Below are 55,116 nucleotides of genomic sequence, written 5' to 3'. Positions count from 1 at the left end.
ACATATATATATACATATATACATATATAATCAACACCATTTTGCCTGTCCATCATTTTAAAGTTTTTGCTTATCAATATTCTGTCACAATTCTGACCAAACTCCATGGGACTGGCTCATGATAAGGTTCATATCATATGTCATTCATAGTCATTAATATGATTTTCACTAACAAAATATACTTGTTTTCTTGAATAAGAGACAAATTCTGACTAATTAATTGAATAGTTTATTCTATAAAGAAAATAACTAGTCCTATGACTTACTCAAGGTCTTACAGCCACTAATGTGTATGGCCTGCTAAGAGGTCTTGTGTGAGATTTTTCTTTTCTGGTAATCTCGTCACTCTCTACAGCTCAATGGAAGAGATCTTTAGGATTTTTAAGTATTATTCTTAATGGTTAAACAACTTGCCTAATTTATATAAATTATATTCACATTAGGATTTGAAGACACTAAATAGACTCAAAAAAGGATTCTAGAGACTGCCTAACTAGTAAATAAAAAAGAATAAAATACATCCGTAAATGATTGTGCTGAACTTATTTAGTCAGAATGTCGTTGGTAGAATAACATAATGTTCTAGTTATTTTACATGTTTATAGTGTTTTTCTCACCATAACAAATACTTTTGTGTTGGAAGAAATGTTGAAGAGCATATTTTATGAGGTCAAGAACAAATTTGATATTGCCCTTGGTGTGCTTCGGAAGGAAAAGATCACTATTGATCCTGATGATGCAGCAGCTGTTTCTCAGTATGCCAAAGTTATCAAGACCATAAGAGAAAAGTAAGATATTGTTTTGCTTTCTACTCTGGTGACAAAGTTATCAAGACCATAACAAATTTGATATCAGCTGTTGCATTTTAGTCTGCATTTTTTTTGTACTCTCTTTGATGCAATGCTCTTGGAGTAGCTCAGTTTTTTGCCTAGAAATACAATTTATTCCTCAGCTCTCTGATGTTTTTCAATGTCTTAGGTTGCTATTGTGGTTTGTTCTTGATGGTTATTTCATGTATCTGAAGACTTCTCTGGTCTCTCCTAGTATATGTTTGTATTATTTTATTGACACTTATGTTGTATGCCACATCAACCGCTAGACTATCGTTTAGGCTGTTATGAAACTTCCCCAGTATTGTTAATATCCATGTTAAGGTTTACAATCCATGATAATTTTATAGTAGGCCTGGATGTGATGTGAAACCATGATGTTTCTCCACGCTAAGAACTTTCCAAATGACATTTTGATGATAATTCAGGTGCTGGTAAAGGAAAAAAATATAAAATTTAGTTCAGAGATACATTCCAATGTGTGCTATTTTGTTGCATTATGTGCTTCATGATTATCTATGCTAAGTGAAAAAGTTAGTGTGATCTATCATCCTTTGACTTTTCATTCAATGCACACCTAATGCAGTCTTTAAGTAATAAATGGCCTGTATGGCTGAAATACATCATCACAAGTAGTCCTTTGTGGACTGATAAGATAAAAATCAGTAAAATATAACAATTAGTAGGAATATGTAGTATTAAAGTTCTGTAATAGGAGGCGTCAAATAACAGGTAATCATCAAATATGAAGCAATGATTCCAATGAAATTTGACCTTTTTTCCTGCTTCTGCATATCAGCAAGAACTTAAGATGGTCAGTGAAGAACTTCAGATTTGTAATAATATCATCAATTGAAGTCACAGAGATGTCCTGCATTTAACTATAAACAACATAATCAAAATGCAGAAAGAAAATAAAGCCTATTTAGTGACAAAAATAGATGAAGTTTATGCAAAATAAATTCTAGCAGTGGTATAGCAGATATGAACGATGAGCAAAATGGTATCGAGAATGACTTTAGGAAGGAAATGGTGTTGATAATAAAGATCAGCATTAAGATTGGCTAGGTTTGCCATGCATCACCTCTTTTTGTTATAGTATTTCAAAATCAGCGTGATATGGATATCTTGTCTTATATTTGATTGATTAAAAATATTTAAACTGCTCATTTAAGACTCCAGCACTTTGTGTTGTATTTTTAAGCTGATGCAAACGACAGCATGTGGCTGAATCTTATCCTCAACTAATGTGATGTTGCAGGTCTTTTTATGAATTATATCATACTTATATGTAACGTATCTGTGGTTAAATCATTTCTTTTTGTTTAATGACTTATAAAATTGGTCATGCAGGGCAAATCTGCTTTCAGAATCTCAACGGATAAAATACACAATCGAGCAACATACACAAGGCATTCCTGATGCTAGAACATACTTGTTGACACTACAGGAGATACGGATCAAGTATATTTTATTTGTGGCTTATTTATTAACTATAATAAAGTCATCTATGTTCATTTGCTTATGTCTTAGTTTTCTCATAATCGCTAATCTTGTACTTTTGACAAAATAATGCTACAAGATGCTCACAGTTACCCAGGAAAAGGTCAAAATAACTAGGAATAATGAATTTTATTCCTGATGGCTGATCACAGGTTTGTTAGTGAGAAGTTCTAGATATCTTTGGAAGGTATGCTTAGGAAATTGACTGGGTTATAAAAAATTAATGAATTAATAAATATAATTAAATACCCAAAGTTTTCTTATGTTACAATGGAGTTTGTAAAAGGAAATTGCTAGAGAATTGTATGGTTCCATGTAATGCCAGCAGACTGACTGGAGTTTATGGACACATTGCTTTAGCAAGTTAACAACTATAAAAAATCCTTAGAATTATTTACTGGAAGAGTGGAGTTTATGGATCCATGACAAAGGCTTAAACCTGTTTATTCAGTTGTTGCACTGATAGAATTTAGAGTCCTTGAAGAAAAAAAAAAAGGATCAAATTTATAATATCAGTTTCAACACTCCTGCATCGGAGTACCTGTCTGGAAGTTTTAACTCATGCCTCAAATTTCAGTTATCAAAAGAAGAAATACTAACAATTACATAATACAAGAATAATGAATGTTAATAAAATTTGTTAAGACATCACTTTCTATTATTTTGTAGATCTTTAGCTACAAAGTCTTGATAGGTCTAGCTTAGGCTGAAACTTAAATTAACATATATTTGCTATGTGCCACTGAACTTTTATTGATAGCTATGTATTTTGGAATCACCTTGAGAAAACAACATTTGACAGCCTGTTTGCTTGAACATGTATTTACAAAGTAAATACTAAATGCTTAGAAAACATTGCTCATCATCTTCTCTTATTGATGAGAATTGTGCATTTGTTTTGTCAGGAATTGCCTTACAGATGATCTTGGTGCTGAGGCTATGATGATGGAAGCCTTGGAGAAGGTTGAGAAAGAGATCAAGAAGCCACTGCTGAGGTCGGACAAGAAGAACATGGCTTTGCTCTTAACTGAATTTGACAAGATCAATAAGAAGTGAGTTTTAAATCTGTTTACTATGTTAGCTATTTAAATCTTGCATGACTAGTTGTGGTTATCTGATAAACTGCTGCCTGGTCATATTGTGCATGTTTCCAAAAGAGTGTTTGTATCAGTTAAATCCAACTGATACCATTTATGGTAAATTGTGCCCTCTCAATAGAAGCTACAGTTATAGTTATAACGAGATCAATTGACTTGATCTAGAGAATTATGACTTACCCATCAGTGCCACAGAGATGTTTGCCTAACCTATTGATCCCTGCAAGTTTTTATATAAGATTTAACATCAGTCTCAATGTCATCATTTGCATTATGAAGGCCATTACATTTACCTGCTTATATATGGTGCACTAATTGAATGTTAACCTTGTCTCCATTTCTGAAATTTGAATTAGACTGGGAATTAAAAAGGAAGATCTTCCCAAGTATGAAGAACAGTTGGAACTCAAAATTGCTAAAGAAGATCTGCAGGGTCTGAAGGAGGAGGTAACCGAAGCAATGGAATCCCATCTTAAAAGGTTGGTCTCATCTCCTTGATAGAGGTTAAAGTAAATATTCCTCACCAGAAGACAATTGAGAAATTTATCATTTATTCATTTTACAGAATACAAATTGAGAAATCTACAATTTAATCATTTTACCTGCTTTGAGGCATATTTTTAGCTATTTTTGATGTCCTAGACCTGTGTTTTTTAGTTATTTCAAGGTATAAGTTGTGCTAATTGCTCATAACTCTTGCAGGGAGGAGTTCAAGGATGAGCAGATGGTTGACGTCAAGTCGTTGGATATTAGGAATTTTATCTGAGATTTTGCTTAAAAGTCTATTGTCTAAAGTCTATTGCCTAAACCCTGAAGGCAAGTTTTTCATTTATGTGCTTTCAAAGTAAGTTGTTTCAACCAGCAATATGCTTAACATGGACGCTGTTGACGACCTGACCTTTACATTTATCCAATAATAAGCTGCTGAATGTGCCATACATTAATTATTTTGTGATTAGAGCTGGTGACTGGTTAGCATAGAGGTGCTTTTCTCCCATGGCCCAAATTTCTGTTTCATCAGAGATCCGTGGTATGTCAACTATTTATGTGCGTCTCTCCCCACCTCATAATAGTCGCACCACGTGGTATGTCAACTATTTATGTTTGAGAAAAATGCATTTACTTTTGTTGACTTTATACCTTTAACACAAGTCATCTCGCTCTACTGCTTAGATTCTCGAAGCCCCAAAGCATGTGCCCAACACAAATAGAATCCGAATTCTACAGACTTCTAGAAGAAACAGAAGCTTTATGTTTAACATCCAATGCCAATAATTCCTTCGACCGTGTCTGCCTATAGCAAAAGCTAATTAACTTGGGGAAGCCACGAAAGAAGAAAGACGCAATTTCCATCACAGCGACCGCCAGCCATATACCTATTCCCCGACAATATGTCTTCTTTCCTACACCAATCTCTCAATTAATAGAACATCCAGCCAATTGCATTCGATTGTTCGATTTTACTTCTTGCCAACTCTTCCCAATGGTCCCCCACGGTTTGAAGATTCAGTAGGCTACAAGCTTCCTCCAAGTAACAATGGGCCGCCCGCCATCTTTCGGCATAAAAAATAATACTACGATATTTTATGGTAGATTGAGACCCGAACGCTAATAGTAAAGATTTTTATGGAACATTTTGATGCCATCAAAGTGACAACTAATGTTTGGGTGGTGTGGGGGGTCCCGACAAATAATGATGGCTGGAGCCGGCTCTCCCAATTCGCAAGAGTCGGATCTTTCGTCAGCAATAATACCCCATCCTTTTATTATAATCTTCTAAATTCTGCTCACCACCGGTGCCTTCACCGCCTGCCGTGTGTACATCGGCATCTCCGCTCTATGCGCGCACGTCCTGCTCAATGGCAATCTCGCAATAAACAGAAAGGTAAGGCTCGTTACCGACGCGTGGAGACCACCGGGCGGCGCATGGTGAGATCCGTTGCTTGGGAGTCACGCGTCCTGACTGACTGCGTCGAGTCAACTAACCCGCATCCGACGCCCGCTGTGGTTGAACCAACCCGTTCTCACCGAAAGTGGTCTTTCATTACCATCTATGCCCTGACTCGCTGGCTATAAATACCACGCCGGAGTTAAGCTGTGTTTGCCAAACTCGATAGACGGGAAGCCCACAGCTCTCCAACCAGTCAGGTACTTCTTCCGTTTCGGCTTTGACTTAGAGAGAGAGAGAGAGAGAGAGAGAGAGAGAGAGAGATGGCGACGTCTTCAAGAAGATCTAGCGGGCCGGTGCTCCCTTTCCGGCGATCGATCTCGCCCGGAGGAGGCGGTACTGCCTCCGCCTTCGCCTCCTCCTCCTCCAGCTTCACCGCTCACTCTCCAGCCTCCTTCTTCCACCACCATCAACACCACCGATCCGCCTCCCCCACCCGTGTCCACTTCGTCGGCGCTGCTCATCCCCCAACCCCCTCCGTCCGTCTGTCCTTCGACCGGTCCACCTCCCCTGGCCGCTCCCTAGCCGCCCCCGACAAGCGATCCGTAGCCCCTGCCGCCGCTCCCGCCCGCCGCACCTGTCTCTGCTCCCCCAGCACGCACCCTGGATCCTTCCGCTGCAGCCTCCACAAAGGCCTCAACCTGCACCACCACGGCAACGTCGCCGCCGCTTCGCCGTCCAATAGGCTCAACGCTCGACGGTCCGCTATGACAAACTCGCTGGTCAGGATCGGGGCCGTGGAGGGCGAGTGGGTAAAGCGCGCCCTCGCTGCTCTCATCCGACCCTCCTCCCACCAGCAGCGGCGGCGGGCGGGCTTCCAACCCCGCCCCAGCCGCCTCTCCCGGATGTCCAAGGCCGACGATCTCTGATCCCCGCCTTCCGATCCACAGATCTCGTACCAGGTTCGTAAATATCATTCAAAATAATTCATCACCTTTTCCTCATCGTCACCGCGGAGATTCGCCGGCGACCGCGATCCAGATCTTGGAGCGTTTCGGAGCTCGGATTTTTCGGATTACTTCTTTTTGTTCATAGCATTTTGTACCAAGAAAGACAGGGAAAAATAATATCTCGAGTGGGGCGGCGAACAGACAAGCCGTTCGTTTGTACATACTCTTTTGTGGCAGGCGTTGATGCTGCCAATTGAACAAACAGATTGAGTCGAACCGAGACTAACTCCTTGAAGTAAAAGAAAAATCCTTAAAAATTCATTTAATTTGCTCTAAATAACCTAACATTGATTCATTTTTTTCTGATTATGTTCGAGAAATAGTTTCTTCGGGTGGCAATTAACCGAGTGTGATGTTGGGTTGGTTATGCATTGCAGCAGGGCTAACGTGTTCGTCCGTTCCGTTATGCTTCCCGTTGGGCGTCGTTTCCGTTGCCGTCGGTGTAAACAGCGTCACCACCGTCGTCCGTCGTATGCGCGTCCTTTGTTCCGTGAGGTAAAGAATTATCTTTTTGTGTTATAATTTTTCTGCTTTATTGTTATTGTGCATTATTTGCTTTTATAAGTGTCTAATTCAATCGTTCTCTCGTTGTTTTCGTTGCAGGACCGGTGGGAATTTTGACTTGGAATTTCTCAGAAAAGAACACAGATGATTAACATCAATAATAAATAAATAAATATATCAATCAGTTCAGTATATTATTTCCAAATAAATAAATTAATTGAAAATTTTGGGGACTAAAAAGCTGCAAGTTGAAACTACGCAAGGAATCAGATCTGACCCACTAAAGGAAGAAAGGGGCACTAGGGACAAAAGAGACTGGCCAACTAAAACACTTCCATCTCGAATTGATGTTAGAATTTTAGCCTCGGAAGGCGCTGGAAGTAATACATGCCGATTGCCGCAGTAATGGGCCTTCGACTTTGACGGCGTCCGAGGTCGGTTGGAAATGGTCAATGTGACCTTCTCGTGGGTCGCACAAGAAGCGGTGGAGAACCACCTCAGGGCCCCTATGGCCCCATATGAGGTTAACATGACATCATCATTTCTGACTTACCGGTTCTTCGACATAACATTTGTGACAACATACTGCCGACGGAGCTTCGCGGATCAGAGTGGGTGGAAACATATTAGGAGTGACGCGGAGAAGTTGATTCAGCCGATCGGATTGATTCACTAATTTTCGAATCTTTAAAAAAATAAAAAAATAATTATTTATTTAATAAATATGAATTATTTTTTAAAAAAATTATAAATATTAAAAAAAATAATTCCGATATTATTATTTTAAAAATAAATATTATATATATTTTAATATAGTTGAAATATATATTAATTTTAAAAAAAATTATCAACACAAACATATCTAATTTATACCGAATGAGTATCATGACCATTTAAGCATATCAATGTAATCAACAACGACACACAAGATATAAAACCTTCGGTTTAGACGGTAGGCAACCTGAACTAGCACTACAAGTGAGAAAAGGAAGAGCTGCTTTAGAATAATGTGGCTACCAAGTCAACGTACGCCGCTCTTTTAAGCTTCCCATGGTCCGTTTGTATGGTGCTTTTTATTGTACGGCAAATATTACATATGGCAAAAGACGTTTTGTACTCTGACAAGCGACTGGGAGTTGTAACTGTCGGAAATAGTGTGGACTTATTCAAGATGGAAATCTGCCCTTTACTTTTTTCTAGATTGAGTTTTAAAGATCAAATGAAAGATCACTTTTGTTCAACCTCTAAATAATATCAATAACAACTCGTAATATTGTAATTATTGGGATGGGTTACATAGATGCTTTCCTACCACAGGTAGAAAACTACACTATCACAATACAAACCCGTCGTGGGAAACAACTTTGAGTCGTGGCCTCGGGGTCGACGCGGCTCGATTCGGGTCCGGACGATGAGGATCTCCCTGGGGCATTCCTTGAGCCCGCTGAGGCGGTCGGGTGCGGTGTCCGATCGAGACGGTGTAGTCGTCTCCTCCGGGCAAGAACTCCTCGCCTGCGTGTCCGACGAGGACCTTCGGTTTCGCACCTGCATAAAGGTCGGGACGGAGTGCTCGGCCCGACCCCTTCGACGATCAAGTTAGCAGATGTGGAGGGGGTTTCAGATGAAGAAGTGTTTTTGTGTGTCTGTCTCTCCCTCTGATGAACGAGAGGGTATTTATAGGGAAGCTTACTGCTTCCTAAGCTGCCCGCTTGTAGGGGGCAAGCTGGTAGCGTTTGACTTTGTGTTGGCGTGGCGTGAAGAATTGAGCTTTGGCAGGATGTTAATGTGCCTCGGTCGGCGTTCCGGTCTGCATTGACCAGGTGTTGTTGCGTGAGGCGTCATTTGACGTCAGCCGAGTCTTATCATAATTACTATCCTCATCATATTCCCCCTCGGAAAGAAGCTATGCGTCGATCGTTGTAACCGGAGTCCGAGGCATGGGTTCAGCTTTCAAGTGGGCTGGCCGCGCAGGCGTGGTCTCGGGGAGCATGGAGCCGAGGAGCCGAGGAGCACGACGTAGGTGGGCTGGCCGCGCAGGCGCGTCTCGGGTCATGGAGCCGACGAGCACGACGCAAGCGGGCTGGCCGCGCAGGTGTGTCTCGGGGAGCATGAGGCCGAAGAGCCGAGGAGCATGACACAGGCGGGCTGGCTGCGCAGGTGTGTCTCGGGGAGCATAAGGCCGAGGAGCCAAGGAGCCGAGGAGCATGACACAAGCAGGCTGGCCACGCAGGTGTGATCTCGGGGAGTATGGAGTCGAGGAGAACGACGTAGGCGGGCTAGCCGCGCAGGTGTGTCTCGGGGCATGGGGCCGAGGAGCACGATGCAGGCAGGCTGGCCACGCAGGTGTGTCTCAGGGCATGGAGCCGAGGAGCACGACGCAGGCGAGCTGGTCGCGCAGGTGTGGTCTCGGGCATCCTGCGGCCGAGGAGCACGACGCAGGCGGGTAGACCGCGCAGGTGTGGTCTCGGGCATCATGCAACCAAGTAGCACGACGCAGGCGGGCAGATCGCGCAGGCGGGTCTTGAGTCATGGAGCCGAGGATCACGAAGCAGGCGGGCTGGCCACGCAGGTGTGTCTCAGGGAGCATGGAGCCGAGGAGCCGAGGAGCATGACACAAGCGGTCTGGCCGCACAGGTGTGTCTCGGGGCATGGGGCCGAGGAGCACGACGCAGGCGGGCTGACCGTGCAGGTGTGTCTCGGGGAGCATGGAGCCGAGGAGCACGACGCAGGCGGGCTGGCCGTGCAGGTGTGTCTCGGGGAGTATGGAGCCGAGGAGCACGACGCAGGCGGGCTGGCCGTGCAGGTGTGTCTCGGGGAGCATGGAGCCGAGGAGCACGACTCAGGCGGGTTGGGCGCGCAAGTGTGTCTCGAGGCATGGGGCCGAGGAGTACGACGCAGGCGGGCTGGCCGCGCAGGTGTGTCTCGAAGCATGGAGTCGAGAAGCACGACGAAGGGGGGTTGGCCGCGCAGGTGTGGTCTCGAGCATCATGTGGCCGAGTAGCACGACGCAGGCGGGCAGACCGCGTAGGTGTGGTCTCGGGCATAATGCGACCGAGTAGCACGACGCAGGCGGGCAGACCGTGCAGGCGTGGTCTCGGGCCTCATGCGACCGAGTAACACGACGCAGGCGGGCAGACCGCGCAGGCGTGGTCTCGGGCCTCATGCGGCCGAGTAGCACGACGCAGGCGGGTAGACCGTGTAGGCGTGGTCTCGGGCAGCAGGCCGCCCTGAGGGGGGCTCGGCAGTCTACGGCCGAGGGATATGGCAAAGGCCGAAGGACACGACTCAGGCAAGCAGACCGTCCTGAGGTAGAACTCGGGCAGTCTACGGCCGAGGGACACGGGACGGGCAGGCCATGCTAAGTTGGACTCGGCAGTCTATTGCCGAGGGACACGGCTCAGGTGGAGGGACACGACTCAAGCGGGCAGGGTGTCCTAAGGTAGAACTCGGGCAGTCTACGACCGAGGGACACGGCTCAGGCGGGCAGGCCATGCTGAGGTGGACTCGGTAGTCTACTACCGAGGGACACGACTCAAGCGGGTAGGTCGTCCTGAGGTAGAACTCGGGCAGTCTACGGCCGAGGGACACGGCTCAGGCAAGCAGGCCATGCTGAGGTGGACTCGGCAGACTTCGACCGAGCCGTATAGATTCAGAAGGATTTAGGCCGGGGCTAACCGCGAGCCGGGAGGTAGTCATGTAGATACTAAACCTTCGCTCGGAAGATACTAAGGCAGGGCTTAAATTTTTTTTCACGAGGACTACATCGGATAGCCGTTGCGGGTGCTTGACCCCTTCTATAGAGCCCACTGCCGAAAGTCGTCCCTTCTCCTTACGACCGTCCAGGCCCCTACCGTGATGTATTGGTTAGCCCGCTGGAGTCTCTTTGGCACCGTGGTGGGGGGTCGCTCCACGAGGGACCAGAGGAATCTGGAAGGTCGCAGGCCTATTATAAACGCCTGCACCAACAGAGAAGGGTGAGTGTCCGGCAAACCTCGGATTTGCATGGCAAAGCGATCCACAAAATGTGAGAGGGGCTCGTCCTCCCTTTGTTTGAGTCTGAGGAGCAATGCCGCGGAGGGCCTTGGCCATGCATAGGCTACGAAGTGGAGCTCGAAGTCATTGGTGAGCTGGTCGAAGGAAGCAATCGTTCCGGTCTTCAAGCCGTCATACCACGCGTGGGTCATCCCTCTCAAAGTGGTAGGAAACGCTCTGCACATCAGGGCATAGAGGTTCCGTATAATGCCATTTGGGCATGAAAAACGGCTACATGGTCCGTCGGGTCGGTGAAGCCATCGTAAGCATCCAGAGAGGGGAGCTGAAAGTCCGAGGGGACTATCAGATCCCGTATCTCGGGCGTGAAGGGAGACCCTTGGTGTGCGTCCTCCCCGAGCTCTCCCTTGAACCTGCGAACCTCTTTCTGCACCTCGTCGAGTCGCTAGCTAACGAAGCGCAACTGGGCCCGCAGGGAGTCCGAAGAGAGTGCCTCGGGTTCCAAGCGATCGCTTGGGTTTGCCATCACTGGATCCCCGAGTGGGGCCGGTCGGACCCGAGGCGAAGTGGGGGGCTCCGGAAGTGTCATGTGGGCCCGAACGGGCCCCTTACGTTGTCGCAATGGTTCGATCGCAGGCGGGTACGCCGGATGAGAAATGAGCGGGATAATAGTTTGCACCATTTCCGTCAGGGCTCAGACTCGAAGAGCGAGGTCCTGAAAGGCCTCGGACGACACGGGCGTTGAGTCGGCTGGGGCGCCGTCGGGCGGCGACAAGCTCGGGTCGTTGAATATTTGCCAATATTGTTCGGAGGTCGTGGCGGGGTGTTCGTCACGATGGTTTCCGTGCGGGGGAGGTTCCCCCGAGGCTTTGGTCGGGTGTGATCTCTCAGCCGTGGGCTCATCTGAGCCGCTCGGGTGGTCACCCGACATTCCGGGCCCTCCTTCTAGCGTCAATCTGTTATGGGAAACTACTTTGAGCCATGGCCTCGGGGCCGACGCGGCTCGGTTCGGGTCCGGACGACGGGGATCTCCCTGGGGCGTTCCTTGAGCCCGTTGAGGCGATCGAGTGCAGTGTCCGATCGGGACGATGTAGCCATCTCCTCCGGGCAGGAACTCCTCGCCTGCGCATCCGGCGGGGACCTTCGGCTTCGCACCTGCATAAAGGTCGGGCCGAGGTGCTCGGCCCAACCCATCCGACGATCAAGTTAGCAGATGTGGAGGGGGGTTCATATGAAGAAGTTTTTTTGTGTGTCTGTCTCTCCCTCTCTCTCTGATAAACGAGAGGGTATTTATAGGGAAGCTTACTGCTTCCTGAGCTGCTCGCTTGTAGGGGGCAGGCTGGTAGCATCTGACTTTGTGTTGACGTGGTGTGAAGAATTGAGCTTTGGCAGGATGTTAATGCACCTCGGTCAGTGTTCCGGTCTGCATTGACCAGGTGCTGTTGCGTGAGGCGTCATCTGACGTCAGCCGAGTCTTATCATAATTATTATCCTCATCACTTTGATTCCTTTTCCGGTTAATACAAGCTAACTTTAACACCGTTAATGTTGATCCTAACTTGGAAGAAAATGATGAAAGATTACCATATAAATAAATAAATAAATAAATTATATATATATATATATTTATTTATTTGCTTGAGTTTGAATTATCCGCCCAATAGGTCAATGGTGAGGCGACTATTATCTTCGTCGTAGACGTCGTGACGACTACTACTATTTATGTCGGCATTGATATAGATATCAAGCAATCCTTTTATTACTCGACAATTATATCAATACCGACACATATGGAAAGTAACGAAATAGTCATTCGATAATTACATAAACATCAACGAAAATACAAAGTGATTCTTATCTTTCGTTGTTGCTCTTCTCATCTATAATAGCTACCCTTGACCTTAGTGATGTCATCCGTCACCATCGACATCGACCGTTACTATCGACTAAAATATTAAAATTATCTTTTTTTATTTTTGTTTTTATATTTTCGTATGTAAGATTGATAATGTTAATGTAAATATACCTAAATATTTTACTTTTATAATTTTAGGGATATAATATAATTTTTTTAAATAAAAAAAAATAAAAAAAATACTAAAATAATTAACTAAGGGGTAATATGTAATTTCAATCTCAGAAAGCAGAAAGAAGACATTGCAATGCATTGTTTCAGCAATAAGCTCTAAACTGCGGCACATTAGCGCATTAGTGCACCAAAAGTTTAGGAAGGGAAGCAGAAGAACACACACCATCACGATGATACTTCATGTTGTATGAATCTACCACACCAACTTCTTTCCCAATGAACGTACACATTATTAATCGGGATGAGTCTGAGAGGACGACTTCATCGGATCCTTTCATCAGAGGCCCGGTCTTCGGGTCCTCGCCCGAATTCACAGGGCAGTGAACGAAGGATCCTTCAAGCCGAAGGCTACCACAACCGCGTCAATCTTCGTGCCAGCTAATCTCCACCGTCCACGGATACGCCGTGTGTGCATGACGGTCGAGATGAGACCAATCATTGTGCGGGGACAAATGTGACCCGCCCCCCTTCCCCTCCATCTCCGTGCTGGTTTGATAAGATTTGATCTATAGACGACGACGCTGCCTCGTGTGATCTGATCGGAAGTTCGGATCTCGGGTCGGAGAGGAGCCCCGGTTCGCGATGTCGATGCTCGACGCTTTCTTCAACAAGGGTTTCAAAGGGGCGAAATGGTACGCCGGCGATCGATGAATCCTTCCGATCTCCTTCTCTTTTCTCGTGCTTCTTACATATTCCTCTGATATTTCGTGATTCTTGATGAATTTGATTGCGGGTATTACCTTTCGTCAAATTTTCTTTGTGGATTCATGATGTTTTTTCTCCTTGATCGTGGGTGCTTCGAGTTTCGTTCCGAAGGGGCAAAATTGGTTCTCTCTGGTGTAATTTTTTCGTGGGTGTATATAGGAAAAATGTGTGTTATGGAATTATTTTATCAGATTAAATGGAAATTTTATATATTCGGGAACCGAAAACAAAAGGTCGATATGTTCTACTGGATGGCTTAGCGTGACCTGATCATTGCTTTTTGTGTGATGAAGCAAAACGCTGTTGAAGCTGACGATTCCGAGAATAAAGTTGCTGCGTAATCGAAGGGAGATTCAGCTGAAGCAGATGCGGAAGGATATTGCCAAGCTTCTTGAGAATGGCCAAGAAGCCACTGCTCGAATTCGGGTATGGTGTAATTTCCTTTCAGAATGTGATCGTGACCAGAATGATGTGCTATGTATTGGTTGGAAGTGTCAAACATTGAAAACCAAGTGTTTTTGTTTTTTGGTTTTTTTCGGCTGATGGAAGGTGGAGCACATAATCCGGGAGGAGAACATGATGGCAGCACAGGAGATCCTTGAGTTGTTCTGCGAGCTCATCACTGTCCGTCTTCCCATAATAGAAACACAGAGGTTATATTCTTGGTGCTACTTCTGCCCTTTACCGTCCTATTTTGTTCTTTGATTTGGTTCTAATGCCTTTGTTTATATATTTTACTTAACAAGCATATAACATGCAGCATGTTTCTCATGTTCTCATAAACTGATAACGAATTTCTAATTGGATGAACATGTTTTCCTTTGTGATACACATAATGACTTCTCGATGATTTTTTATTATTAGTACTTATGACAACAAGCTGTAATATTACCAACTTTTTGTGGTTGGATATATGGGACAGCATTATTGTTTAAAATAAGAACTATTGTTTCTTTTTCTAAGGTATTATGTCTCCCTGCACCTCTCTCCACACTACTAGTCCTAATAAACTTGGTCGACTAGATATATTCAGTTACTCATGAGTATAAATACTTTTTGTGTTCTCTTTTTCTAGTGGACTCACACATCCATCTCAGCATCCTGTTCTTAGCAATATTATCTTTTCGTACTTGCCGCTTACACTTTAATATTCCCCACCACTTTAACCCAAAAGACACAATTGATTCTACCTCTCGAATAAGATTTTCTTTCAGTCTGAGGGCACAAGAATATCACATAAAACTTTCAATATTTCTTTTTATTTTTGCCATCCCACTATATTCCTGTGGTTAGCTTTTATTGTTCTCCCCTTCCTATTGGATAATAGATCCAATCCTAAAAAAATTATTCTAATTTCTAAGACTTGATTCTTCTATTGTCATTGCTTGTTGTTATTCTGCACACATTCCATTTAGTCCTCCTTAGTTGAGGATTCATATGTTTTCTTATTTTATATTTTCTAGTAATCTCACTTATCTATCTCAATGTTCTCTTCTCAAAAATACTAAATTTTCATCTATATCCCATAACTTTCAGATCTAGACTTTATTGTGCGGTGTTCCATGTCTAGTTTGCTTCTGTCCAACTCCCTTACGACAACTAGTGATTGCAGATAGGCTGGCTTCTGTGTGTCCTTGCTATCATTTGTAGAACATAAGGTATACAAGTTTTCATCTGCAGGGGACTACTCCAATTTTGGCACCTCCTTTGATAGTATAGAAATGTTAGGTGCTGTTGCAGAGCAAGGTTTAGATAGAACTAGTTGCAAGAAGTATCATGGCATGGTTATTCTTAGTTACTTAGATTTGGAGGGATAATGCACATGCATTTTCTCAGGAATCTAGCATCATGTAATATGAAGCAGGGTTAAATATCTATAGTTTCTCGTTGAGCAAATTGACCTCAGTGAATATCAAAAAGTTCATGCTTGCGTGTACAATAGCCAAAGAGATCTTTTAGAGGTTGGATCTAGTCTCTTGAGATCTTAATGTTTTGGAGGTTTTGGCCTTGCGTCTGACATATCTAATTAGTAAGCCAAAAATTATGATGAAGCCTAGTAATTAGTGATATTCATTGATTTATTCATTGGAAATAAAAGGAAATCTTCATATTGAGAACATTTTGGTGGATGGATGATAGGTTTAAACTGGATATGGTCCAATATGTATGTTGAGTGGTTCCCTAATAATAACAAAAATCTGGAAGAGTCATTTCTGATAAAACAGTAAATGGCTTTGTCAAAATGGACATATGGCATTGGTTGAAGCCTATTATGGTTGGTCCTAACTGTTTGTATCATATATCTTTCATTGGCCAAACAGGCTATGTATAACTTCTTTGCAAATTTTTTTACCAATTCCAAGTAGTATTATGAAGTAGCTTTTTATTTATTTATGTGTACTCATAAAGTAAATATCTGGCATAGCTATGCTGCGCTACATGTATCCATAAGTACCCACTTATACATGTTTCCAAAAGGAAATATCTGACATTGTTGTGCAATGAGCATTAATATGGGAACAAAAAATGTGCGAGTTGCATTTAGCCACTGAATTAAGGTCGATTCTGTTTTTCCATGGTGAACATTGTACATAGCATTTCCAATAGAAATAACTTTAGATATTATTCATAGAGTAAAAACATGATGGTTAAAATGGTGAGTCGCGATAGGAGTCTCGTGTGATTGTCGGGTACCTTTGATATTAAAAGAAAAATTTTATAAGACAGTTGTCAAGCCAACAATGTTTTATGGATTTGAGTGTTGGATAGTTAAAAACAACACATATAATAAATTTGTATTGCTAAAATGAAAATGCTAAGGTGGATGTATGGAGTTAGTAGGAAAGATAGAAAAAAGTCAAAAACAATACTAAATAATTAGGTATCGCTTTGATAGAAGATAAATGAGAGAGAATCATTTAAGATGTTTGAGTATGTGCTCAGAAGATTTATGGATGTAATAGTTAATGCGATAGTTAGAAAATGTGAAATAATTACCATTAGTGATATGAGGAGAAGTAGAGGAAGGAAAAAAAAAATGTTAATAGAAACTATAAATAAACATTTAAATATTCTTAAATTAACTAAATATATGATTTTTTATTATTCTTACTGGTGACAAAATATCCATGTAGACGATCTCAAATAATTGGGATTTATGACTTTGTTGTTGTTATAATATTCCCGATAGAAATGACCTTGTAACTATGGGAGACGAAAATAAACTAAAATGATGTAATTAAATCAAACATCTTATTAGTAAAAAAAGGAGAAACAAGGAGAAGGATCACTGTGAGACATTATCATCTTCCCGATTTATATTCTCCAATCAATGTCTATCCAAGCACCATATCTGATATTGATATGAAGCAATTGTTACCATAGGGCTTTAAGGGAATGCATGATCTACGACTACATTTAAACATAATTAGAGTTAGAAATATTATTTAAAGCAGAGAAGTTATTTTTTATTATTAAATCAAGCTAAAAATTGCACGGACCGTTTTTATAAATTTTGTAAATATTCCTTGAGCTTTTTGGAAGGCTTATTTTATCCTGATGGTCTTAAGATTTAGACAACCAACACTTCTTAACTCCTTTCTTGATGCTTGAGTTTTGTACTGCAACAATTTTTCAGAGAATGTCCATTAGACTTGAAAGAAGCAATTTCCAGCATCTGTTTTGCTGCACCACGATGTGCAGACTTGCCTGAACTTCAGCAGGTGCAAATGTTATTTGCTGCCAAATATGGGAAGGAATTTGTGATGGCTGCAACTGAACTGTTGCCAGATTGTGGGGTCAATCGCCAGGTAATATTAACAATCAAGCATTAGTTGTTGGATTCTACTGGAACAGTTCTTCTGTAAAAGAGTAGACCTGTGCAACATTACTTTTGATACATTCTTCTTTCTTGCAGATAATTGAACTGCTGTCAATTCGTGCTCCTTCAGTGGAAGTAAAACTAAAGTTGTTAAAAGAAATTGCTGAGGAACATGAGTTAGATTGGGATCCATCTACCACTGAAAGTGAGTACCTCAAGCCACATGAGGATTTACTGGTAAGTTGAAGACATCAATTTCAATGATTAATTCATATTCTTTATCAACTAATATTATGTTTTCTGTATCAGAATGGTCCAAACAATTTCACAAATGGATCTGCATTGCCTCTTCCACCCCAGAAACATGATGCCTTATCTTCTGATGATGTGGAGGAGTCTCTCACGGAACCTGATTCGGAGGCAGATTTTGATTCCTTGGATCTTCCTGAAGTTCCAAAAGATTCAGTTCGAGCAGCTTTGGATGTTCCATCAGCTTCAGGAAATGTTTCAAACCTGCCATCTTCGATGCATGACCTTGGACTCGATCACCAGGCTTCCAAATCCATTCCAGATGAGGATATGCCACATGTGCCCCCCATGGCACCTGCAGGAAATGACCTGGAGCCATCAATTGCTTCCCCATACAACCATCCCAATGTGGAACACAAACAATTTGTGCCGTTTGCTAGTTCCCCATCTTCTTTTTCAGTCTCTGCACAACAAAATGAGACTCTTCCTCCACCTCTCTCTTCTATGTCAGAATCTTTGAAGCCTAGCCAGCCAGCCCACCCTCCCCCACTGTCCTCTTCTATTTCACTGTCTCCAAAACAAAGTGAACCAGCATTTTCTCCACCATCGTTGTCTTCTTTGCCAGATAATCAGGACCAAAATGAACCGCCTCCGTCTCATCCATTGCTGTTTCCTGTTGCTTCATCTGCAAAGCACAGCGAGCTGATTACTTCTGCAGTTTCTTCTGCTTCATTGCCCTCAACTAAGAATGAGTTAGCAGCCTCGCTTTCCAGGGAAAAAAGTGAGATAAACGTTGACTTACAGGACATATTAGCAGCTGCCCAAGCTGCAGCTGATTCAGCAGAACGTGCTGCGATAGCTGCACGAGCAGCTGCAAACCTTGCTCAAGTTAGAATTACTGATCTTGCCACGAAAAGGAGCAACAGAACTTCTGAAAGTTGTGGAGAAGAACTTCAAGGGGAAGGCTCTGAGCAAGCAAACAATTCTGCAAGACCGATGTTCCATCAACAGTATTCTTTTGGCAGTAATAAGAACCTTGCTGCCTATGGGCAGGAGTGGAAACCAGATTCACCAACTCTTCCATCTCACGAGGTGCCTCTCTCTTCCCATGTACCTCAGCGCTTGCCTTCCCTGGAGGATGATCCATATTTCTCATACCCTAACCTGTTCACATCGAAAGACACAGAGCTCAAGTCAGGTATTCATGACTCATCAGACAATTCAGTGTCTCGTCAAACTACTGATTAGGGTGAAAAGGTATGTTGCCTGGCACTTACTACTGTTGCTTAAATAGCATCCTGGAAACCTTTTAGTTGGTTATGTTTCTTTTCTTCCATGTTGCAGTTTAGCAGACTCTCAATCTCTGAATGTGCTTATATATGTAAAGCAAATATAAATACTGCAATATATTTTGATTCTGTGCTTCTTGTGTGAAAATGTTGAAGCGCTTGTTTTGATATATATTTGGAACCAATAAATTTATCCTCGAACTAATGTCGATTGACAATGTCTGGTGGATTGACAATTTCAAGTCATAATTCAGGTTCAATGTGATGTAGGACAAGAGGTGGGACTGAAACTGAGGTTTTGTGAAGAGAATTGAACAATTAGAAGGAACTTTGAGGTTAAATCACAGTGTCTGTGAAAACATGCAGAATTGTAACATATAGTTGAGAGTCAGGTAAACTCTTTGCAAGGATGGAATTTATGTAAGAATAAATAGTGAGTAAAAGATGAAATAAGACTTAGGAATGGTACCCAATGTTTATAGTTGAAGTAGATAAGGTGAAAGTGGATTAGCACTTGTATGTGTAGAGTTAGTTGACATCAAAGAAGATAAAAGCTAAGTTGCAACAGAAGAAACCTGAGAACGATGAACAGCTGTGATTTAACTATAAGTTGTGTTGTTAGCAGCTGGGAATGTGGCTTCTTTCAGCTTTTAATCTTCCTTTGCTTTGCTGTGTCATCTCTTATCATGATCAATGGCTGGAATTTGTCGATGATGCCAAGGCATTTAGGGGACTGTGTCCTACACGACGGGCGTGTGGACTGTTCCCTCCACATGGCACCGACAGTTGTTGGAACACTATATGATGACCCGAGCCTGATAGCCACACGAGCTAAGCTCGCTATTCATGAGAAAGAGTTGCTCTTTGGAGGTGAGTAGTGACTCAGATGCATCTCATCAACGTAGGAGGACGGACTAATTGGCTCAGGGTATTGCTACTCTGACTGAAAAGCTTACCCCAGTCTACTTTGGGCTAATTATAGATTATCTTTGTAATTAGACTTTCTTAGCAGTCTGATCGTTAGATTTAAAAATTTATATTTGAATTATTATATTTATGAGAGTGAAACATCTAGGTCCATTTACTTTGATGTTGTCGGTTTTATTGATAAAAACATGAAAATAATAGGTAAAAAGGTAATTTCAACGTTCCAGTTGGTGATGGACGACGTCGGTGGTGGCGGACGATGACATCGCTAGGGGCTGCGGGTGGTTGTTGTGGATAAAGAGAGCGACGGCGAGAGATGAGAGTCGTTCTGTATCTGCGTCGACGTTGATACACTTGTCAAGCGGCCCTTTTGTCGTTTTGCATCTGCATTGGCGCTAACGCAAATGCACGCCGACGTAGTTGCAGAGCGATGTCGCTCTGTATTTGCATCGACGTCAATACAAATGCCGAGTGGCCCTTCACACTCAACAACTGCATTGATGCCGACGCAATGAGCGATCGTTTTTGTCGCTTTGCATCTGTGTCGGTTTCGACACATTTGTTGAGTAGCGAAAGGGTCGTTAGGCATCTACATTAATTACCCTTTCGTCGCTCGGTAACTGCGTCGATGTCGACGCAAATGTAGAGCAGTGAAAGGGTTGCTGGGTAACTGCCTCGATGTCGATGCAGAAGCAAAGCGATGAAAGGGTCGCTCGACATCTGCATTGGCACTGCTCTGCATTTGTGTCGGTGCCGATCCAATTGTCGATTGGTCTTGCAGAGTTGCTCTCATCTCTCGTCGTCATTCTTCTCATCCACAACAGTCACCCATGACCCCTAGCAACGTCGCTGTCCACCACCACCGACGTCGTCTGTCATCACCAACTGGAACATTGAAATTATTTTTTTGTCTATTGTTTTCGTATTTCTGTCGGTAAAACCGACGACATTAGAGAAATATACCTAGATGTTTCATTTTATAAATATAAGAATTTCAATATAATTTTTTTTAAATATAGGGATCGAAATATTAAGAAGGTCTAATTACGAGGGATAATTTGTAATTAACTTGCCTACTTCACCCATACCATCTCTTTTACTCCCCGTAGTAGCTATCATCTGAATCATTAGTGCCTGATGACGATTAATTCCGACCATCGTAGGGGATTGCTGCAGCCATTTTTCGGGTACGTCACGTGTATCTCAAACCTTTCTATTATTGTTTTAGCTTGTTTTTATTTTTTCCTAATATGACTTGAGCATCGGGGCCCTCTATGTTTTCTCTAACATTCTTTCTCGTCCTAACCACTCGAAATTCTCATTGTGGCAACACAGACAAGTACCCGATTTGTTTTACCTGCTCGAGTCAGGTTTGCTTTACAAAATCCTCAAGAGGGAGTAGCCTTCTGATCTGTCGTTTTTCTTTGCGCTCAGATGTCGAGGGAAATGTTCCTATTAGATATAGGAAGCAACCAATAAAAATATATGTTAATGATCTTAATATTTGGAGAGACATAAATACTACATTATAATTCGTGGGAGAAAATTTGTTAAATTCGAGCTTTTTTTTTTTTCTTCTTTTCTCATCAGCTAGTGTATCTATTCGTGTATAAGTTGCCATCGAAAGATTAGTGGTTTCAGATTAGTGGTCACTTGGCTCCGACAGAAAGAGACGTTTCCTCGAGTGTGGCACTCGATGTTTCCATCAACCGGTGGTGGAAGTCCACGTGGGGCAAGAGAATCCCAATGATTAGTGGAATATTGCCAGTCGTCAACAAGGGGTGCGTACCACGTAGCAATCCCCCTCCCGTGGGGGCCTCGCTACCGTATAATTGTACAGCGACACAACCGGCATCTCCGTGCGAGAGGCTGCAGTAAAGCAATACTACTACTACTACTACCATTGGTAAGGTAAGGAAGCAAGACGAGAGTAAAGCTTCTGCGGCTGGGGAATGCAGAGAGCTGCACACATGGAGAGAGAGAGAGAGAGAGAGCAGTGTGTTCTACTTCTTTCGTTGATCCCAGGCTTCGCCGACGGAGTAGAATCCGGACGCGGCGAAGGAAGGGATGGCGGGGGAGGCGTCGTCGGGCTCATTGGAGGGGGGCTCGCCGTGGCGGGCCATGAGGTTCTTCTCCCCCTCCGTCTCTCGGTACTTGTTGAGGTAGGCCTTGAGGGGGCCGACGTAGCTGTCGAAGCCGAGCGTGGTCATGGCCCATAGGAGGTCGTCGCCGTTGATGGTCTTCCGCTTCTCGCGCTGGCACTTGTCGGAGGCCTCCCCGGTGATGAAACTGATGAACTCCGACACGCACTCCTGCACCGTCTCCTTGGCCTCCTTGGAGATCTTGGCGTTGGCCGGCAGCGACCGCTTCATGATGCGGCTCACGTTGGCGACGGGCAGGAAGCGATCTTGCTCTTTGGGGGACGAGTCCGAGGCGTGCCCCGACTCGTCGTCCGACACCAGCTGGTGGCTGCCGCCGGTGCCCGAGTGGTGACGGCTCCTCCTCCCCTTCATGGATGCCCTAGTGTGAAGAGTAGAAAGGCCCTTGAGGAAGGCTTTGGGTCGGGGGGAGTTCGTCTTTAAAGCCGAGAAAGGAGGGGGGGAATGTCGAAGAGGTGGGACGGCTGTTTGACGCGGACATAAAGCCAACACGGCAAAGGTTCTTGTTGAGATGGGTAAACCATACGCAACGAAGAAAGAGAGAGAGAGAGCGACCAGCTCCATAACAGACTGTGGACATATGCTGATGCTTCTAACTGTTGCATCCTTTGACATCCTTCTTATGTATACTGTAGTGTTTGCATAATTTGGTGTGTACACAGTAAAAGTCAATGGAGAATACACAACAAAAAAAAAAGAAGAAAAGAGCAATCAATTGAAGTAGAAGATAATTTCATTTTGCTTGCTACAAAACTCTACGAAGATAATAAATAACTCTGATCTGATCTGGTTAATGCTTAAAATTTCATCCAACTATAATACTAACGTATCTAAGTTTTCTGGCATGCCTTGTGTATATTTATTTGTCATCAATAAATCAAACAAAAAATCTACCCCTTCCACCGGGTATCTTCTTTTAGAATGACAAGAGAAAGAAAAAGGATTCTGATTCTTCCCATCACATCGCATGACATGACAAAAAATATATGAAAGAATAAGGGTGGCGGTCGGTACAAGCCTATCAACACTTGCAAATTTTATAAAGTTAGCTGGTCTTTAAATTAACTAACTACTTCCTAAGAATAAGCTAGAATCTGTCGGTAGGCTTATGACAATTGTCACCTTCTAAGCCTGCCTGCTTTGAGCGTATCTAAAACCCATCGAGAAGCTTCCCCTCTTATTAAAGGAGAATTAATGATTTAGGTAATTCAAAGAAGAAGGTAGGTAGTTCCTTCGAGAATGAATCATATATATGTCACTAGTTTTCAAGTCTGAAACACGACACAAAGGTCAAACTAAAAGACTTTAAACAAGTTCAATCTATTTGTTCGTGAAAGAAATGTTGAAGAGAATCGAGCAGAGACAATGACATGCGACCAAATGGAAGACATCAATAGGGCAGGACAAAAGTTAGATTCCATGCCTGGACCATGACAATGTGACGGTCGATACCCACTTCCAAACTCGAGGCACCACAGCAATAATTGGACAAAAGCCCTCCTAAGAATATGGAGATTAATTACACTTCAAACGGATCACAAACACCAGTCAAAATTCTCAACCATCAATCACAACTTAAGAGAAAGAATCAGTCGGTATTCATATACTAAGGCAACTTTTGAGAGACTTGGACCTTTTTATGCCATCTGAAATTTTGAGGCTTCAGCTGATCCACTAGAAGCAGGCTGATGCTTATCGGCCACGTCAGTGTGAGATCCAACCTGCAAATACTTGCCACCCAAATTCTACATGAACGAATCATATAATGTGTAAAAGGGATAATTAATGAAGACATTCTCAAATTCTGCCATATCAGTTGAAATTATCATGATTCAATTATCAAGCTAGACCAATAGGTAACAGCCATTTGATTAAGAGATGGTAGAAATAAATTAAGCATTTGTTAACAAGAATGTAAATGGGGACATTTTTGTCCCCTTGCCGAATGACAAGTTTCTTTAGGCTTCCCTACCCAACAATAATACAATTTTCTGTCTACCAACTGTATGCTAAGTTGATTTCGGAACATAACGGATGGAAACTAAGCAAAATCTCAACTAAGATCCTTGACATATAGTGCATCTTCACTTAGAACACTAAGTTTTCATGAGTAACACAAAAAATTTGACAAAATAACATATACAACAAGGCCTCTGACAGTCTGAAGCAGGTTCTTCCAATTTTGTGTTGCTTGGTGAAGTCTGACAGTTGAGCTCACCATTGCAGAGACCGAAGACTGAATCTACCTCAGAAAATGAGCTTTTCCATAGTACCTGTTTATATATGATACCTGCATATTACCACCAGTGTCAACGACCTATCTATTATCATAAGAGACAAAAGACGCTAAGATCGTCAATTATGCAGAAACAACAAATTTACTCGTAGTAGAGATCATTTCAGCAATACGGAGCATCAATTAATTTATAAAAAAAATACATATATTATTCTATAGCAGAAATAACCAACAAGATCATTACATAAACTAGTCTCATAGGCAGACTAGCACTAGACAAGTAGATCTGAAGTAGAGACATACCTTTACTTTGCTAATGTCAGGTATGTCTGATGTTTGATCAGGGTAAAACTTATACAACTTCATATTCTCAAAAGCAGATCTTGTCTCCGGATCCATATCTTCTATATTTTTTTTCCTGGCTTCCTTTGCCTGCACAGATATAAACCCAGGATATAGAATAACGATTACCATGTGACTGAATCAGAAAATATAGCATTCTTTTATCATATACCAGTCGCTGAGATTTCCTCCTGTCTCTAACTTGCTCCTTCACAAACTCCTGGAATAAAAAAGGCAAAATTTTACTCAATGAAATATGATAACGACCGTCCCACAAGCAGGACAATGGCAAACCAAATACCCAGGAAGTGGTAAAAGTGCAATTGAGTCAATTGGTCATGAGCAAAAAAGAACAGTGCTTCTTGATATATTACCTTAAACTCATCTTTCTTATCTTCTGGTAATGTTTCCTCTGAAATGAGTTCACCAGTAAATTCCTGAAAATTGCAAACTGGATGTATAAGTGGAAAGCAGATGCAATACTAATTGCACAATATGAACCAACAAAAAGGAAAAATATGTAATTCTGGATTTTGAACTATTATGATTTCCTTTGCCTCAAGGCAGTCAAGAGTAACCAAATCAAACTAGAAAGACCAGACAGATGTGTACCTCAAGATCATCCATTTCCCAATCAAAATCACAGACGATCTGTAAAATAGAAAAAATAAATTTACAGAAAAAAACACAATGATGCTGACGGAGTCATTAATGCAAAGTAAACCATTGATTTTTCTGATAAATTCTTTCACGAAAATAACCCATAGACCAAAAACATTAGTACTAAAAATGGGTCCTTAGTAGAGGTATGCATAAGATTCTTAAGTCTTGAAGCATACTCTTCTTATAGATTTCTAAGCAAACATTATAAATGTGAATGCATTCACGCATATAGACAATATATTCCTTTTATACATGTAACACAAATCTGGAAGAAAATTAAGAATATTATATGATATACAAATGCCAAGTCTTAAGTATTTGACTGCTCTTCATTTAACTATAAGCATCAACCTATATGGCAATCAATGGAGGGAAAAGATGCATGTAGCTTACTCCCAAATAATTAGGACATAACAACTTGTTGTTTTTCTTGTACCAAGTATAAAAGAATAGCAACCGGGAAAAAGTTCTTAGATAAGAAACAACACTAAACTAAATTTGTGAAAGCATGGTGCAGTACAACTGTGAAACTTGCCTCAAACACATCAGATCAACCTGATCTCACCAGGTCACAACATGTTTAAAATGACATTGGATCCAAGGGCTGGGTTCGATTAAAGGGCCCATGAAACATTGGCAGGTTGGGTCAGGTTTAAGTTGAGGACCCTTAACTCGTTGGGCCACGATGGCCAACCGGCCCAACCTCTCGACTCATGTTTTGGTGTAGAGCCCATGGCTGATTCCTGTCTGAGTGAATCCCTTATCACTTGGGGACAGGATGTTCTCCTCACATTTATGCACTCAACCCTCCAATTCCCCAGATTGCAAGCATGTGTGCCCAGCATCCAGTCTGCAAATTGCAGACTAAGATCTAGAGTAACTTAATCTAAGATATGTGGGACTAAGGTCAGTAAATAATTATCAAGGGATGTTATTACAAAAAACTAATGAAAAATGCAAAAGATCAAGGTCATATTCTACCATTCAAAGCACTTTTTTTTTTTCAGAATTAATGGCAATCTTTTTACTGATAGTGACTAGTCACAGAAAAACATAAATTTAGAAATTTCTAGTAATAGCTTACCGGAGGTTCTAAAGGAAACATTATGTTAACAACTGTATCGTCCTCATCTTCATCAGCTTTTAGTGGCTGAAGGTCTGGAGATCAAGTAAAAAATCTAATAAACTCTCATTAGGAAAAATAGGTAATATGAAATTCATATAAATCATAAAGTTCCTGATATCTTGAAGCTAAGATTATCACTAAATGTTCTGAACAAAAAAACAAAAATAATATCATAAACCAAAGGAAAGCCTATGTCAATAATCTTTAAAATATAAGGACAAATAAGTCAGACAAAGTATCTATACAAGTTCAGAGGCCTTGAAATCCAAGTCACAAAAAGTTTTAGCTTATTGTCATAGACTGCACAAGTAGAACATGACAGAAGACATGTGCTACCAGGCTAACATATGACAGTTTGACACACATATCATATATACATTTAGAAGGTGAAAAGTTAAGGTATAAGATAACATGATATTAACTACTAAATTTCATGCATAAGATTAAGTTAATCACAAAAAACTGTAAAGTTCTAGTTCTCTGGGGCTGTCTGCATGGATTTATTTTTTTTGCCATTAAGCACTCTTGATGACAGCATTGATAGTCAAAATAAGATTAATCAAATCTAACTTTATTGTTTCCACTAAGTTCTTGATCTCCTCACATCATCCTATTATCTCATCTCGTTTCAACGGTGCAACAATAGATCTCCATGAACATGCCTATACTACCTTAAAAGGTTTATCCCTCATTTCTTCCTCAATTAAAACTACCTCTACTTGTTCCCAAATGTAATACTATATGCCATTAACTTATAGAGAACTAAGCAGTTTTATTACTTTTTTAAAAGTTTTCATTACCTTAGTTATATTGCAGTACAAAACATGCATTAACATAGATTGAAGAAAACAATGAAATTTTTATTCTTGACAATGATTGCTTATTGTGTTTTGTGCTTATGATGACTCAGCTTATGGACTTTGAGATAGATAACAATAATGCCTAAACATACTTTGAATTATATTTCTAATGTAAGAAATAAGGAGAAAAAATACTTTTCTACTTGTCACTATAAGAAGAATGCTAAAAACCAACATTAAGAAATGAGCTATAGCAGTGTACAAATATAAATTGAATAACAACGAACTTCAAGACTTCAATATAATCCTAAAAGTAGAAAGCAATCAACAAAAGGCTAGAGAAAGACAAACAAGACTTACAAGGAAGACAATAGTCATATTGTTTGACACGCTCAATTTTTAGAAGTTTTAACGCAGATCTGCAAAATGATATCTGACTTAATATATATTGTTAACAACGCCACGATGTCAATAAGAGCAGAGCATTTACAACAGATAAGAGGACATCAAAAGCAGAATTAAGTAAACATGCAATGTGAATTAGCAAAGGGAACTGGTTTTAGAAGTGAAAGTCTCAGCACGCTCAGGTCAACTGGCTGGACCGAAACATGACACCCATTGATAAAAAACCAGGGCAACATCTAAATTAACTAATTAAAAAGTCATGGCAAGTTTATATTCAATTTAATAAGGGTTTTTACATTCTGTCCAGCAAGATTTTGTTTCTATTGACATCATTGAAAGTTAATAGATTACATTTCCAATGCATCCTCTTCCAAAAAGACTTGAATGATGTACCCTATGCAGAGTATTCAACTAAATTTTAGTTCTCTCAATACTTTAAAAATAAACGTGGAGATCATAGACAAAATGCAAGTCCTTGTACAAATAGAGAATGAAGATGCAAAGAATAAACAAGGGGAAAAAACCAAAAGAATATACAATGTACAATGGAATCTAGAACAGTATTCATTTCCAACAACAAAAACAAAGTATTTTTTCATTTTTCTCACATATGGATGGTAATGCCTTTCTTTCTCTTCTTCTTTCCTTGGATGGTTCCAAGGAGAACACTGGCCTGCAGTTGCATGAGCATAGACTCTTACCAAGAAGGTAGAAATTCAAATCGCCAACTAGGCAATCCCTCTCTTGCCTAATCTGCTGTGCCTAGGATTTAGGTACAACATTTAAAATCGACACTAACTTGATTACAGGTTGTATAAGTCACATTGTTAGTGGAGCCTTTTCAGTTATGAGATGTCAGCTATAGCTGACCAAGTATTGACAACCAAAAGATCCAACTCAGGGCTTGTTGTCCAACATACAACATCATAACAATTTCAATTTACAAGATTGAAAAGACATAAAATAGTGGAAAATAGTTGAAAATAGCCAATGATTAACATTTTAAACATCTTAAAAAGAATGCAACACTTGCTCCAAATATACAAATGCCTCAACAAGTTCCTCATCCAATAAGATAATAAAAAAACACAAGATAATGCCTGGTAGAACAAGATAATGCCATAGTTTGAAAGCAAAAGACCATTAACATCAAGGCAAATTCACAAAAGAGAGGACATTACTGCAGTCTACGTCTTTAAAAACTTCTTAAGGAGCCAAATATACTATCACCTAAGGTAGAATGCGATAAAATCCTTAAGGTCAAGGAAGATAGTAAAGACTACATTATTCATTTTTATCCTGGACTGTTACAAGTGATAGATACAACACAATAAAATAACTATAAAGTCGATGCTTAAAAAGAGTAAGAGGCACCCTTTGTAAATCATATCCACCAAAAGTACAAGCACTTTTGAGAAAAAGAAATGAACGAAAAACTTAAAAAGAATGTTATAGCCATGACGACACATACAAGTTTAATTGTCACATTAATTCATCATTTGCAACTGAAGCAAAGGAAATCCCTCCCCAATCCGTGCTTGCATTTTAATTGCACAGGATCTTCCCCATGTATACATATAAAAAGCACCCTAAGAATCAAGTATAAGAATTTAACCTATATGGAGAATAGTGAAAAATAGATGTCAACCAAGCTTATATTTGAAGACGTTAATTTAAAATATTGACCCTGAAGATGTAATACCCAGCATGTCATTACCTAATCAAGGAACAAAGTCACCTTTGTATTACTGTGCTTACTAAATTACTACAATGCCAGCCATTCAAGAAAGTGGGCAGCAGAGCCTTGAACCAGTTATAGCATTGTCTATCAATGCATACATGTTGCAGAAACACAAATTCCAGATTATCATCTCAATTTACAGAAAGCATGATGAAAATCCTAAACGGAAAAAAAAATTAAATGGCAGAACTACCTTCTCTGTGTGCAGCCAATTGTAAATATTTGAGTCTTCAGCCTATCAACTTGACTTTGACTGCAAAGAGAGAGCCAAAGAGAATCTCAAATATTGACTCACATTAGATGCTAAATATGAAGCAGCATGAAAAATAATTAATGCCAAATACACATATGAAACATACCGATCTTCAAGTGGAATGTATGGAACCCATGCCATTTTCATTGCCTTCATGGGTATTATGTCTTCTTTTTCCCTTTGGACAGATTTTACACCAATTTTATCAGATGGTGGAATTGGAGAAACCACCTATACAAGAAAATAAAAGAAAATTAACTGACTAAATAAATGACTTCCCCGACAAACATAATTTATAATCAAAACTATAAAGAATATTTAAAATGCCAAATTCATAAATGAACAGAAACAAAGGCTGATCTCATAATAGAATGTGTGCTGATCTCATAAATGACAGAAACAAAGTCATATGTGATACAATGCTTAGAATGTGCAGAAAGAAAGTTCAGTGCATAAGATACCATTAAAGATGCTCAGTAGCATGAACCAATTAAATAAAGAACAATATATGGTTGAGCAACAATTCAAAGATCACCCAATCTAGATACTGATCAAAATCAACCAACCTCTAAACACAATTTTCCATGGTGGGACAATTTCATGTCAAAAATCATTAATCCCAATTGATCCAAAATAATCCCAACTAATCCCACAATTTCCAACCAAATTTGGTGATGAATTGACAAAAGCAACTGACATAAATAAAAATATTAAACAAGTCAATAATGCCCAATTGCTTGTCTTTGTCCATCGAGCCCTACATTTTCAGACTGTCCTACATAACCCATATTATTGCAATCATTCTCTAGCAGTCATGACATAGTTCTTTTTCTAATTGTAAGCACGATCCAAAAAATCACACAGACTTGTGCATGCTTTCTTTATAGAACAAATTGGATGCAGGTTGATAATCACTAAAGATTGCCATGTTTAACTGGAAAAACATCAAGGCATTGGTAACCCATGTCACAAACATAATTCGCATATACAGCAGCTAGTATTTTTTTTTTTCAAAAAAAAAAAGGAAGCCAAGTTACTCCATTTTTCCCCATGACCAAAAGTTCAAAATTTTCACTTCTCTCTCTCTCTCTCTCTCACTCACTAAAACAGTTCTGATCTACCTTGAAACTAGAAGATATCTAGAGGTGGTGATGCTCATCAGCATCTATTTATGCTTCTTGAGTTACATCCTCGACCTCTCAGGGAAACAAGTCAATCAAAGAAACCAACAAAGCCATCACTTTGAACCCATAAAACAAAATTTAAATATAAATTCTTTGTTATTGAAAAATTATGCAGTCTCTTCCCTCTCACTCACTCGTTCTCTTGTTTGGAATGACTAAATACCACGTCTCACTCATTACAGCTTCTGACAGAGATTTCATATCACCTACAATTTACCCTTTTCATCAACAATGACATTGAATCAACCATGCACAGTCAACCTAAACTTAAATGGCTCTTTGGTTTGAACTTGGATCATATCAAGCACATTAGGCGTTGCTGGATAGCCAAAGATAAGCTTAAAGGGAAGTTTAGACCAAAGGTATAATATATATTAAGCAATGACCCAATGATGACAGACAAATTGCAATAAGACCGAATGAACCTAGACACTATAAACATGTCCTAGTGCATTAATTATGTAGAGAAGACACTTGGATTCATGCAACAGATGCAAACAATTTGGAATGGAAGTATGCATATTCGATGTACAGATTTTCACCTCTTTGTAGTATAAAATTAAGTAGATAGATAAATAGATAGATACATTTCACAGCATACGTTTGCAATGTATTTCAAGAACTAACTCATGTGGCACAAAAGGTGGAAGAAAAGGCGATATCAAAGTATTAATCATTAGATAGCAAGAATACTATCCGAAACAACTTACAGCCACAACAACAGGGATAAGCACAACTTTCTCTTCACCATTTACAGCCAACATTTGAGCTGCAAAACCGAAGAAAAAACAAGTACATCAATCAAATGGAAAGGATTGATATGTCATAACATACACATCTATGAGACGATGGAAGCAAATGAATAACTGTTAAATGGAAGAAGCAAAAAACTACAGGCACAAAAAATGACTACGAAAATTTAGGGTACAGTGTTTGCTGAGTGAACAAACTGTTGTTTTGGGGAGGATTTTCCTTAACTATATGGAACAATATATTTATGCAGGAGCTTCAAATGAATCAAATGAGAGAAAAAAGGAAAATACACAGAACCTAACACAACCTAATAATGCTCACATAAAGAAACCAAACAACTTACCTTCAGTGCTGCCAAATATGTAAACTGTCTTCCCATGCAGCTCACCTCCCTCCTCAACCGCATTCTTTGCACCACAAAGGATACACGAATCACCATTAATTCACTATTTTTCAATGGGTGAAAATAAAAAAAGACAACCACATACCTCTAAATTGGAAAAGCTCCAATTTATCTCACCAATTTTATCCATGTTATCCCACTGTCATGAGCAAACATAACCAAGACCTCAGGAGCCAAGATCTCATACAACAGAAGTGCTAAATCAAAAAACACTATAGAAAATGATGTACGTTTTCACAACAATGTTTATCTCGTGAACATATGAGTCCATTGAGTTGAACAGTGAAGTCTTGTAGCATAACTTAAAATCATATTTAAACTCCTAATACAAGCAATTAAAACAAACCTCAGTCCCAACTGGAAAAGCCGCTTGCCAAAGATCTTCCTGCATAAAGAAAGAACAATTAATGTCACGCTAAAGTCACACAAGATCTACTAATAAGCTAGTAAGGAAATAAATGAAATTACAATTAAATCGTAATCTTCAAACACAAAGGAGAAAAATATCAACAAGTGTATAAGAAATTAATATTCAGTTTGACGGTGTGCGTTGATTACTGAAACAATTTCTATCAATCTAACCAACAAAAAGAGAACTGACCAGAACAAAGAAAACGTAAAAGAGACAAAATCAACAAAGTTCGATCATAAGAATTCAAAAAACGAGCACCAATGAACACCAAATCAACAACATTTCACAACTGACACAAAATCCCGAAATAATGCGTCAAGGGAAACAGAGAAAACAAAAGGGCGGGGAATCGAACCATGTTCCGTTTCTCAGGGAAGTACTCGGGCTCCGGCTTGGGCTTCGCCGCCTTGACCCGCTTCCCTCTGGCGGCGCCCTTGTTCGACTCCTTCTGGAGCTCCTCCGGCGACTTGCTACCGCCGCTGGTGCTGGCCTCTTCCTCTCTTGCGACGGCTGCCGAAGCCTTCCTCTTCTTCGACGCCATGGTCCTCCCCATCTACGATCACGGGAGCTAGGGTTTGGATCAAGATTAGGGCTCGAAGGGAAGGCGAAGTCGGGGATCTGAGAGCGTCGGGAGAACGCGGCCTCAACCCAAATTTGAAGGGGGGAATAGACGAGGGGCCTAAACAGCTGACGGTGTCATTTATAGGGTTGGTGTCCGAAAGGGGTGAAGGACGGGTCTGTGAGGGAATCTCAGCCGTACGATCTCCATCCCGGTGCTGATCCTGACCGTTTGTTCTGTCGAGGTGTCAAAAGCAGTGGGCCACTCCTAATAAGATCTTGAAAGTTCTACCTCGGACCGGGCGCGGGCGCATGGCCGGTCCGACCGAACCCGTTTGGTTGAGCCACATCCGGTCTGGAGCGCCACGCATAAGTGTGGGTTAAAATTAAACACACCAATAATTAGTGATGGACTCAATCATGTCATCAATTCATATTTGAATGCGTGTCATCACATGTCTTTTGGTTTTATGTGGTGTATCTCTCACTACACGTGCACTGTTGGTCAGAAGTTTCAAATTATGTTACCATATCATATCACATTTGAGGGAAGTGCATTTTGTACTATTTTGATGCATGTGAGGATGATGGTGAAATAGAAGCATGACGACGTAATTTACATCGAAATATTTCCTTTGAACATTCATAAAATTATGAAATTTTCCAAACCTAGCGATAAGGACCGACGTCTAATTCAATGAATCTGAAATCAACTCTTTCAAATTTCATTAAGATAATAATGATACAGAGCAAGATTAGAAATGTAATTGATGGATATTTTATTTATTTTTTAAATTTTAAAATTCATAATTATTAATTTACCATACGAGTATAATGTCTTTTCTATGTTAAATAAGCAAATATGAAATAATATAAATGTTATATATATATACTTCTCTCCTTTCTAAGTTAAACAAATTCTTTGTTGATTTTGTTAACACAGTAAGTCTTTCACTATTTCTTTAAATTAAGTTAAAAAATTCATCTTTTTTGTTTTTTCTCCTAAACGGGGCTTTTAGGTTCATTCTTTCCCATTGCGCTCCTCATCTCCACGTGTATTCTTTCTCGTAGCTGAACCTCCACCCTTCTTTATTATGCTTCTCACCTCTGCTCAAGCATCGTTGTCGTTGCTACTTACACTTTCGTTGCTTCATAAGCAAAGGAAGGGAGTAGGGTGACCTATGATAGGGTCGATGACAATAAAGGAAGGATCGATCCCATTATAAAGGCTAATAACGTTCCAACTTAGAAAGATGTCATATGAACAAGGAATTGAAACGTATACCTAAACTAGAAACTTTCTTGAGTACAGAACAAGTTGAATACTTGGAGAAGTGGTAAAACTTTTCCAAAAACAGAAGAAAGTTAAGTGATAAAAGATGCTCTGTGCCATGTTAGGTGATAAAACATATCGTCAAGGTATTCCAGCGCATGTCAATTGGGACGTCAACAGCCAAACTGGGGGCAGGCTCACAACACAACAACCCATCTTTTGTCTGTAGTTACCCCTTTTGTGCACATTGTAAATGAGGGGAATGTGGTGACTTAACCGCCTCATTTTACCTGTGCTCGGTGAGTCATTCCGTCGACAATCAAACATGCATCGAGTGGAATCTGACCAAAATGAACAACACAGATGATATCAACTCAAATGGAGAGCTTCAAACAACCAGTGAATCAAATTCTATTCTGTTCTGAAATAAAAAAATTTGAAATTTTCGCTTTGAATCAAATTATTTTTTGACTTTTAAATTTCTCTAAATAAATGTTTATGGAAAGATGGTTATATTCTACATAATAATAAAAAAAAGGGTAGGATGTGATACCCAAAGGTAGGATTTTGACTTTCACAAAGGTATGAAGGGATAGGTGAAATAAGATGAAACTTTCATTTGCAGATCAAATGAAAGCTTTGTTCAAAGGAGACCATCACACATTGCCATGAACACATCTACAGATGTCATGCTCAATGCCTTGGAACTTTGATCATCAAAACTTGTATGTTACCATTATCCTTACACAATAAGGATAAAAGTTCAATTTAGATGGATGGGTTAACATAAAAAGCTTGCCTGGTCTTTCCACAAATTTATATCTGATCCGTGTCCAGATTTTCTCGGCAAGCTAGATCAATGTTTTCACATACTGCTCCAGGTTGGTATCGAAGAGTTCAGACCTATAAAATTGAAGAGAAACCAAGTCTATGTTAACAAAGAGAAACCAACAAGCTGTGTATATTCAAATGGAAACTTGTCAGCGTGCATTCTGAGAAATCGAATAATTCTATATTAACAAAGAGAAACCGACAAGCTGCATATATTTAAATAGAAACGTGTCAGAGGAGATTCTGACAACTAGAATAATGATCCTGAATGAAGATGTGAAAGCCTGAAAGTTAAAGTTTACTTTGAAAGTATAAATTCAGTGTATTTATTCACAACGATACTGATAATTGCCTCTGAGCACCCATCTATGGTGCATCTACCTATCTGCATGATATTGTTGGACAACACAATAGGAGAAATTGATAGCTTGTCTCGTGCTCAGTTGCATCAGTGTTTGCAATGAGACAGAAAAAGAAATTTTAGATTGATCCTGCATAACATGTTCTGTATATTGCATCATGTAGAAAGAGGCCTGATTCATGGAACAAATTTAGCATTTTAAAGGAGGTTAGTACAATTTGACCTAATGATGATAAAGCTCATGAAATCATATGTCAATATTAAACAGGCCTGCATGTTATTATGATGGTAAATGCCTGTATCAACATTAGCATACATGTTTCGATGGTTCAGAAATAGGAAACAGCACATGAACTTGAAAATTATGCATTACACTGTGGCTAGTGAATTCTTAAGTTTTAGGAGGCAAGTCGAGAGAAAATTTCCACTAAAGCATGTAGACGCACGCATTTGCGATGGAGAAGAACAACTACAGAGATAATTGTTAACATAGTGAGGTCTGGATCAGCTTATAACATCTTTCACCATTTGTTTGTTGTACACATTTGAGGTCTGAGTCACTTACCATACAAATATGTAAACAAATAATTTTAGAATTCTCTACACTAGTGTTTCAGATGGAAGAACTAAATTTTGGCTAAAGTTATCACTGTATGTAATCACATGTTGGTAATGGCAAGGATCATCCTAGTATAAGTACCAGTTTATAACATCTTTCACCAAAGGATTGTAATTTCGTACCGTATCGGAGTTTCGATCATAGCTTGATATGGTACGGTACGAGCGTACCAAGCGGTATACTTCGACGTACCGCTCGATATATATATATATATATATATATAATAATAATAATAATAATAATAATAATAAAAGTTAAAAATAATAAAAAAGGCGACGTCGCCTCGTTTCTTCTCCCCACGCGGGGAGAAGAAACCGAGGATAAGAATTGGTATATATATAAAATAAAAAAGGTTAAGAAATAATAAAAAAGGACGACGTCATTAAGGCGACATTGCCTCGTTTCTTCTCCCCACGCAGGGAGAAGAAACCGAGGAGAAGAGGTTTCTTCTCCCCACTCTTCTCCCTGCGCGGGGAGAAGAAACCGAGTGAGAGAACATTACTACCGAGGACGCAAAGAAGAATAGATCGGCATGAGACCTACAACATGATGGTGGAGGCCATGCATGAGAGTTACGGTTTGTCTTTCTATCAATCAAGGGGAACTGCTCGGAGAACACATTGGTGTTGAAGCAGGTGGTCGAAAAGGACGAAGAAGTGATAACGAATCCAAAGGGACTTAGCTACCTAAAACCAAGCGTCGGTTAGGATGGAGGTGGACTCGGAGGAGTGTCGTAGTGCCGTAGAGGCGAATATACCAATCATAAAGAAAGGGAAGTGCCGTAGAGACGGATCTACCAATCGTGAAGAAAGGGACGCAAATGTGAGGCAATGAAAGTAGGGCCATGGGCATGGTAGTGCCATCGAACTGTAAAGGCGGGACTTCCGTGGATTCATTGATCCCTTGCTCTCATGCAGGGAGAGTGCATAGTCATGAAAGGGGACTAAGGAGGTGGAGAACGTAGAGGCAAACTCCAAGTACCGAGACAAGGCTGAAGGGTAGAGGCTAGGGAACTTCGTAAGATCGGTGTCGACGGGCTTCTCATGAAGATAGTCGAAAGTGGGGGGACTTCGGGTCGATACAAAAGTGCTTGACCAAGGAATGGAGTAGATAATACACGATGCTATACCTTTTCTATTCCGAGGAGTAGATGGCGAAAATGATCGAGAAGATGGTACAATCCCAGAAGCGACCAAAATTATCGGAGACTTGCTCCAAGTCGGGGTGAAATTTTACTCTTTTCGGGAAAAACTTTTTTGCATTCCAAAAGTTTGATGGCAATAAGGAGGCGAATCGCAGTAGCTAACTCAACGCAATGAATGCAAACACTTTGAGTGCTTCAAAAGTGTGAGCAAAGAGGAACTAGCTTGATTCATAAAGAACAACCCTCGAGGAGGCGGGTGAAGTCAAATAACATTTGTCTTCTTAATTCTTAAAAGAATGGGCGAAACCGAGTATCCTAGTTCTCTTATTTATCCAATAGAGGAGCTCTGCATATGTTCAAAGACCGTTTGAAGAAAATTAGTAGAAGACAACAGTTGTCAAACTCTCACCAATGGTGATCAGTTCTATTGAGAGTAGATTGTCCATTTCATTTTTTAACAAAATACCAATCGAAAACGAAAGTGGTGCGAACTTACTTGGAACTAACAACTAAGTAGAAGAGGAATCGATGGACAACTTTTATAGAGGAAAGACCTAAAAAACTTCAAAGTCTGCGAGGCGATCCTCGTTAAAGCTCCAGTAGACATCTACCCAATTCAAGCAGCGTGAGACGTTTGAGAGACTAACATATAAGAAATGTATTTTTCTTTAACTAAGGGATCCACATGAACCAACAAAGATCAACACAACTTGACCGACTCCACATTAGTGTTAGAGTCTTGGCAAGTTGAAGCAGCATTGGCAGACCAAAGTTCGACTACTCAACATCGACAAAGAACAGTTGGGAGCCAAGAGGCACATTGTAACTAGGGCAGAAGATTAAATATTCAACAAAGGTGAGTAGATATAGCATCCATAAAGGTTTTGATGAGGATGTCGAATGAATAAGTGAGGAAGAATGTCATGGAGAAATCTGTACAAAGGGTATTTGATGTAATGTTTATATATGTCTGTGGTCTTTCAATTTTGTTCATGCTTTACACAACATGAAGAGGGTTTGTAGTAAACTTGACAACCCCATTTTAGTTGGCTTTTATGGTAGTTTTAGTTCTATAAACACATGTTGTGTGCAGTTATCATGCAGAGGCAAAATTGTTCAAAAATAAGATATCCAAATAGTCATTTTGGGGTTTTCTAGCTCCACAGAGTGGTGCGAAGTGTCAACTAAGGCAACACCTTGGAGCTACCTGATGGCACATGGTTGGATGAGCTTTTAGAATAGTGTCTAGGGTTAGTTCGTTGTTTTGTTCTGCAACAGTGTTAAGGGGGCACTTGTGAGGACTTTTGGTTACGGTCGATAATTTTGGACTTTTTGTCGCATGACCGTTCAGAGCTTGTGAAATTTATGTTGTAAATTGCATTGTTTATCAAGTATTTACTGAAATATTTGCTTATAGGATCCCGATTGAAACGCTTCCTCTAACCCGACTTCTCTCTTGCAGGTCTTTAAGAGACCATAAGAGGTTCTAAGGGAGTTGACTCTTTGTGGATGGACACATAAGGGTACCATACGACTTAGGTAAAACCAACTAAGTCTGTGACAATACACATTTAGGGTCTTAGCCACTTTCCATACAAATTTGAAAACAAGTAATTTTAGAATTCTCAACATTAATGATTCAGTGCATATTAAAGGCTAATAACTGCACATCCAGACTTGATTTAGACATAGGATTTTCCTTCCCTGTCATTAACAGATTTAGGAACTATTTTCAGTAGAAGGTCTTATATAAATTTTAAAAAATATCTTAATTAATTAAATTCTGTGCAGAAAGCAACCATCCTTCCAAAGTTTTACTATCAGCATATATGAATTAACTTGAGCCTAACTCAAGCGGAAAGCTCTGGAATGGGGAATCAAGCCTGCACTTGACGGTAGGTGCAGAAATATGGGTGTGCATGAATGAATATTAATTTTTGCTGATGTCGCAGAAGGTGTCACTCAATTAAAAAGGCAGTGAGCATGTTCTAGGACATAAAGAAACTATTTCAGGGAATATACATTAGCATCAAGTAAAATCAAACATTTGTGCAATTTGATGGTAAAAAAATGAAAACATGTAATTATGCATTAATATTAATTTTAACAGATCCAACCCCATTAAGAGACATTTCCAGTTTCAGAAACTACATATTGCAGGTATTTATACATTGAAAAAGTAGTGGTCTCATAATGCAAGTGGAGGAGTCATACTTGATTGGAGTCCCTGGAACATAGAGAGGATTCTTTACAACATATTCCACATAAAGGCTGTATATTTGCTTCAGAGACTCTCGATGGTCGCTGGTCTTTGGATGTGTGATTAATATAAGCTACATAAAGAAAAAGGTAAATGCTAGTTGTTTGCCTCAATGGTGATGCTATAGTAAAAGAAGCTTTAAAGAGTAAAATGTACAGTCATGATCTTCCAGTAAGAAAAATACTTCTCTAGTTAAACATGACTGTTCAATCATGGTTCCTCAGAGAAAGTTTAGCATATAATAGATCACCATCCACTGTCTAAGATAGATCAATGACTCATGAAGCCAGGACAAAGAGGCACAACTAGTGTTTCTGCTATATGCACAATGATGGTGATGAAGCCAGTATAATGATGCAAAACCAGTTGTCCCTACTACGCACACAATAGTGATTACATTATTAAACAAAATGATGAGTACACTGAAGACCAGCATACACTTTTGCTCTACTGTACCTAGACGAACAACACTAATCTAGAGGCTGCATCAATACCGTACCTATGGTGGATTCTGACTTGTTTTGGTATTCAGTTCCTCACACAGCTAAATAAACACAATTACTTTCAGAGAAGGAAAAGAAATCTGTATGTTGATTTAATGAGTTGGAACCATGAAAGGATGATGGCATTCAGCCAGAACTTAAACCACATTTTTAAATAGCCAATTCCATGAAAATGGACATTAACATCTACACATGCTAAAAGCATGTTTGAATATGTTCTCAATATGAAACTGTAATAATTAGCTTGGCACCTTAAAATAAATATTAAATCAAGGTTTGTCATTTTGGATACTGGACCCGTTTCAAAGATTTGCCAGGTTGGTACTTACAGGTCTATACTGGTATACTGACACACTATATGCTAGGGCGTGCTGATAGGGACTCGGGCAATCAGCATCTCAGTCGCCAACTGTACCGGTCCATACCGCCCGTACCGACTCAGGCGGTACAACAAACCTAATTTAAATTCAGTCTCTAGCAGCTTTTCTAAGAGTTATAATGTGGAGTAGTGATGCTAGAAGGTTGTAGATCAACTTTACCACTCTGAGCGTTGGTTACTGATTTAGTAGAATACCAACTTATCTCATGCAAAAGGAAAAAAAGTTTCAAGCCTAACTATCATTGCTTTGTATTTAGCTGAACAATTTCCAAGATAACCACAAACCCATCTTATTTTGTAATTCTGCCCATTCATTTTCGGCATAATCATATGTATGCAGCAAGAGATTTGCAAATTAAGTACAAGGCAGCAAATTCATGCAAAAGGAAAATTCAAGCTCAATTCAATAAGAATGAAGCATCACCAAATAAGTACTTCCATTGCTTGTGAAGATTGTTTGAAGAAAAAAGTTCAAAAACAGAAAAAACCAACAGCCAGATAGAAGAGTTGTGCTTGGTGATTGACCACAATTTATATGGTGAATTTCTTTGTTCCAAACCAAATTTCTTAAAAATGTAAAATCATTTTAAAATTCTGTCCATACTAAACCTAAGTAACCTATTGGTCTTGATATGGACAAAAATGGCAATGTGACAAGTCATCCCCCTGACCAACGCACTGCCCAAGGCTCGCCATACCCTGCAGCAGCTCGGCCTCCCACGCAACCAAAGGTACAGTCCTGCCCTGCAGACAGCTACATCAGGTAACATCAAACCTCCTCTATAAATACCCCCGAGCCCTTGGCAAAGGAGGGGATCAGACACTCAACAGACGGAGGTTTCTCCTCCTCCTAAACCCCCTCCACATCTTTCTCTAACTTGATCGTCGGAGGGGTCGGGTCGAGCACCCCGGCCCGACCTGTGTGCAGGTGCGAGACGGTGTCGCCTCTTCCTGGCGCTGTGGCGGAGCTTCTTCCCGACCGGGACGACCCGACCTCCCGACCCGAACCACCGAGCTCGGCTGCTGGGAGACCCCGAGGAGCGCCCCCAGAAAGATCCCCGTCATCCGGACCCGAACCAAGCCGCGACGGCCCCCGATGCCACGGCTAAAAAAGTTACTTACACTAACATAATGGCGCTAGAAGGAGGGGCCGGAATGACGGTACGTTAGCCATCTCCTTGGTTGCCCCACTGCGGCCGACCTGCACCAGCAGCAGCGACTTCTGGCGCTGGTCTCGGCTTCTCGGTCCTCGGACCTCGGTCTTCTCGGTCCTCGGACCTCGGTCTTCTCGGACCTCGGTCTTCTCGGACCTCGGCTTCTCGGCTTCTCGGCTTCTCGGTCCTCGGACCTCGGCTTCTCGGCTTCTCGGTCCTCGGACCTCGGCGTCTCGGTCTTCTCGGTCCTCGGACCTCGGCGTCTCGGTCTTCTCGGTCCTCGGACCTCGGCAATCGGTCCTCGGACCTCCGCGCCTCGCCCGCTCGGTCCCACGCGCGCGGCCAGCCTGCCCGCGCCGAGCGCAACAGCCCGCTCGGTCCCACGCGAGCGGCCGACCCGCCCGCGTCCCACGCGCGCGGCCAGCCTGCCCGCGCCGAGCGCAACAGCCCGTTCGGTCCCACGCGCGCGGGCGACCCGCCCGCGTCCCACGCGCGCGGCCAGCCCGCCCGCGCCGAGCGCAACAGCCCGCTCGGTCCCACGCGAGCGGCCGACCCGCCCGCGTCCCACGCGCGCGGCCAGCCCGCCCGCGTCCCACGCGCGCGACCGACCCGCCCGCGTCCCACGCGCGCGACCGACCCGCCCGCGCCAAGCGCTTCGACCCCGGCATGCACATCAAGATGGGCACCGCGCGGGTCGTGGTGGCCTCCACGGCTGGCGCCGCTCGGTCCTTCCTCAAGGCGCGCGACCTCCAGTTCGCCAACCATCAGCAGGAAGGACGTCACCCTCGACGGCTAGAACTTCGTGTTCTCCAACTACGGGCCCCGGTGGAAGCTCCTCCGCAGGTTCGCTAACCTCCACCTACTCGGCTTCCCGGTCCTCGGACCTCGGCTTTTCGGCTTCTCGGACCTCGGCGTCTCGGCTTCTCGGTCTCCTCGGCCTCATGCGCAGCGAGCAGCACGCTGCCTCGCTGCCTCGGCTTCTCGGCTCCTCAGTCCTTGGACCTCGGCAGTCGGCCCTCGGTCCTCGGACCTCGGCAGTTGTCCTCGACCTCACACGCAGCTCGCTGCCTCACTGCCTCGGCCACTTGGCCACGTGCGCACCAACACGCTGCAGCCCGCCTCAGCTGCTCGGCTAAGGCGTTGCCTGCTGCCTCGGCCACTCGGCCTCATGCGCAGCTAACACGCAGCTCGCTGCCTTGGCCACTCGGCCTCATGCGCAGCAAGCAGCACGCTCCCTCGCTGCCTCGGCCACTTGGCCTCATGCGCAGCTAACACGCAGCTCGCTGCCTTGGCCACTCGGCCTCATGCGCAGCAAGCAGCACGCTCCCTCGCTGCCTCGGCCACTCGGCCTCATGCACAGCCAGCACGCAGTTCCCTGCCTTGGCTCCTCGACCTCATGCGCAGCCAACACGCTGCCTCGGCCACTCGGCCTCATGCGCAGCAAGCAGCACGCTGCCTCGCTGCCTCGGCCACTCGGCCACGTGCGCAGCAACACGCTGCAGCCCGCCTCAGCTGCTCGGCTAAGGCGTTGCCTGCTGCCTCGGCCACTCGGCCTCGTGCGCAGCCAGCACGCAACCTTGCTGCCTCGGCCACTCGGCCTCATGCGCAGCTAACACGCAGCTCGCTGCCTTGGCCACTCGGCCTCATGCGCAGCAAGCAGCACGCTCCCTCGCTGCCTCGGCCACTCGGCCTCATGCACATCCAGCACGCATTTCGCTGCCTCGGCCCCTCGGCCTCATGCGCGGCCAACACGCTGCCTCGCTGCCTCGGCCACTCGGCCTCGCGCGCAGCCAGCACGCAGCCTCGCTGCCTCGGCCTCATGCGCAGCAAGCAGCACGCTCCCTCGCTGCCTCGGCCACTCGGCCTCATGCACAGCCAGCACGCAGTTCGCTGCCTTGGCTCCTCGACCTCATGCGCAGCCAACACGCTGCCTCGGCCACTCGGCCTCATGCGCAGCAAGCAGCACGCTGCCTCGCTGCCTCGGCCACTCGGCCACGTGCGCAGCAACACGCTGCAGCCCGCCTCAGCTGCTCGGCTAAGGCGTTGCCTGCTGCCTCGGCCACTCGGCCTCGTGCGCAGCCAGCACGCAACCTTGCTGCCTCGGCCACTCGGCCTCATGCGCAGCTAACACGCAGCTCGCTGCCTTGGCCACTCGGCCTCATGCGCAGCAAGCAGCACGCTCCCTCGCTGCCTCGGCCACTCGGCCTCATGCACATCCAGCACGCATTTCGCTGCCTCGGCCCCTCGGCCTCATGCGCGGCCAACACGCTGCCTCGCTGCCTCGGCCACTCGGCCTCGCGCGCAGCCAGCACGCAGCCTCGCTGCCTCGGCCTCATGCGCAGCCGGCGAGCAGCATCGCTGCCTCGGCCATTCGGCCACATGCGCAGCCAACACGCTGCCTCGCTGCCTCAGCCACTCGGCCTCATGCGCGGCCAACACGCTGCCTCGCTGCCTCGGCCACTCGGCCTCGCGCGCAGCCAGCACGCAGCCTCGCTGCCTCGGCCTCATGCGCAGCCGGCGAGCAGCATCGCTGCCTCGGCCATTCGGCCACATGCGCAGCCAACACGCTGCCTCGCTGCCTCAGCCACTCGGCCTCATGCGCAGCCAGCACGCAGCCTCGCTGCCTCGGCCACTCGGCCTCGTTCGCAGCCAGCAAACGGCCTCATGCAAACACGCTGCCTTGCTGCCTCGCTGCCTCGGCCACTCGGCCACATGCGCAGCCAACACGCTGCACGCTGCCTCGGCCACTCGGCCACATGCGCAGCCGGCAAGCAGCATCGCTGCCTCGGCCACTCGGCCACATGCGCAGCTGCCTCACTGCCTCGTCCACTCGGCCTCGTGCGTAGCCAGCACGCAACCTCACTGCCTCGGCCACATGCGCAGCCAACGTGCTGCACGCTGCCTCGGCCCCATGCGCGGTCTATCCGCCTACACCGAGCACCTAGGCCAATCACTACCGAGATCCACCTCGGCACGGCCCGACCGCCTGTCGTGTTCCTCGGCCGCGTGGTGCCCGAGGCCACGTCCTCGCGTCCTGCCCGCCTGATCGTGCTACTCGGTCGCATGACCCTCGCGACCACGCCTGCGCGGTCACCCCGCCTGCGTCGTGCTCCTTGGCCCCATGTTCCCGAGACAGACCAGTGCCGCCAGTACGCCCACGTCGTGCCCCTCGGCTCCATAAACCCCGAGACACGTCTGCACGGCCAGCCTGCCCGCGCCGAACTCCATGGCCCTATCAACCTGGTTCATGCCCCTCGGCCGCGGCTTGCCTGCGCCGAACCCCTCAGCTCCATGCTTGCCAAGCACACCACCTCGGTCGCAGCCTGCCAACACCGAGCACCTCGGCAACTCTCTGCCGAAATCCCATCTCAGCGCAACCTGCCCGCTTGAGCGGTGTCCCTCGGTCGCAGCCTGCCTGCACCGAGCACCTCGGCCAATTTCTGCCGAGACCCACCTCGGCGCGGCCCGACCGCCTGTCGTGTTCCTCGGCCGCGTGGTGCCCGAGGCCACGTCCTCGCGTCCTGCCCGCCTGATCGTGCTACTCGGCCGCATGGCCCTCGCGACCACGCCTGCGCGGTCTGCTCGCCTGCGTCGTGCTCCTCGGCAGCATGATGACCGAGACTACACCTGCGCGGCCTGCCCGTCTGCGTCGTGCTCCTCGCTTCCATCATACCCGAGACCACGCCTGCGCGGCCTGCCCGCCTGCGTCGTGCTCCTCGGCTCTTCGGCTTTACGCCACCCGAGACCACGCCCTGCGCGGCCTGCCCGCCTGCGTCGTGCTCCTCGGCTCTTCAGGCTTTACGCCACCCGAGACCACGCCTGCGCGGCCTGCCCGCCTGCGTCGTGCTCCTCGGCTCTTCGGCTTTACGCCACCCGAGACCACACCTGCGCGACCTGCCCGCCTGCGTCGTGCTCCTCGGCTCTTCGGCTTTACGCCACCCGAGACCACGCCCTGCGCGGCCTGCCCGCCTGCGTCGTGCTCCTCGGCTCTTCAGGCTTTACGCCACCCGAGACCACGCCTGCGCGGCCTGCCCGCCTGCGTCGTGCTCCTCGGCTCTTCGGCTTTACGCCACCCGAGACCACGCCCTGCGCGGCCTGCCCGCCTGCGTCGTGCTCCTCGGCTCTTCAGGCTTTACGCCACCCGAGACCACGCCTGCGCGGCCTGCCCGCCTGCGTCGTGCTCCTCGGCTCTTCGGCTTTACGCCACCCGAGACCACACCTGCGCGGCCTGCCCGCCTGCGTCGTGCTCCTCGGCTCTTCGGCTTTACGCCACCCGAGACCACGCCTGCGCGGCCTGCCCGCCTGCGTCGTGCTCCTCGGCTCTTCGGCTTTACGCCACCCGAGACCACACCTGCGCGGCCTGCCCGCCTGCGTCGTGCTCCTCGGCTCTTCGGCTTTACGCCACCCGAGACCACGCCTGCGCGGCCTGCCCGCCTGCGTCGTGCTCCTCGGCTATTCGGCTTTACGCCACCCGAGACCACGCCCTGCGCGGCCTGCCCGCCTGCGTCGTGCTCCTCGGCTCTTCAGGCTTTACGCCACCCGAGACCACGCCTGCGCGGCCTGCCCGCCTGCGTCGTGCTCCTCGGCTCTTCGGCTTTACGCCACCCGAGACCACACCTGCGCGGCCTGCCCGCCTGCGTCGTGCTCCTCGGCTCTTCGGCTTTACGCCACCCGAGACCACGCCTGCGCGGCCTGCCCGCCTGCGTCGTGCTCCTCGGCTCTTCGGCTTTACGCCACCCAGCTCGCCTGCGCAGTGCTCCTCGGCCCTCATCGGCTCCATTTCTCCCGAGTACAACTCTGCTGGACTTCTTGACTGAATTACGCACCTCGGCCTCATGCTCCTCGAGACGCGCTCGCGCGACCGGCCCTTCTACGTCATGCCCCTCGGATCCGCATGAACAGCCTACCTAAAGTAAGAAGCCATGCATCGGACTCCTTGCATGCGAAAACCGACGCATAGCTCCTTTCGGGGGGGCATATGATATGGACAAAAATGGCAATGTGACACGTCATCCCCCTGACCAACGCACTGCCCGAGGCTCGCCATACCCTGCAGCAGCTCGGCCTCCCACGCAACCAAAGGTACAGTCCTGCCCTGCAGACAGCTACATCAGGTAACATCAAACCTCCTCTATAAATACCCCCGAGCCCTTGGCAAAGGAGGGGATCAGACACTCAACAGACGGAGGTTTCTCCTCCTCCTAAACCCCCTCCACATCTTTCTCTAACTTGATCGTCGGAGGGGTCGGGTCGAGCACCCCGGCCCGACCTGTGTGCAGGTGCGAGACGGTGTCGCCTCTTCCTGGCGCTGTGGCGGAGCTTCTTCCCGACCGGGACGACCCGACCTCCCGACCCGAACCACCGAGCTCGGCTGCTGGGAGACCCCGAGGAGCGCCCCCAGAAAGATCCCCGTCATCCGGACCCGAACCAAGCCGCGACGGCCCCCGATGCCACGGCTAAAAAAGTTACTTACACTAACAGGTCTAATAACTTGTATGAAGCAAGCTTGGTCACATGGCTTAATGTGGATAACAAAGTTACTATTAGTAGACCACAAGCTCGGTCTACATCATCTTTTCTATTGTTCCTGTTGTTCTATATGGCAACCTATGATGTCTGATGTGTCATGGGTTTTACCAAAAGGCGTGCACTTGATGTGTTTCTGGATGCCTTATTAACATAGGATGCATGGTTCCAAGTTGAGATGAAGTGGCAAATGGATGGCATGAACAAACACAATCAAGAACATCACTTTTGTTAGTGTAAGTAACTTTTTTAGCCGTGGCATCGGGGGCCGTCGCGGCTTGGTTCGGGTCCGGATGACGGGGATCTTTCTGGGGGCGCTCCTCGGGGTCTCCCAGCAGCCGAGCTCGGTGGTTCGGGTCGGGAGGTCGGGTCGTCCCGGTCGGGAAGAAGCTCCGCCACAGCGCCAGGAAGAGGCGACACCGTCTCGCACCTGCACACAGGTCGGGCCGGGGTGCTCGACCCGACCCCTCCGACGATCAAGTTAGAGAAAGATGTGGAGGGGGTTTAGGAGGAGGAGAAACCTCCGTCTGTTGAGTGTCTGATCCCCCCCTTTGCCAAGGGCTCGGGGGTATTTATAGAGGAGGTTTGATGTTACCTGATGTAGCTGTCTGCAGGGCAGGACTGTACCTTTGGTTGCGTGGGAGGCCGAGCTGCTGCAGGGTATGGCGAGCCTCGGGCAGTGCGTTGGTCAGGGGGATGACGTGTCACATTGCCATTTTTGTCCATATCATATGCCCCCCCGAAAGGAGCTATGCGTCGGTTTTCGCATGCAAGGAGTCCGATGCATGGCTTCTTACTTTAGGTAGGCTGTTCATGCGGATCCGAGGGGCATGACGTAGAAGGGCCGGTCGCGCGAGCGCGTCTCGAGGAGCATGAGGCCGAGGTGCGTAATTCAGTCAAGAAGTCCAGCAGAGTTGTACTCGGGAGAAATGGAGCCGATGAGGGCCGAGGAGCACTGCGCAGGCGAGCTGGGTGGCGTAAAGCCGAAGAGCCGAGGAGCACGACGCAGGCGGGCAGGCCGCGCAGGCGTGGTCTCGGGTGGCGTAAAGCCGAAGAGCCGAGGAGCACGACGCAGGCGGGCAGGCCGCGCAGGTGTGGTCTCGGGTGGCGTAAAGCCGAAGAGCCGAGGAGCACGACGCAGGCGGGCAGGCCGCGCAGGCGTGGTCTCGGGTGGCGTAAAGCCGAAGAGCCGAGGAGCACGACGCAGGCGGGCAGGCCGCGCAGGTGTGGTCTCGGGTGGCGTAAAGCCGAAGAGCCGAGGAGCACGACGCAGGCGGGCAGGCCGCGCAGGCGTGGTCTCGGGTGGCGTAAAGCCTGAAGAGCCGAGGAGCACGACGCAGGCGGGCAGGCCGCGCAGGGCGTGGTCTCGGGTGGCGTAAAGCCGAAGAGCCGAGGAGCACGACGCAGGCGGGCAGGCCGCGCAGGCATGGTCTCGGGTGGCGTAAAGCCTGAAGAGCCGAGGAGCACGACGCAGGCGGGCAGGCCGCGCAGGGCGTGGTCTCGGGTGGCGTAAAGCCGAAGAGCCGAGGAGCACGACGCAGGCGGGCAGGCCGCGCAGGCGTGGTCTCGGGTGGCGTAAAGCCGAAGAGCCGAGGAGCACGACGCAGGCGGGCAGGCCGCACAGGTGTGGTCTCGGGTGGCGTAAAGCCGAAGAGCCGAGGAGCACGACGCAGGCGGGCAGGCCGCGCAGGCGTGGTCTCGGGTGGCGTAAAGCCTGAAGAGCCGAGGAGCACGACGCAGGCGGGCAGGCCGCGCAGGGCGTGGTCTCGGGTGGCGTAAAGCCGAAGAGCCGAGGAGCACGACGCAGGCGGGCAGGCCGCGCAGGCGTGGTCTCGAGTATGATGGAAGCGAGGAGCACGACGCAGACGGGCAGGCCGCGCAGGTGTAGTCTCGGTCATCATGCTGCCGAGGAGCACGACGCAGGCGAGCAGACCGCGCAGGCGTGGTCGCGAGGGCCATGCGGCCGAGTAGCACGATCAGGCGGGCAGGACGCGAGGACGTGGCCTCGGGCACCACGCGGCCGAGGAACACGACAGGCGGTCGGGCCGCGCCGAGGTGGGTCTCGGCAGAAATTGGCCGAGGTGCTCGGTGCAGGCAGGCTGCGACCGAGGGACACCGCTCAAGCGGGCAGGTTGCGCTGAGATGGGATTTCGGCAGAGAGTTGCCGAGGTGCTCGGTGTTGGCAGGCTGCGACCGAGGTGGTGTGCTTGGCAAGCATGGAGCTGAGGGGTTCGGCGCAGGCAAGCCGCGGCCGAGGGGCATGAACCAGGTTGATAGGGCCATGGAGTTCGGCGCGGGCAGGCTGGCCGTGCAGACGTGTCTCGGGGTTTATGGAGCCGAGGGGCACGACGTGGGCGTACTGGCGGCACTGGTCTGTCTCGGGAACATGGGGCCAAGGAGCACGACGCAGGCGGGGTGACCGCGCAGGCGTGGTCGCGAGGGTCATGCGACCGAGTAGCACGATCAGGCGGGCAGGACGCGAGGACGTGGCCTCGGGCACCACGCGGCCGAGGAACACGACAGGCGGTCGGGCCGTGCCGAGGTGGATCTCGGTAGTGATTGGCCTAGGTGCTCGGTGTAGGCGGATAGACCGCGCATGGGGCCGAGGCAGCGTGCAGCACGTTGGCTGCGCATGTGGCCGAGGCAGTGAGGTTGCGTGCTGGCTACGCACGAGGCCGAGTGGACGAGGCAGTGAGGCAGCTGCGCATGTGGCCGAGTGGCCGAGGCAGCGATGCTGCTTGCCGGCTGCGCATGTGGCCGAGTGGCCGAGGCAGCGTGCAGCGTGTTGGCTGCGCATGTGGCCGAGTGGCCGAGGCAGCGAGGCAGCAAGGCAGCGTGTTTGCATGAGGCCGTTTGCTGGCTGCGAACGAGGCCGAGTGGCCGAGGCAGCGAGGCTGCGTGCTGGCTGCGCATGAGGCCGAGTGGCTGAGGCAGCGAGGCAGCGTGTTGGCTGCGCATGTGGCCGAATGGCCGAGGCAGCGATGCTGCTCGCCGGCTGCGCATGAGGCCGAGGCAGCGAGGCTGCGTGCTGGCTGCGCGCGAGGCCGAGTGGCCGAGGCAGCGAGGCAGCGTGTTGGCCGCGCATGAGGCCGAGTGGCTGAGGCAGCGAGGCAGCGTGTTGGCTGCGCATGTGGCCGAATGGCCGAGGCAGCGATGCTGCTCGCCGGCTGCGCATGAGGCCGAGGCAGCGAGGCTGCGTGCTGGCTGCGCGCGAGGCCGAGTGGCCGAGGCAGCGAGGCAGCGTGTTGGCCGCGCATGAGGCCGAGGGGCCGAGGCAGCGAAATGCGTGCTGGATGTGCATGAGGCCGAGTGGCCGAGGCAGCGAGGGAGCGTGCTGCTTGCTGCGCATGAGGCCGAGTGGCCAAGGCAGCGAGCTGCGTGTTAGCTGCGCATGAGGCCGAGTGGCCGAGGCAGCAAGGTTGCGTGCTGGCTGCGCACGAGGCCGAGTGGCCGAGGCAGCAGGCAACGCCTTAGCCGAGCAGCTGAGGCGGGCTGCAGCGTGTTGCTGCGCACGTGGCCGAGTGGCCGAGGCAGCGAGGCAGCGTGCTGCTTGCTGCGCATGAGGCCGAGTGGCCGAGGCAGCGTGTTGGCTGCGCATGAGGTCGAGGAGCCAAGGCAGCGAACTGCGTGCTGGCTGTGCATGAGGCCGAGTGGCCGAGGCAGCGAGGGAGCGTGCTGCTTGCTGCGCATGAGGCCGAGGCAGCGAGGCTGCGTGCTGGCTGCGCGCGAGGCCGAGTGGCCGAGGCAGCGAGGCAGCGTGTTGGCCGCGCATGAGGCCGAGGGGCCGAGGCAGCGAAATGCGTGCTGGATGTGCATGAGGCCGAGTGGCCGAGGCAGCGAGGGAGCGTGCTGCTTGCTGCGCATGAGGCCGAGTGGCCAAGGCAGCGAGCTGCGTGTTAGCTGCGCATGAGGCCGAGTGGCCGAGGCAGCAAGGTTGCGTGCTGGCTGCGCACGAGGCCGAGTGGCCGAGGCAGCAGGCAACGCCTTAGCCGAGCAGCTGAGGCGGGCTGCAGCGTGTTGCTGCGCACGTGGCCGAGTGGCCGAGGCAGCGAGGCAGCGTGCTGCTTGCTGCGCATGAGGCCGAGTGGCCGAGGCAGCGTGTTGGCTGCGCATGAGGTCGAGGAGCCAAGGCAGGGAACTGCGTGCTGGCTGTGCATGAGGCCGAGTGGCCGAGGCAGCGAGGGAGCGTGCTGCTTGCTGCGCATGAGGCCGAGTGGCCAAGGCAGCGAGCTGCGTGTTAGCTGCGCATGAGGCCAAGTGGCCGAGGCAGCGAGGGAGCGTGCTGCTTGCTGCGCATGAGGCCGAGTGGCCAAGGCAGCGAGCTGCGTGTTAGCTGCGCATGAGGCCGAGTGGCCGAGGCAGCAGGCAACGCCTTAGCCGAGCAGCTGAGGCGGGCTGCAGCGTGTTGGTGCGCACGTGGCCAAGTGGCCGAGGCAGTGAGGCAGCGAGCTGCGTGTGAGGTCGAGGACAACTGCCGAGGTCCGAGGACCGAGGGCCGACTGCCGAGGTCCAAGGACTGAGGAGCCGAGAAGCCGAGGCAGCGAGGCAGCGTGCTGCTCGCTGCGCATGAGGCCGAGGAGACCGAGAAGCCGAGACGCCGAGGTCCGAGAAGCCGAAAAGCCGAGGTCCGAGGACCGGGAAGCCGAGTAGGTGGAGGTTAGCGAACCTGCGGAGGAGCTTCCACCGGGGCCCGTAGTTGGAGAACACGAAGTTCTAGCCGTCGAGGGTGACGTCCTTCCTGCTGATGGTTGGCGAACTGGAGGTCGCGCGCCTTGAGGAAGGACCGAGCGGCGCCAGCCGTGGAGGCCACCACGACCCGCGCGGTGCCCATCTTGATGTGCATGCCGGGGTCGAAGCGCTTGGCGCGGGCGGGTCGGTCGCGCGCGTGGGACGCGGGCGGGTCGGTCGCGCGCGTGGGACGCGGGCGGGCTGGCCGCGCGCGTGGGACGCGGGCGGGTCGGCCGCTCGCGTGGGACCGAGCGGGCTGTTGCGCTCGGCGCGGGCGGGCTGGCCGCGCGCGTGGGACGCGGGCGGGTCGCCCGCGCGCGTGGGACCGAACGGGCTGTTGCGCTCGGCGCGGGCAGGCTGGCCGCGCGCGTGGGACGCGGGCGGGTCGGCCGCTCGCGTGGGACCGAGCGGGCTGTTGCGCTCGGCGCGGGCAGGCTGGCCGCGCGCGTGGGACCGAGCGGGCGAGGCGCGGAGGTCCGAGGACCGATTGCCGAGGTCCGAGGACCGAGAAGACCGAGACGCCGAGGTCCGAGGACCGAGAAGACCGAGACGCCGAGGTCCGAGGACCGAGAAGCCGAGAAGCCGAGGTCCGAGGACCGAGAAGCCGAGAAGCCGAGAAGCCGAGGTCCGAGAAGACCGAGGTCCGAGGACCGAGAAGACCGAGGTCCGAGGACCGAGAAGCCGAGACCAGCGCCAGAAGTTGCTGCTGCTGGTGCAGGTCGGCCGCAGTGGGGCAACCAAGGAGATGGCTAACGTACCGTCATTCCGGCCCTCCTTCTAGCGCCATTATGTTAGTGTAAGTAACTTTTTTAGCCGTGGCATCGGGGGCCGTCGCGGCTTGGTTCGGGTCCGGATGACGGGGATCTTTCTGGGGGCGCTCCTCGGGGTCTCCCAGCAGCCGAGCTCGGTGGTTCGGGTCGGGAGGTCGGGTCGTCCCGGTCGGGAAGAAGCTCCGCCACAGCGCCAGGAAGAGGCGACACCGTCTCGCACCTGCACACAGGTCGGGCCGGGGTGCTCGACCCGACCCCTCCGACGATCAAGTTAGAGAAAGATGTGGAGGGGGTTTAGGAGGAGGAGAAACCTCCGTCTGTTGAGTGTCTGATCCCCCCCTTTGCCAAGGGCTCGGGGGTATTTATAGAGGAGGTTTGATGTTACCTGATGTAGCTGTCTGCAGGGCAGGACTGTACCTTTGGTTGCGTGGGAGGCCGAGCTGCTGCAGGGTATGGCGAGCCTCGGGCAGTGCGTTGGTCAGGGGGATGACGTGTCACATTGCCATTTTTGTCCATATCAACTTTAGTAATGTTGCAACTAACAAACAATAAATTATGAACCAAGGGGACATTAAGAACTAGCAATCAGCCAACTAAAATAAACAGGGATTGATTCTTGGATTACTAGGAAAAATGAATTGCCCATATACCCACCATTCAAATTTGTAACTCAACCAAAGAGTTGCTTTTGTTCCTAAGTTCAAGATACTCAATGGGGCAATCTTGACCAACAATTACACCATTTTATAGATGCGTGGGAATGTGGAAAGTAGTAATGCTCTATTGCTTCAACAATTCCCCAAAAGCCTCTTAGTGGTAGCATTTGAATGCTATTACTCTTTTAAAAACAAGTCAACCAAAAGCTTGGTTTAAATGAGGAAATCTTTAGAACTTAGTTGAGGTTGGTTAGTTACAAATCACTATTGTTTGTTAGACTTGTGAGAAATAGGTCTTACTCCAACACAAGATGATGAAATCTCAACATCGTGTGAACCACTCAAATACACTCAGGATGTTCGGTTGCTAATGGGAAGAAATAATAATTAGATAGCACAAAATTTATGCATGGGTAACAAAAACATCAATTCGTGTGTTGAAGTAAAACTAAAACGTATTAAGCCACTTAATAACCCTCTTTAACTAGAAACTTGCAGTTGCAAACAATCCTACTTAAAAGAAATTCCAAAAATAAAATAGGATTCTGAACTACGAATTGTAATTAGTTAATCTCCTTCAATCTACACCTAAAATAGTATTCATGCCCATCAATTATGCTCTAAACAAGGTTCTAACATCATTAGAAAGAATCACACGAGGAATAATATAAAGAATGACTCAGACACAAAAAGAGTAAGAAACCAACTAAAATATCTGCTAGTTTGATTCAGTTGAGCTAAGGACCAGTCCGCTTAAAATCTAATATGAGATTCTCTAAATCTTACATGAAATCAACCAAAATTAGGAACAATTCAAACACAAATACAAACAATGCCTACAAGTCTAAATATCCAAAATAAGGAAAGACAAAGGAAGAATTCAACTAACCTTTATCCCAGACGGGCTTTCCATGAAACTCAGTTTATAGGTATTGGTCCTAAAACTATAAAAGGAGCAACCTTGGCCCGGTAACAGCGGCACCCCGAGATTGCCTTTATCCACGCTGCCAAAAGTAAGTGATTCACTGCTCCGCTCGAGCACAGGATATCAAAGGGGGCCGAAATTAGGCACGTACCTGGTGGGATCCATCTTGGCGGTGAAGGAGCGCAGGGAGAAGAGGAGGCCGAACATGAGCTTCTGGTCCTGGTTGGCGTCGAGCGTGCGCAGAGGGCGGTGCCACTCGCGGTAGAGGAGGCAGACGCCACCCCGGTTGAAGATGTAGAGCATGTGGGCGTTGTTCCCGGCGAGCCCCGTCGCCGTACCGGGCGGCGCCGCAGGGGAGGGGCTGATCTCCGCCGCCGACGAGCCGCTGAAGAACTGCATCGCCTACGATCCCCGACGCCGCGCTCGTTCTCCTGCCCTTCCTGGATCTGCGCAGCCGGTGGCCAGCAAAGGCGAGTGGATGATAGATCCACTTGCAGGGATATAAACGGAGTGGATTCGGATCGGATCGTCTATTCGTCTCCGATCTGACTGCCAATCGAATAGTTGGATCAGTCAGATCGGAACCACGATCCATGTCCCGATCCGGTTCGACTGGGACAGAGTGGATCACGTGCGTACCTGGACGGAGGGCGTCGTCGGGAGCGGCGTCCCTGGCGCAGCCTGACGTCGGAGAAGAAGTGGTCTTGGCGAAGTGGCACTCTGGTCCTTCGTCGCCGCCGGAGATGACAACGGCCCGGGGCTTTCGGAGATGGAGAAGATTAGAGGGAGAGGCGGAGTCACCTGCGAAGGGCGAATAGCTCGTGCGGGAGACGGTTACAACGCAGCGAGACTATATGTTGCCACGTACCCGCCAGATGAGAGTGTGTTTGCTGTTTGATGTTTGGTGTGGACAACGTAGTAGAAATGTGTATGGGGCTGACTACGTATTATATCCCATCTCTATACATTAACAAGTTATATTTATTTTTTATAATTATAAAAATAAAATATCTAAGTTTATTTATCCTAATGATATCAGTTGTACAGATAA

At 46.5% G+C, this 55,116-nt stretch overlaps 6 protein-coding genes across 8 annotated transcripts in view; 3 read left to right on the top strand and 3 right to left on the bottom strand.

The window, feature by feature from the left end:
• LOC135641517 (probable ATP synthase 24 kDa subunit, mitochondrial) overlaps window positions 1–4,374 on the top strand; it is a 5,671-nt gene extending 1,297 nt beyond the window's left edge. Inside the window, exons 3-7 of the mRNA XM_065156898.1 lie at window positions 644–788; window positions 2,184–2,294; window positions 3,239–3,385; window positions 3,787–3,909; window positions 4,133–4,374. Coding sequence (XP_065012970.1) covers window positions 644–788; window positions 2,184–2,294; window positions 3,239–3,385; window positions 3,787–3,909; window positions 4,133–4,196 — 590 coding nt within the window. The 3' untranslated portion in view covers window positions 4,197–4,374. The remainder of the gene's footprint in view (window positions 1–643; window positions 789–2,183; window positions 2,295–3,238; window positions 3,386–3,786; window positions 3,910–4,132) is intronic.
• Window positions 4,375–5,526: 1,152 nt separating this feature from the next.
• Window positions 5,527–8,111, top strand: LOC103986811 (uncharacterized). 2 transcript variants are annotated; one of them, XM_065156900.1, is made up of 3 exons: window positions 5,527–6,280; window positions 6,709–6,823; window positions 6,932–8,111. In XM_065156900.1, exon 1 carries the CDS (start codon window positions 5,642–5,644, stop codon window positions 6,245–6,247), a length of 606 nt encoding a protein of 201 aa, XP_065012972.1. In that variant the 5' UTR covers window positions 5,527–5,641; the 3' UTR covers window positions 6,248–6,280; window positions 6,709–6,823; window positions 6,932–8,111. The 2 variants fall into 2 exon arrangements, with proteins under 2 accessions (XP_065012972.1, XP_065012971.1); XM_065156899.1 differs by having other exon boundaries at window positions 6,706–6,823.
• Window positions 8,112–13,383: 5,272 nt separating this feature from the next.
• On the top strand, window positions 13,384–19,109 carry LOC135641227 (uncharacterized). Its single transcript, XM_065156445.1, has 6 exons — window positions 13,384–13,543; window positions 13,910–14,042; window positions 14,166–14,269; window positions 17,254–17,425; window positions 17,533–17,673; window positions 17,746–19,109. The coding sequence occupies exons 1-6, from the start codon at window positions 13,494–13,496 to the stop codon at window positions 18,931–18,933; spliced, it is 1,788 nt and encodes a 595-aa protein (XP_065012517.1). The 5' UTR covers window positions 13,384–13,493; the 3' UTR covers window positions 18,934–19,109.
• A 2,667-nt stretch (window positions 19,110–21,776) lies between these two features.
• LOC135639410 (nuclear transcription factor Y subunit B-3-like) lies at window positions 21,777–22,426 on the bottom strand. The gene has a single exon (XM_065153152.1). It carries the CDS (start codon window positions 22,412–22,414, stop codon window positions 21,905–21,907), a length of 510 nt encoding a protein of 169 aa, XP_065009224.1. The 5' UTR covers window positions 22,415–22,426; the 3' UTR covers window positions 21,777–21,904.
• A 1,479-nt stretch (window positions 22,427–23,905) lies between these two features.
• LOC103986808 (protein HEAT INTOLERANT 4) lies at window positions 23,906–33,054 on the bottom strand. Its single transcript, XM_009404912.3, has 14 exons — window positions 32,734–33,054; window positions 32,313–32,351; window positions 32,052–32,105; window positions 31,907–31,970; window positions 31,521–31,579; window positions 29,733–29,857; window positions 29,567–29,626; window positions 27,588–27,646; window positions 26,386–26,459; window positions 25,251–25,289; window positions 25,013–25,075; window positions 24,811–24,858; window positions 24,600–24,728; window positions 23,906–24,350 (listed from the first exon to the last, which is right to left on the bottom strand). Exons 1-14 carry the CDS (start codon window positions 32,929–32,931, stop codon window positions 24,303–24,305), a joined length of 1,059 nt encoding a protein of 352 aa, XP_009403187.2. The 5' UTR covers window positions 32,932–33,054; the 3' UTR covers window positions 23,906–24,302.
• A 1,082-nt stretch (window positions 33,055–34,136) lies between these two features.
• On the bottom strand, window positions 34,137–54,846 carry LOC135639939 (uncharacterized). Of its 2 annotated transcripts, XR_010497090.1 has the most exons (6): window positions 54,705–54,846; window positions 54,217–54,511; window positions 54,030–54,144; window positions 39,379–39,497; window positions 35,009–35,112; window positions 34,137–34,550 (listed from the first exon to the last, which is right to left on the bottom strand). XR_010497090.1 is itself a non-coding variant. In XM_065153963.1 (5 exons), the coding sequence occupies exons 2-5, from the start codon at window positions 54,462–54,464 to the stop codon at window positions 35,061–35,063; spliced, it is 534 nt and encodes a 177-aa protein (XP_065010035.1). In that variant the 5' UTR covers window positions 54,465–54,511; window positions 54,705–54,846; the 3' UTR covers window positions 34,895–35,060. The 2 variants fall into 2 exon arrangements, 1 of the variants encoding a protein (XP_065010035.1); XM_065153963.1 differs by lacking the exon at window positions 34,137–34,550 and having other exon boundaries at window positions 34,895–35,112.
• Between the last annotated feature and the right edge of the window lie 270 nt (window positions 54,847–55,116).

This window comes from Musa acuminata, chromosome BXJ3-6, assembly GCF_036884655.1.
Source record: "Musa acuminata AAA Group cultivar baxijiao chromosome BXJ3-6, Cavendish_Baxijiao_AAA, whole genome shotgun sequence".
Taxonomy (NCBI): domain Eukaryota; kingdom Viridiplantae; phylum Streptophyta; class Magnoliopsida; order Zingiberales; family Musaceae; genus Musa; species Musa acuminata.
This window is presented reverse-complemented; position numbering and strand designations above follow the sequence as displayed.

Bases quoted from the DNA above. Each gene is read 5' to 3' on its own strand.
- LOC103986811 (XM_065156900.1), top strand. From the start codon at position 5,642: ATGGCGACGTCTTCAAGAAGATCTAGCGGGCCGGTGCTCCCTTTCCGG.
- LOC135641227 (XM_065156445.1), top strand. From the start codon at position 13,494: ATGTCGATGCTCGACGCTTTCTTCAACAAGGGTTTCAAAGGGGCGAAA. The intron at 13,544-13,909 runs GTACGCCGGCGA...TGTGTGATGAAG, and splicing joins GGTTTCAAAGGGGCGAAATG to CAAAACGCTGTTGAAGCTGA. The intron at 17,426-17,532 runs GTAATATTAACA...TCTTTCTTGCAG, and splicing joins ATTGTGGGGTCAATCGCCAG to ATAATTGAACTGCTGTCAAT.
- LOC135639410 (XM_065153152.1), bottom strand. From the start codon at position 22,414: ATGAAGGGGAGGAGGAGCCGTCACCACTCGGGCACCGGCGGCAGCCAC.
- LOC103986808 (XM_009404912.3), bottom strand. From the start codon at position 32,931: ATGGGGAGGACCATGGCGTCGAAGAAGAGGAAGGCTTCGGCAGCCGTC. The intron at 26,460-27,587 runs GTAAGTCTTGTT...CTTGATCTCCAG, and splicing joins ATATGACTATTGTCTTCCTT to ACCTTCAGCCACTAAAAGCT. The intron at 24,729-24,810 runs GTATATGATAAA...ATATCTGTGCAG, and splicing joins GGAGGAAATCTCAGCGACTG to GCAAAGGAAGCCAGGAAAAA.
- LOC135639939 (XM_065153963.1), bottom strand. From the start codon at position 54,464: ATGCAGTTCTTCAGCGGCTCGTCGGCGGCGGAGATCAGCCCCTCCCCT. The intron at 54,145-54,216 runs GTACGTGCCTAA...TACTTTTGGCAG, and splicing joins GCCAAGATGGATCCCACCAG to CGTGGATAAAGGCAATCTCG. The intron at 39,498-54,029 runs GTTAGTTGAATT...TTCTTTATGTAG, and splicing joins AAAGCCCGTCTGGGATAAAG to CTTATATTAATCACACATCC.